This window comes from Saccopteryx bilineata, chromosome 4 (assembly GCF_036850765.1).
Source record: "Saccopteryx bilineata isolate mSacBil1 chromosome 4, mSacBil1_pri_phased_curated, whole genome shotgun sequence".
Classification (NCBI taxonomy): domain Eukaryota; kingdom Metazoa; phylum Chordata; class Mammalia; order Chiroptera; family Emballonuridae; genus Saccopteryx; species Saccopteryx bilineata.
In genome coordinates, this window is record NC_089493.1 from 173,411,190 (window position 1) to 173,483,278 (window position 72,089).

A 72,089-nucleotide genomic window follows, 5' to 3' on the forward strand; every position below is an offset into this window, starting at 1 on the left:
TTTCCGTAGCAAAATACTCTGTAAATTGTCTACAATGCAAGTTCTGAGGTGAGCCTTTTTGGATGTATTAAAGCAGTAAGTTCACAAAATAGCTCCAAATCTGGAAACATCATTCCAAATCATTCTCACTCTGTGAAAAATAATTTTATATATTGTGTAATAATCAGCACACTCTCCTGTGAAAATACCGTATAGTTCTTTATATTTTTATTACGAATGAGGCATGCTAGTCAGAGAAGACAATGCCTTGCTTAATGTCACTAATATTCCTTGCATAAAGTCACGTGACATGAAGAAATTAATTACTACTTAATGAATTAGTACTCAGTTCTAATATCAGGGATCTATTTGACACCTCACAGCTACTTTCCACTAAAATTCACTGGTCTTCTTGTACTTAAAGAAAGATCAGTTGTCAGGAGAGGGATCAATGAGCTCTCTCACCTTACACAGAGCTTGACTTTAGCAGACTCACAACTGGTGAACAACAAATCAGACTGTCTAGCAATATCTGATATAGAAATATCGCTACTCCCTACACTCTGCTTTCAGCAACCTTAGAATCCAACCTCCAAAAGTGAAAAAGATTAGGTCAATGTCTTAGTGATTACTGAACCAAAAGCTAAATTCCACAGCTCATTCTAGCCCCTTCTTTGTCTCCATCTCTAGAGCGGGAAATGAGAAAACAGTCCACCCATGCAGTTTCTTAAAAGTTATTTGGAACGTTCTCTCTTTCATTAGGCCAGTGTAGGTATTACAAATCCAATACAAAGAGTTACTCGGCCTGACCTGGTGGTGGCAGTGGATAGAGCATTGGATTGGGATGTGGCAGACCCAAGTTTGAGACCCTAAGGTCGCCAGCTTGAGTGCAGGTTCATCTGGTTTGAGCAGGCTCACCAACTTGACCTCAAGGTTGCTGGCTCGGGCAAGGGGTCACTCAGTCTGCTGTAGGTCAAGGCACATATGAGAAATCAATCAATGAACAACTAAGGAGCAGCAAAGAAGAATTGATGTTTCTCTTCTCTCTCCCTTCCTGTCTCTCTGTCCCTGTCTGTCCCTCTCTCTCTGACTCTCTCTGTCTCTGCCACACAAAAAAAGGAGCTACTCCCCATCCACATAATAGTAATGGTCTCCTGCATTTTTTAAGATGTGTGACTCGCCTCACCCAGAACTGAAAAATGTACTCACCAGAATAAAGAGGAAACACCAAGGCAATGATGAAAATTGACTTGATCAACAGTGAGAAGGACATTTTATCAAGTCTGTAGAAGAAACCCCAAAGGAACATTTATAGTACATGACACAGAGACAAGTCACCAACTTCTAAACGACAGTTTCTTACAAGTGAAGGACCTGCTTCACTGCCCTAGGTTCCAGGTTATATTGGACATCTGCCTTTTTCTTCCCCAACACACAGGGTCAAGAAGACATAGGTAGATGAGCAGAAGGCCTCATAGAGACTTGAGGGAAAAATCAGGACACAGTGTTGGCAAACTTAAGAAAGGAATATCCATTCCTAATTCATGGCTGGGCCCACAGAGGCCTGACCTCATTTCAGGGAATACACACGTTGGAATCTCAGTTGGCCTCTGACTCTAGAGACAGTGCAGGAAGGACTGGCCGGGACCAGACCCCACAGCACTGCTGCACACCAGGACCACCTGAAGACTCCCCACCTGCCCTTCCTGAAGCAGAGACCACCGTGGAGAGTGACCTGCCACTCTGGATACTGTGCCTTGTTGTTCACTCTTCCTTCTCAACCACCTGCTCCTAGCTAATGAGCCTCCTTTATCAGCCTGCTAGTAAGGAGCTTGAGGGGGATAGATGGCCCCAGATAACATGAGACACAGAAGTTCTCTGTGTTCTGTCTGGAGGCTGTAAAACAGCTTGTGAGCGAAGCCGCACAAATAATTCTCAATAGGTCTTTCCTCAGCAGGAGGTTTGGGACAGTCTTATCTGGTATACCCAGAAGTAGGGCGTAAGATTAAAGTTAGGTACTGCTTTGAAACCCTAAGAGAAATGATGTGAAAAAGTTTTTAAGCTACAGAGTTGGAACAGAGAATCAAATAAAGAAAGAGAATATGTTTTGGAAACTCTAATTAGTTGCATTTGTAGGCCCTCAATATTTTGTAACACTAGAAGTACAATAGACTTTGGGAATTTGGGTATTTCTTAGACTTTTTAAATTTTGAGATAAATGGAGATTGTCCTAAAGGTTTAAGTACTAGAACAGAGAATAATCAGGTTGCTTTTAATTGATTTCCTCCCATGAGAACATCTTCTAAAGCTGTTATACAAATTCACCACCAGGAAGGTTCAACAACCCAAAATAAATGTCCAGCTAGCCCTAAAACCTGGGTTGGAGGACAGTGTGAAAGTATTAGGTCAGAAGAGAAAGAAGGCTCAGGAATGAAGTTGAGACCACAATAGATAATGCCGTAAATTATATACTGAATAATATGATCTGAGGAATAAGTAAAGAAAACAAGATGAAGTCAGTATAGCTAAGCTGACTCAAAATAGAGTCCGTGTGGTCAAGCTGAGTCCATGTGGTTCAAAGCAAATGGGCTGAAACAGGAGAAATAGATTTCAATTTAATTGGCCTGGGGACTCAAACTCTTCAACTTTTCAGTGTTGCATCAATGCCTGCAGATATACAAATTCTCATAGATAACTCTCTGAAAGACTTAGGAAAGAATGAACAACGTAGGAAGGAATGTTGTGTTCAGAGTGACATCTGTTAGAACACCAAACATGTGGAAAAGTTCTATTTTGAAACAATCTGGAGGCTAAGCCTACAGGACTGATTCATTTCATGCATTTACCTTTCATTATAAGAACTCTTAACTTTGCTCTTTCTTTTGAAAAACTCAGTGTGTTACCTAGTATTGTTTCTGATTTGCAAATCTTAAGACCCTTGAGTAAAAGTGTCATGTTTAAATTTTGCAAAGCCTTCTGATTCATTTATGCTGAGACAGCAGATACAACTTATAGAATGTACAACACCAAGATTAAACATAATGTAAACTATAGGCTTTTGGTGATTATGATGTGTCACTATAGTTCCATCAGTAGTAACAAATGTACCAGCCCAGTGCAGGATATTGATAATACTGTAGGCTATCCATGGGTGGTGGCAGGGGGATCTATGGCAAATCTCTGTACCCTTTTCTTAACTTTTCTATGAACATGAAACTGCAGGGGAAATAAAGTTTCAACTTTTAAAAAAGACTAGAAAGCCCAACTAGGTGATGATGCAGTGGATAGAGCATCAGCCTGGGAAACTGAGGACCCAGGTTCAAAATCCCAAGGTCACTGACGAGCACAGGCTCATCTGGCTTGAACGAGGGCTCAACCAGCTTGAGTGCGGGCTCACCCACTTGTGCATGGGGTCTCTGGGTTGAGCGTGGTATCGTAGACATGACCCCATGGTTACTGGCTTCACCACAGAGGTCGCTTGTTTGAGGCCAATTATCACTGGCTTGAGTCCAAGGTTTCTGTTTTGAATAAGGTGGTCACTCACTCTGCTATAGCCCCCTAGTCAAGGCATATATGAGAAAGTAAACAATGAACAACTAAGGTGCCGCAATGAAGAATTGATGATTCTCCTCTCTCATTTTCTGTCTGTATGCCCCTGTTTATCCCTCTTGCTGTATCTGTCTCTTTCTCACTAAAGACAAAATAAGTAAATAATAAAAAAGACTAAGTAATACCCCTTTAAAAAATGGAGTAATGGCCTGAAAAGATATCAATTCATTATGATATTAAAGTGGAGTATAAGCACATGAAGACAAGATTATCATTAGTAAACAGGCAAATTCAATACAAAAGCACAATGAGATACTTTCAGACTCACTTGATTTCCAAACACATAGTAATTGTAATGCAAAGAGTCAACCCATTAGATAAAACTTGGGCTTCCTTTGACAATGATATGTCAATGTAGGTTCATAACACATGTACCACTCTGGTGGGGAGTGTTAAGAATGAGGAATGCAGGGATTCTGAGATGGCAGCAGAGTAGGTAAATATACAAACTGCCACCTCAAGGACCCAAACTGGATTACAAATTACTTTAATAACAATCATCGTGATAAACCAACTTTGGACTAATAGAACAGGACACTAAAACCAGGAAGTATAGAAGAAACCACACCGAGCCTGATAGGAATTGTGGGGATGCTGTGGGGGGCTACTCTGCTCCTAGGAGCAAGGGGCAGCTGAGAGTCCAGAGGGTTTCTCATTGTGGGGAGAGAGATCCTGAGAGGCAGGATCCTCAGTCCCAGGATCAAAGCCCCAGCCCAGAAACCCAGAGACTGGAGTAGCAGCCTGACAGTATTGAGTTCAGAGACGAGAGAGATTTCTCTCTGTAGGAAATGGCTAGCAAAGAAGTTGCTGCCTTAAAGGGCCAGCTTAGAAACTATCACTCACAGCCACTTGCCTGGGGCTCTGGAGGTAGGAGGGCTGAGAGGACTAGTGTTGCATGAGGAAAGTGGGGAGATCGAGGCACGGGAACACAGAAAGTGATGAGAAGTCACTGAGTCATTCTCCAATTCCAAAGCGGCCATACCTAGGGGGAGGGTCACTCCCTCCATCCAGTACAAGCCTAGCATAAAGCCAGTTTACCCACCTCCCAAAAGCTTTCCAGCTCCAATCAGTGCAAAAGGCCATTCAGATAGGAGGAAGTAAAAGGGAGTGGCAGTGACTCAGGTTTCCGGGGAGACCTGAGCTGCACCTCACCCTTCTGATACGGAGAATGTGCCCTGCCCCAGAGAATAACCGTAGACAGCACCTTCTGGTTCTCAGGGGTCACACCCACCACTTTCCTGGATAGAGTTTCAAACTGGGGCCAAAGAGCAAGGAAAACCCTCTACCCCCATCCTAAAACAGAAGTTCCCTGCTGGGCTCAGCAAACAAACAGCAGGGAAATTAAGACTTTTAAGCAGCTCAACTTGTTAAGGAGAATTAAAATCCCAGCAACCAACAGAGGCTGTGGAATAAAGCCTTGGAGGACGGGTTGGTATATGGATATACCAACCTCAGATGCACAAACCAAGCAAGCTTGCAAACCACACACAGGAAAAATGGAAACACAGAGAAATGTAATCCATACACATCAATAAGATAAATCCCCAGAAAAAGAACTGAATGAGATGGAAGTAACCATATTTCCAGATGTAGAGTTAAATAATAATTGTTAGGATGCTTAAGGATCTCAGAGCTATAATAGATGGACTTAATGAGCACCTAAATAAAGAAATTGCAAGCATCAAAAAGGGCACTGAAATCAGAAAAAAGAATCAATCAGAAATGACAATTACAATATCAGAAATGAAGACTACACAGGAAGGAATCAACAGCAGGCTGGATGAAGCAGATCAAATCAGTGATTTATGAACAAGGTAAATAAAAACACAGAAACAGAGCAGCAAAAAGAAAAGAGGCACAAAAAGTCTGAAGAAACTATAAGAGAACTCTGTGACAATATAAAGAGAACGAACTTCTGCATCATAGGGGTTCCTGAAGGAGAAGAGATAGAACAAGGGATAGAGAACCTGTCTGAAGAAATCATAATTGAAAACTTTACTAAATTAATGAAGGAAAAAGTCACACAAGTTCAAGAAGTTTAATGTCGGTTACTTACACCACAACATATTGAGCTAAAATTTTCTATTTAGTCTTTGTGTAACCTAAGTGCTAGTTCAAATTTTAGGCACCAGGCTTTTCTACAGAAGATTCTGCTTCATTAGATCCAGAGGATCTTCAGCATCTATGCTTTTTACATACACTGCAGGCGGGTCCAGACACATGGCTGCAACTGGCATCACCTCATTGGGTCTCTGTGACTCCACTGAGCAACCTCAGTGGCAACAGTTGTCTTTTTTTTTTATAAATAAATTTTTATTTTAATGGGGTGACATCAATAAATCAGGGTACATATATTCAAAGAAAACATGTCCAAGTTATCTTGTCATTCAGTTCTGTTGCATACCCATCACCCAAAGAGAGATTGTCCTCTGTCACCTTCTATCTAGTTTTCTTTGTGCCCCTCCCACTCCCCCTCTCCCTCCTTCCCTCCCTCTGCCCCCCGTAACCACCACACTCTTGTCCATGTCTCTTAGTCTCGTTTTTATGTCCCACCAATGTATGGAATCCTGCAGTTCTTGTTTTTTTCTAATTTACTTATTTCACTCTGTATAATGTTATCAAGATCCCACCATTTTGTGATCTAATGACATAAGTGACATAAGTGATCTAATGTCATCATTTTTTATGGCTGAATAGTATACCATGGTGTATATGTGCCACATCTTCTTTATCTAGTCTTCTATTTTTTTTTTTTTACAGTGATTAAAGCCTTTAAGCAAACTCTTGGCCAATACAGCAAGAATCCATAAAAGAGTAGTGTCCTTAACATGTTCACCAAGTCCAAGTTGACCCCAACACCATGCCAAATCCCTGAAAAATGCAACCCAACCCCAGTTCAGTCTGTTAGGAGCTGTCACAAGGAGCAGGAGTTCAGGAAAAGTCCACATCCAGGAAAAGTTTGTATGGCACTGGAATTGTTGTCACAATTCTATATTTTGCAGCTCACGTCCAAGTCCCAATGACCACTGCTTCTAGCTGGTAATGATTCAGGTAGGCTGGAAAAGCCATCTGCAGCATGTGTGGATATGGAGCTTCTGTTCTCTGCCTGGAGAAATGAGACCAGGTTGCTTTTCCCTGGAGCTCTGTGACTGTGGTGTGGTAAAGAGAACCTTGGGATACACTAAGCTGGGTGGCAAAGGTAGATTCATAATAGAGGTTGGCAAAAGGGGGAAAGAGAGCTCTAAATTAGGAGTAGGTCCCAGCCTGAAATATGAGTGGGGCATTGAGGTAGGAGGAAAAAAGGAAACACTATATATTAAACAAAGAAGCAGAAAATAGGACTATCAACACCCACAACAGAGATCTTCGAGGGAAGAATAAAAAACCTGACTATTCAGGCAAGACATAGTTAAGTGGCCCTTGTGCAAATGAGATCAGTTAACCTGCTTGGAAGAAATACCCTAGGCTTGTCCACAGTGTCGTAGATGGGGCTGACGGCCATGGACACCTTCAGCCTTCAGTGGCAAACCCCAGCATTCTGGGCAAGGTTAGGTCATAGGTGGCTGAAGCAGGGCTGGAAGAGACTGAACCCTCCCTTAGAGGAGTGAGGGGGAAGCCTACCTTCCAGTGTCCCTGTTTCCTCACAGCAGAGGCATGTAAGTCTGGCAGGCTTTAGCTCAATGACCTTCCTTTCCACTATTGAAGCAGGACCCATATGGCATCCTATGAGACCCCTTTGGGGCGTTGGAGCCTTTAAGGGCATATCCTAAAAGCTGGTAGTTCCCCTGATCTCTATTGGGCTTTTTCTGCCTCTAAGTGTCTTAAAAGCCATGCTCAGAAGATCTCACTGAGGGTTTTGAGGATCCCCATCCGCCTATATAAATCTTTTCCATATATCTGGAGCTATTTGGAAAAAGACAAAACAGTGTTATTAGCTGGATCAAATAAAGAAGGTAGTAGTTTGCAGGCAAAAAAGATTTGGCGTCTCCTGTTCATCAGCAATCAAAAGAAATTTAAATTTTTTTTAAGTAAAAAGCATGATATGGTAGACCCGCAGGAGTTCCAGGATATGACTACCCCCTTAAAAAAAATTTTTTTTAAATTGACCTTAAAATATTTGCTGGGTACACTTTAATAATACCTTAACTTTAAAGATTGTAAGCATGACAAAATACAGTAAATGCTTTTGCTCCATATGCAGGAGCATTTTCAGTTTAGCCAGTTTAGGAAATCCAATAATAGAACAATGCATACAGACAATGAGCTATAACATGCTTAGCAGCCTCTCCTGTTCTGACAGAGGTTATTATAAATCCAGAATATGTATCCACTGTAACGTGGACATAGGGTTGTTTGCCAAATGAAGGTATATGAGTAACATCCATTTGCCAAAGTTGTCCTGGTAGGGGTCCTTGGGGGTTAACTCCAAATGAAGGGGCAGATTGTAGTATAGGACCCCTTGGACAGGATTTCCCAATCTGCCCTGCTGCTTCCTGAGAAAGTTGAAACTGTTTACACCGGGCTGCAGCGTTCTGGTAATGAATAGTATGAGACTGAATTGCTCGATCTGTCATGGTTGCTCCAAATAATTTTCTTTTGGGTAGGTTAATCAACAAGGGCATTACTAGGCCCTGGCCAGTTGGCTCAGTGGTAGGGCATCGGCCTGGTGTGCAAGATTCCCCGCTTCGATTCCCAGCCAGGTCACACAGGAGACGCGCCCATCTGCTTCTCCACCCTTCCCCCTCTCCTTCCTCTCTGTCTCTCTCTTCCCCTCCCGCAGCTGAGGCTCTACCAGAGCAAAGCCACCACAGGCGCTAAGGATGGCCCCGTGGCCTCTGCCTCAGGTGCTAGAATGGCTCTGGTTGCAACAGAGCAACACCCCAGATGGGCAGAGCATTCCCCCCTGGTAGGTGTGCCGGGTGGATCCCAGTCGGGCGCATGTGGGAGTCTGTCTGACTGCCTCCCCACTTCCAACTTCAGAAAAATACAAAAAAAAAAAAAAAAAAAAAAAAGAAAAGAAAAAAAAGGGGGAATTCCCTTGTGCTAAAGCTCCAGGGAGCATGGAGTGAGCTCGAGTATGTCCTATGAAACATGGAGCTCTATGTTGACATACAAGTCTTTGAAGAAGGAGGAACTGCTGAAATAGTTCATCAGCATTTGTCCCTAAGACAGCAGTCTTTATAGTGGAAACACCATAAGTAAATATTTGCTGTCTGTATATGGATTAAAGGGGGAATATGGCAAATGCTGAAAAGCCATGATAATGGCATATATTTCTAGAGTTTGAGCTGATTTTAAGTTGACAGTTTCAGTATAAAGTTGTCCATTGATTTGCAAGAGCGATTTGCCCTTTAGTGGAAGTTTCCCAGAGCCATTGTTGTTGATCCTTTGAAAAAAGGAACAACAATAATTTTGAGGCTCAAAACCTATAAGCCATAAGGGTCGCCTATGCCCCTTGATAATCCAGGAGACAACAAGATCAAACTATGGAAGTATATTCCATGGGTTATTAGATGGTTCAGTGTGCCCAAGCTGTAGCTGCTCTTGTACCAATTGAGCAGCTGCCCTACGTTTCTCCTGAGAAAGGGGCCATTGGTCTACCCATACAGGATTATCTGATTTCCAAGTAATTGGGTCTGCACAATGCATTATTGAGGTAGCAGGAGCTACCAAGGCCCCTATGCTAAATTTTGATATCTTAATCCACACCTTCTGGTATTGGGTGCCACTTCTATGAGGGTGAGAATTCCTCGCTGTTCTTTCCCTAGACCCTTGGTGGGCAAAAATCCCCGATGAAACATCTGAGTACTGACTAAACCATTAGGACTGACAAGCCACACTTCCATATTTTTAAAAACATCTCTACCTCACAGCAACAGTTGTCTTAATAATCATGTAGCATGTGACATGTTTACTGAGCAAAGTATTTAATGATCGAGGAATGCCTTAGATATCAGGTGTGAACATATAATTAGTAGTTTTCTTAGGTTGTGACAGAGAGTAAAAAATGAGGAATTTCAGAATTTGGGAGTGCAGAAACCTAATTCTAATAGTCCATCTAGTTTCCAAAGCAAACCTGATGTACTCATTTGGGAGTTTAAGGCACTATTTCCATTGAAGGGACTGATATTCTATAGAATCTGACCGCGAGAAGGAGTAAGGGGGAGTCACATGAATGTATGGAGCCACATGGCGAAGATCAGCATGGGCCATTGTGTTTAAATGTGAATTTCTCTGTCTAGAGAAAAATATATTAATACAGAGTGATATGTCACTCTTCTTAATTGTGCCCCTGGTACCCTTGAGGCTGAGCATGTGAACAAGGCCCAAGGCAGAGAGCCCGAGTGGCCCCACAGGCAGCTGTCCTGGCAGTGCTTCAGGCCCTGAATGGGTCCCCTGTCCTGCTGCAGGCATATCCTCGGGCCTGATGCACTATAGGGACCCAGCCTGCACCTGAGGAATGAGTGGGTGGAGAGTGTGGTTGAATCCAGCGTCTCCCACTTTACATGCAGTCCTAGTAACTGGAAACAGTTATAGTAAATTAAGGAATGTTAATTGATTTCAATACTTGAAATCAAGTCATCATCATACACAGGTGAGGCTAGCCTATGTTGAGAAGTTTGCATTCCAGGGTGGAGGTGAAGGATACAGGCTCAAGCTTTCATAGAATGCAGTAGTAGTTTACTGTGTACAGCAGGTCCTTAAATAACGTTGTTTTGTTCAATGATTTCTTATAACCTTGATGAGATGTTGCAGGAACTTAACTCTTATTTATATCAATTAATCCAGGGGTCGGGAACCTATGGCTCGTGAGCCAGATGTGGCTCCTTTGATGGCTGCATCTGGCTTGCAGACAAATCTTTAATAAAAAAATAATGTTAAAAATATAAAACATGTTCGTGTATTACAATCTATTCATTTCCTACTGTTCATCTTCATGGTTGTGGGTGGCTGGAGCCAATCACAGCTGTCTTCTAGGACACCACCAAATTTTTATTGGATAATGTGTAACATACACGGGTCATTGAATTACATTTTAAAATATGTGGTGTTCATGGCTCTCTCAGCCAGAAAGGTTCCTGACCCCTGAATTAACCTATGGCAAAATTGGTTTTATTATATGTCATTTTCCTTACTGTTGCAGAATCTATGAAAGGCGTGATGTAAGGACTTACTGTACCTGGTGACCAGATTAAGAGCAAAAGAGAAGTTTAAAGTAGATGACACTATATCAATAAGTAAAAAGAGTAAATATTGACTATTGCACGCTTACCTGTTTGCCTTACAAAATGTGCAGAGATTACTATAGGTGACTCCACTGGATGCACAGACTGGGCTATGGTTTTTAGGGCATCCAAATGTTGGGTTTTTGTTACATGCAGTCTGTAAAGTGCAGGCAACAAAGAAATAATCATAGAGTATATATCTAAAACTATGTTCTTAATAGGTTATTATGAAATAGTGCACATTGAAAAATATGATAATTTATATTATATTATCATGGACCCATAACAAAACAAACATCCTTGTCATCAGAAACAAAATGTAAACATAAAATTTGTTTATGAACTTAGCCTTCCCTATCAGATACTTCCCGCCAATTCCATTCCCCTCTCATCTCAGAGGTGATCATTACACTCAGTTTTTTATTTATCATTAACTTGCTTTTCCTGTATAGAGTCTATACAGTTATTAATAAAATTGTGTATTACTTAACTTTGGATAGTTTTAAAATATAATCATTATAAACTCTTCTGGTTTCTTCTATATGTTTTAGTAAGTATAGATTACTTTCAATAAAAACTATTATAATTAATTATTGAAATAATATAAATTGACAATTTTTAATACATTGATGATAAATTATAGTAAACCTAATCTAAATCAATCATAGATTGCTGGTAAAGGAGACTGTCAAAATTTGGCTGCATTTTTATACACTGCTATGCTTTCCATACCAATTTTATTTTAGTTATGATTGTAGAGAGAGGGAGAGAGAGAAGGAGAGAGAAATGGGGGAGGTAGGAGCTGGAAGCATCAACTTGTAGTAGTTTCTTTTTTCATTTTTTATTTTTTTAGCAGAGAGACAGAGATAGAAAGAGACAGAGATAGGGACAGATACAGATAGGCAGACAGGAAGGGAGAAGGATGAGAAGTACCAACTCTTTGTTTAGGCGCTTTAACTGTTCATTGATTACTTTCTCATATGTGCATTAACCTGGGAGATATAGTAGGGCAAGTGACCCCTTGCTTAAGCCAGTGACCTTGATCTGAAGTCAGCAACCCTGGGCTTTAAGCCAGTGACCTTTGGGCTCAAGCCAGCAACCTTGTGATCATTTCTATGATCCCATTCTCAAGCCAGCAACCACACATGCTCAATCTGGTCAGCCCATGCTCAAGCTAGATGAGCCCATGCTCAAGCTGGTGACCTTGTGGCTTTGAACCTGGGTCCTCTGCATCCCAGGCCAAAGCTCTATCCACTGCATAACAGCTTGGTCTGGCAGTTGCTTTTATTGGGGGGGGGGGGTTGTGGACTGAGTCAGAGAGGAGGCAGCAAGAGAGACAGATAGGGACAGACAGACAAGAATAGAGAAAAATGAGAAGCATCTATTCTTTGTTGTGGCTCCTTTGTCTCCTTAGTTATTCATTGATTGCTTTCTCATATGTGCCTTGACCAGGGGGCTACAACAGAGCTACTGACCCCTTGCTCAAGCCAGTGACCTTGGGCTCAAGCCAGCAACCACTGGGTCATGTGTATGATCCCATGCTCAAGCCAGCGACCCGGGGCTCAAGCTGGTGATTCTATGCTCAAGCCAGATGAGCTGGCACTCAAATGGGGGACCCTGGCGTTTTGAATCTGGGTCCTCTGCCTCCCAGTCTGATGCTTTATCCTACTGATCACAAGAATTAGGGGATCAAGGAATGTGCAGGTACTTTCAGTACTTTCAGCCTTTTGTCTAGTGCATTTTCACCAAAGAATTAAAGTTGCTTTTGCATCTCATTTGCATAATTGACAACTTTCTTTGACTTGTCGTTTGCTTTTCTGATGTTCTTGTTTAAAAAAATATCAAATGCTTCTTTTTCTTCTCACTTCATATTCATTTTGAAATATGCCCTAATTTTTGTGAGCGGTATATATACAAACCTGTCTGTGGCTAGTCTTATTCACACAGTATTTAAATTGGACTTCTTTCCAAGTCATCAAATAAATATTTTTATTGAAAATTAAAGGATTTATTTAGTGGTATATACATATAAATTAATTTAAATACACTTATAAATATGGATATTTAGCTTGTTTCAGAGATTTGTGATTCGGTCTCAAGAAAAGGAACATAAACCCTAAAATGATCATGATAGCTTATTCTTGAAAACCTAGAGGCTGACAGCTGGGCTTCAGTTCAGGTCTTAGCTCTGGGACATAGTAGGTACGGGACCTTGACAATTGCATATATGATCTGATTATAAGTTATCTCATTTGTGAACAGGATTTAAAATAAAATTGATGCTTGCGATTGTTAATTGCTTAAAAGTGCTGACATGTTATATGCACCACATCAGCATAGAATAAAAATATAGAAAGCGACAGAAGCATTTTGTAGTAGCTAAAGAAAACCTGTAATGTGAAAGGGCAGTGTCACTTATTCACAGACTGTTAGCAAGTACCTGTAGAATGGAGCAGTAATTTAAAAGCTTTTTAACAACTGGGATTTTGGGGGAGTCAGGGTTGATTTGGCATTTGAAAACTAAGAAATAGAACTCACTACATTAACAGAGTAAAAGAAAAAATCCTGTGACCATCTCAATAGACAGCTATTCTAGGTTAAAAAAATTTTTTTTGATGATGAAAAATGATATGAGACACTCAGTTGGCTGAAGGACATCAGGAGAGATACCATACGGAAAAATCCATGCTGTGGATTTGATTGCTTTTCCTTAAGATGAAGAGATCTCAGTGCAATGAGGACAGGAGAAAGAAAAAGCAGAAAGGGAAAGGTTGTTACTAATGAAAAAGAAAAGTAAAATTGTCTGTATTAGCAAATGTCCTCTGCAGAACTGCCTAAGACATACATGTATTTTAAAAGGCAGTAAAAAATAGAGGAACACATTAGCAATATGTAATAGCAAAAATAATGAAAACTGAAATTTTATCATTTTCTTCTCAACAGTTTTATTGAGGTGTAATTGGCATACAATAAACTCCACATACCTAAAGTGTACAGTCTGACAAACGTGACATATGTGTACACCCATGAAACTATCATCACATTCAAGATAGTGAACATAGCCATCATGCCCAAAGTTTCTTCCTCTCCCATCCTTCCTCTCTCCCCAGGCAACTGATGATCTGTTGTCTCTCTGGATTGGTTCGCTTTTTCTAGAATTTTACATAGATGGAATATACCATATGTTTTCTGGTTTGCCTCTCATTCCCCATAATTATTTCGAGGACCATGTGGTGCCTATCAGTACTTCCTTGTTCCTTATTGCCGAGTAATATCCATTCTGTGGCTAGGCCATAATTTGTTTATCCCTTTGCTTGTTCATGAACACTCACAATGTTCTGCTACATGAGCCAGGCACTAATGAGGCAGAATGTGTCAGACTTTTACAAAAATTTTATTTTAAAATTATTGATTGATTTTAGGAAGTGAGAGAGAGAAAAACATTTATCTTCCTGTATGTGCCCTAACGGGAATCGAACGCACAATCTTGGCGTATCAGGGTGATGCTCTAACCACCAAGCTTTCAGGCCCAGGCAGAACCAGAACGTCGGATTTACCCAGGGGTATAGTTTGGCCACGTGAGCAGGATGAAATCAGAGAAGAAAAGAAGACAGGTGTGTATGTATATTCATGAAAGTAGTTAAAATGATTGCCTGTGAAAATAAAATTGAGTAAGAAGGAAGAGAAGACATTAATCAGGAAGGACTTTGAAAAAGTGGAAAGGTGAATATTTTAGAGATCAGCTGTGGGATCAGAGCATCACTGGGGTTGGCGTAGAGGTGGAAGTGAGCTGGAAATATAGAAAGCTCTTGTTAGAAACTTAGATACTTCAAATTGAAATCATAGAGAGGTTGCAGTCTTTTGAAACTGACACTGTCTGGGGTATAACCATATGTTTATCTTCACGTTTTGTGCTAGAGAAAGAAACAAGCTTTGTTAAAGCAAACACTTGAGTCACACAAGACTGAACTTCAGTCATCTGGAAAAAAGTTTCCTGGAAATGTCAATAAAACTTGAATTGTTGTCCAAGACAACTCAATAAGAAATTGGCTATTAAATGGAATATAAGATGTTGATTTTTTGCTCCCTTTGTCATTTCCACCCACCATCCGTATCTCACAGATTGCAGGAGATCTAGAGTTGTATCCAGATGAGGATGCTGTATCCCATAGCTCAGGTGATATTTGGGAAGAGTCAGTCTTCATCAGGGTTCATCTCGGGTAGTTAATTCCTCCATTTTCTATCAGTATGTTTACAGAGAAGAGTAATTTAAAAAGAGATTTGTGAATTCATGCCTAGAAGTGCATTATCAAAAGGGCACTGAATATAATTCCAGGTAGCATTTAAACATCATCAGACTATGTGCCTTTATTCAATGCATAAATGGTGGTGATATTGCAGAAGTCTTTAGGACAACAATAAGGCAAATTTGGCTTTGAGTTACAGCCACTACATATTCATTTAAAAACAAAATATTAATATATCCAAACAAATTTCTACCTCAATTAAGAAGATGAATTTTAGTAAAATTCAAAAGAACGAAAAGAAAAACCTATATGTATATAGAGAATATATTTTCTACACTAGGGCCAGGAAGATCAAAGGCCTGAGGTGGAAGTAGGTGTGAGTGTTGAAGGAGCAAAGTGAGCAGAAAACAGCAGGAAATGTGGAAAGAGAGGGTAGTGGGAAAGGTTATCACAAGGTCCATTGTGAGGGTGTTGACTTTGACTCTGAGACAAGAGAACAATGGAGGGTTTTGGACAGAGAAATAATGTCATCTGACTTTTATTTTAACAGGCTCCCTCTGGCAGTTGTGCTGACAGTAGACTGAAGAGAGACGGGGTTGAGAGCAGGGAGTTAGTTAGGAGGCCACTGCAATGGTCGGGGCAGAGATGAATAGGACTTGGGCCATGGTAGCAGTATGAAGAGATGAGAAATGGGCTCGAGCTTTGCTGATGAGTTGGATGATTCAAGCATGCCTTCTGGTGGTGTTCTGAAAACTGAGAGAATATAGTGACCATTTCTAAGAGGGGGAAGACTCCTGGGGAGAAATCTCAGTTGTGACCATGTTGAGTTTGAGCTGTCTGTCAGTCTCTACTGTGGAAAACCTTCTTAAAGCTAAATATTGCCTGTCTCTCTTAACATAAAAATTCAGTTCAGTGTTATAATAATGTTCACAAAGACTCTGCCCCTTGACTTGTTCTTGTCAAAGATGCTGACCATGCAGTCACATGAAGTCACTGTCCTACTATCCTATGCAAAGGCTTTCCACTGAATTTAGATACAATCTAAATTGCTCACCACAATCTCCAAGACCCTTCCTATACACCTACCTGCCCATCTCACCTGGTAACACCCCTCTTCATTCAGTAACACCCCCTCTTCATTCAGTAACACCCCTTCTTTATTCATTATGCTCCTTCAGTAGGGGCCCTTTTCCCTCTCTTGAACCTGCCAGGGTCATTTTGGTCTTATGCACTTGGTGTCGCTATTGTCTCTTTCTGGAATACTCTGCCCACTGTTTCTCTTCTGTACCAGCAGCTCTGTGTTGATTCAGATTGCAGCCCTCCTGTTACCTCAGAAAGTTCTTTTGTAATCATTATCATTATCTTCTTAGTTCTCCTCTTCCTCTGCAATTGTTCCTTCATTTATATACACATTCATTGTCTCCACCTTCCCTCCCTCACAAGGTGTCTTTTCTGACTAGTTTACCATTGCATTATCAGCACCTAAAATAGTGTCTGGCACACATTAGGAACTCAGTAAGTATCTGTGAAATAACTGTGTAGAGGTAAGAAGAAAAGGCTGAGATGCAGAGAGAAAACCCTATTTTCTCTTATAAAAAAATATGTCATTTTGTTGGCTACAATTTTGCCTCCATTGATGAATGTATTTTATTTTATACTAGATCTTACAAATTACAGAGTATTTCATTTGGGATTTTGTGTTAACACAAATCAATAGGCCAGACCATCCTCATTTCACATTATAAAAGACAAAGAAAATAATGTAGTTTCCTCCCAACTTTCAGAAGTTATAAACATCTTTGAAGTGGCTCTGCAATTTATTCAATTATAGACATGTCCTAGGTTCAGAATATAAATCCATATGGCATACACTTCGTGATTGTAAGACTGACCTAGACCACATGTTAGAATCAAGTTCCCCAATCCCTCTTTAGAGATTTTCATTCTTTTGCATAAAGAGGAGGCCACGTGTCTATAATTTTAATGAACAACCAAGTAATGTATTAGTTTTTCACCTTTGAAAATATTTACTTAATTATAGTTGCCACAAGAAGTCACATATTTTAAATCTCTAATCAACCTCCCAACAAAACAAAGAGTATTTTAATAAAGACATTTTATTTGCATTGATTGAAATATTTATGATAGGAAAATGCATTAATTTTATATTATTAAACCCAATTAAGCCAGTTTTTTACTGTGATTGAATAATTGATCAGAGTTAAAAAAAATTTAATCAAAGATTCTTATTCTACATCCTATATTCCACAGAAGGCTTTATTCAGTCACCTAGGAACTGAGAGCCCTCATTGAGAAGGCTCTAGTTGCTTGTAGAATCCACTGCAAAATAGGATTGCCATAAAAGCCACAGGAATGTGTAGCTCAGGCAGACTCAGCATCTCCCATAATGTTCAAATGAAAATGGTTCTTTATATTTCCTTTAATGAAAAAGACAGAGGAAAAAAAAGATGTGATTACAAACAGCACTGAAAATTACCTGGGTATTGCACTAAGTTTTTCCAGCTAAGGAGCACAATGTACAAAGGCTGTGCCCCTCTTCCACTGCAGCTGGGCCCCATGTGCTCCCCAACCCTGCACATTACCCCCATCTGGGGCTGCTTGACCCTTACATGCTCAGCCCTGACGCAGTCCTGGAGCCCACCCAGTCTTGAGAGAGGAGGCGATTAGAGACTGATTGAGTGGTTTCCTAGAAGTAGAAGCCATTTTGGGAATTAAAAAAGAGGAAACACCCATGAGAGCAAATGAGGCAGGAGGGAGGATGACTGGCTGAACTTTTGAACACAACTCCCTTCAGAGTGAGGATATATCAAGGGAGATTGGGTGGAAGGGTCCTGGGATGTGCTGCTCTTAAAGAAGGTTTGGGGTCAGTCATAGAGGCAGGAGACAAGGTAGACCATCTGTCCCTTCCAAGTATGAACAGGCCCATTCTGATGGATTTCCAATTTGGTAGTCAGTAGGGTTTCTGCTCAGTTATGCTCTCTGTAGCTTGAAGCTACATCACAGAGATTATCAGTTACCATATGGGCTTCAGAAATCTATTAGTAAGTCATAGTAATTAAGTTAAGTTAATTATATGATTGCAGAATATTCAGGAATGTTAAATTGAGGGGTCAGACACAAAAGTACTTGAATGATAACAACTTCCGGAAAAGGTCCTGTTCATTTCTGTGGCAGTTACCCAGCTAGTTCAGTTATTTTCCAGACATACTGAGCCTAGGCCATCAGAAACTGGCTTTTCCTATCATTCTGTGATGGTTTTTCTTCAGGATTTTGGGAGAGCCAATATTTACTTTGTGTTCTTACATTAGTTCAATGCAGAAAAAGCAAGGATTGTAATGAGATCGACCATTGGTTGCGCAGACTGGGTCATATTCTCTGCTGCAAGCGTATATGTCATTAGGAAAATCACAGAGTGGTGCCTAAACATAAAGAATGATATAAAATTTGTTAGATAATGCTTTTTAAATACAATGTACTTTATTCTTAACAGAAGATACCATACATCAAAATGGAATAAAATATGCTATATTGAGGTTTAGAAACAAGCAAACCACTGAGACATAAAATATTACTGCAATATTTAATCAACCCCAATATTATATACTTTTATTGGGTAGACAGGTGTGTGAGTGTGTTTCAATGATGCAGCCACTCTGTGCTCACTGCTCCTCACCCTGCCCCTCATTTCCCCATTAGTTCCCAACCCAAGGAATCATAACACTTCTGTGTTCATAATTGTCTTACCTGTCTCAGTGGTTTCACTGCTGAGGAATCTGTACTTTCAGAATATCATCACATATGTATGTATTCATATAGACTAGTATTTGCATAATCTACTTGGTTAGTGATGGCAGTATTGGTAATTAACATAAATAAACAATGTTGTAATTATTCTTATATGACCAGCTTTTAAAATTTCTTTGTAACCTTTATCTTTTTAGATGTGTAGAACTGTAGTTTATTTGCTTTACTTTTATGTAATCTGCTCTGTAAATATTAAAATTATTACTTTTTCTATGTTTAAGTGGAAAAACATTTCTATTCCTCTTGTTTTGCTAGTATAAACAATACTACTTTAAATACACTATAACCTTTACATAGTGCTTGAGTATAACAAGGATACCCAATAATAGAATCTGTGAATAATGGGATAATTCTATCAGGTATAAAATACCAAATGTTTTTACATGGCTGGCTAAATTTTATTCCTTTAACTTGGTGTAATAATAATATTGTTTTTACAATAGTATTTAAGGATCATTCTGTTGCACATTTTGTTTATTGAAATTTTGTATAAAAATTATAGCATATAAAATTTTAAAGTTTATCTTTTTCAAATTACAAGTGAGTCATTATTAACTTACCTCTCTGTATTTGGGTTTTGAACGTGAAAAAACAGTGTCTGTAACAAGCACACAAAGAATATGGAAAAAATTTGAAGAACAGAGGAAAAGAATCAGAGTCTCTGCTGGGAAGAACATATCTCCTTTAGAATCAAAATACTGTGCAATCTGCCTACACTGCAAGTTCTGAGGTGAGCCTTCTGTGAACATATCAATACAGTAAGTGCACAAAATAACTCCAAATCTGGAAACATCATTCCAAATTATCTTCACTCTGTGAAAAGTAATTTTATATATAGTGTAATAATCACCACACTCTTCCTGAAGATACTGCAGTTCTTCATATTTTTATTATGAATGAGGCATGCTACTCACAGAATACCATACCTTCCTTAGTGCCACTTCATATTCCTTGCAAATAGTCATGTGACATGAAGAAATTATTAACTACTTAATGAATTAGTACTCAGTTCTAATATCAGGGATCTGTTTGACACCTCACAGCTACTTTCCCATAAACATCACCAGTCTTCTTGTGTTTAAAGGAAGATCAGTTGTCAGGAGAGGGATCAATGAGCTCTCACCTTACACAGAGCTTGACATTATTGGACTCACAACTGGCGAACAACAATCAGACTGTCTAGGAATATCTGATATAGAAATATCGTTACTCCCTACACTCTGCTTTTAGCAACCCTGGAATCTGACCTCCAAAAATGAAAAACATTAGGTCAATGTCTTAGTGATTAATGAACCAAAAGCTAAATTCCACGGCTTGTTCTAACCCCCTCTGTCTCCATCTCTAGAGCGGGCAAGGTGAAATCAGCCCACCCATGCAGTTTTTTAAAAGGTATTTGGAACATTCTCCCTTTCATAGGCCAGTGTAGGTATTACAAATCCAATACAAGTAGCTACTCCTCATCCAGATAACAGTAATCATCTCCTGCATTTTCTAAGATGTGTGTGACTCGCCCAACCAGAACCGAAAAACGTACTCACCAGAATAAAGAGGAAACTCCAAGGCAATGAAGAAAATCACCTTGATCAACAGTGAGAAGAGAGACATTTTATCAAGTCTGTAGAAGAAACTGAAAAGGAAAGTTTATAGTATATGACAGATTGACAAGTCACCAACTTCTAAATGAAAGTTTCTTACAAGTGAAGGACCTTCTTCACTGCCCTAGATTCCAGATTATTTTGGACGTCTACCATTTCTTCCCCAAACACACAGGGTCAAGAGGACATAGACAGATGAACAGAAGGCCTCGTAGAGACTTGAGGGAAAAATCAGGACACAGTGTCAGCAAACTTAAGAAAGGAATGACCATTCCCAACTCATGGCTTGGCTCTAAGAGGCCTGACCATATTTCAGGGAATACACACATTGGAGTCTCAGTTGGCCTCCGACTCTAGAGACAGTTCAGGATCGACTGACCTGGTGTGATCCCCACAGCAATGCTGCACACCAGGGCCACCTGAAGACTCCCCATCTGCCCTTCCTCAAACAGAGAAGGCCGTGGAGACTGACCTGCCACTATGGAGACTGTGCCTCTTTGTTCACTCTTTCTTCTCAACCACCTCCTCCCAGCTGAGGTGACTCCTATACCAGCCTGCTGGTGAGGAGCTTGATGGGGGATAGGTGACTCATGATATCATGAGACACAGAGGTCCTCTGTGTTCTGTCTGGAGGCTGTAATAGAGCTTGTGAACAATACCGCACAAATAGTTCTCAATAGGTCTTCTAGCTTTGGGACAGTCTTATCTGGTATACCCAGAAGTAGGGGGTGAAATTTACATTAGGCAGTGCTTTGAAACCCTAAGATAGGTAAGTGATGTGAAAAAGATTTTCAAGCTACAGAGTTGGAAAGGAGAATAAAATGAAGAAAGAGAATAAATTTTGGAAAACTCTAATTAGTTGCATTTGTAGACCCTCAATATTTTGTAACACTAGAAGGAGAATAGATTTTAAGAATTTTGGTATTTATTAGACTTTTTAAATTTTGAGATTAATGCAGACTGTCCTAAAGGTTTAAGTACTACAACAGAGAGTTATCAGGTTCCTTTTAATTGACTTCCTCCCATGGGAAAATCTCCTAAAGCTATAATAGAAATTCACCACCAGGAATGACGTTCAACAGCCCGAGATAAATGAGAGGCAGCCAGCCGTGGAACGTGGGCCGGAGGACAGTGTGAAAGTATTAGGTCAGAAGAGAAAGAAGGCTCAGGAATGATGTTGAGACCACAATGGATAATGCCGTAAATTATATACTGAATAATATGATCTGAGGAATAAATAAGTAAAGAACACAAGATTAAGTCAGTATGGCTAAGCTGACTCAAAATGGAGTCTGTGTGGTCAAGTTGAGAAAACTAGTTCAAAGCAAATGGGCTGAAACAGGAGAAATAGATTTCAACTTAATTGGCCTGAGGGCTCAAACTCTTCAACTTTTCAGTGTTGCATCAATGCCTGCAGATATACAAATTCTCATATATAACTCTCTGAAAGACTTAGGAAAGAATGAACAACATAGGAAGGAATGTTGTTGTGTTCAGAGTGACATCTGTTAGAACATCAAATGTATGGAAAAGTTTTATTTTGAAACAATTGGAGGCTAAGCCTACAGGACTGATTTTTTTTAAGAATGTACCTTTCATTATAAGAACTCTTAACTGCTCTTTCTTTTGAAAAACTCAGTGTGTTACCTAGCATTGTTTCTGATTTGCAAATCCTAAGACCCTTGAGTAAAAGTGTCAAGTTTAAATTTTGCAAAGCCTCTGATTCCTTTATGCTGAGACAGCAGGTACAATTTATAGAATGTACACCACCAAGATTAATCATAATGTAAACTATAGGCTTTTGGTGATTATGATGTGTCACTGTAGTTCCATCAGTAGTAACAAATGTACCAGCCTAGTGCAGGATATTGATAATACTGTAGGCTATCCATGGGTGGTGGCAAGGGGATCTATGGCAAATCTCTTTACCCTTTCCTTAACTTTTCTATGAACATAAAACTGCAGGGGAAATAAAGTTTCAACTTTTTAAAAAGACTAGAAAGCTTAACTAGGTGATGATGCAATGGATAGAGCATCAGTCTGGGATGCTGACGACCCAGGTTCAAAATCCCAAAGTCACTGGCTTGAGCACACGCTAATCTGGCTTGATCGCGGGCTCATCCAGCTTGAGCACAGGCTCACCCACTTGTGCACGGGGTCTTATGATTGAAAGTGGAATAATAGACATGACCCCATGGTCACTGGCTTCACCTCAAAGGTTGCTGGATTGAGGCCAAAGATAACTGGCTTGAGTCCAAGGTTTCTGGTTTGAGTAAGGCGGTCACTCACTCTGCTATAGCTCCTGAATCAAGGCACATATGAGAAAGTAATCACTGAACAACTAAGGTGCCACAAGAAGAATTGATACTTCTCATCTCTCATTTCTTGTCTGTATGCCCCTGTTTCTCTCGCTTTATCTGTCACTCTGTCACTAAAGAAAAAATAAATAAATAATAGAAATGACTACGTAATACTGTTTTATAAATGGACTGATGACCTGAAAAGATATTCCTTCACTAAGAGATTCAGGTGGATTATAAGCACATCAAAACAAGATTATCAGTAGTACACAGGCGAAATTAATTCAAAAGCAAAATGAGATACTTTTCAGACTCACTTGATTTCCAAACACATCAAAAGTGTAATACAAAGAGTCAACCCATTAGATAAACTTTGGGCTTTTTTTGAAAATGATGAGTCAGTGTAGGTTCATAACAAATGTACAACTCTGGTAGGGAGTGTTAAGAATGAGGGAGGCAGGGATTCCCCAAGGTGCCAGCAGAGTAGGCAGACATACAAACTGCCACCTCATGGGACCAAACCAGATTACAAATTACTTTAAGAACAATCATCAAGAAAAACCAACTTTGGACTAAAAGATGAGCACTCAAAAACTAGGGAGCACTGAAGAATCCACACCGAGCCTGGTAGTAAGTACAGGGTTGCAGTGGGGGCTCTCCCCTGCTCCCAGGAGTGAGGGATGGCTGACGGCCCAGAGGGTTTCTAAATGTGGGCAGGGAGACCCTGAGAGGTTGGGGCCTCAGTCCCAGGACCAGAACCCCAGCCTAGAAACCTAGATGTTGAAGGAGCAGCCTGATATATTGAGTTCAGAGGAGAGAGGGATTTCTGTCTGTAGGAAACGGCTAGCAAAGATGTTGTAGCTTTAAAATGCCAGTGAAGAAAATATTGCTTACAACCACTTCCATGGAGCTCTGGAGGTGAGGAGGGCAGAGAGGACTGCTGTTGCGTAAAGAGAGTGGGGAGATCAAGGCATGGGGACACAAATGGTGATGGGGCGAAGAATACCTGAGCTGAGTCATTCTCCAATAATGAAGCGGCCATTGCTAGGTGGAGGGTCACTCCCTCTATCCAGAACAATTGTAGCATAATGCCAAGTTACCTACCTCCAAAAAGCTCTCCAGCTCCAATCAGTGCGAGATGGCGCTCAGATAGGAGGAACAAAAAGGAGGGACAGTGACTCAGATTTCTGGGGAGACCTGAGCAATTACTCCCCTTTCTGATATGTAGAATGTGCCTTGCCCCCATAGAGTAACTGGGCAGAAAACTTCTGGTTAACAGAGATCACATCCACTGTATTCCTGGATAGTTTTTCAACTGGGGTCAAAGAGCAAGGTAAACCCTCTACCCCCATCCTAAACACAGAAGTTCCCTGTTGGGCTTAGCAAACAAACATTAGGGAAATTAAGACTTTTAAGCAGCTCAACTTGTTAAGGAGACTTAAAATCCAAGCAATCAACCGAGGCTGAGTGTAAAGCCCTGGCGGAGGGGCTGCATTCCATATACCAACCTCAGATGCACAACCCAAACAAGCTTGCAAACTGCACACAGAAAAAATGGGAAGACAGAGAAATGTAATTTACATGAATCAACAAGAGAAATCTCCAAAAAAAAAAAACACAAAAAACAAACAAAACTGATTGAGATAGAAGTAACCATTTTACCGGATGCAGAGTTAAAATAATAATTGTTAGGATGCTTAAGGATCTCAGGGTGACAATGAATGGACTTAATGAGCACCTAAAAAATGAAATTGCAAGCTTCAAAAAGGACACTGGGCCCTGGCCGGTTGGCTCAGCAGTAGAGCGTCGGCCTGGCGTGTGGGGGACCTGGGTTCGATTCCCGGCCAGGGCACACAGGAGAAGCACCCATTTGCTTCTCCACCACCCCCTCCTTCCTCTCTGTCTCTCTCTTCCCCTCCCGCAGCCGAGGCTCCATTGGAGCAAAGATGGCCCGGGTGCTGGGGATGGCTCCTTGGCCTCTGCCCCAGGCGCTAGAGTGGCTCTGGTCGTGGCAGAGCGACGCCCTGGAGGGGCAGAGCATCGCTCCATAGTGGGCAGAGCGCCGCCCTTGGTGGGCGTGCCGGGTGGATCCCGGTGGGGCGCATGCGGGAGTCTGTCTGACTGTCTCTCCCCGTTTCCAGCTTCAGAAAAATACAAAAAAAAAAAAAACCAACAAAAGACTGAAATCAGAAAAAAGAATAAATCAGAAATTATAATTACAATATTGGAAATAAAGACTACATAGGATGGAATCAACAGCAGGCTTTATGAAGCAGAGGACCGAATCATCAAATTAGAGAACAAGTTAAATAAAAACACAGAAACAGAGCAGTAAAAAGAAAAGATGCTCAAAAAGTCTTAAGGAAACTATAAGAGAACTCTGTGACAATATGAATAGAAATAACATCCACATCATAGGCGTTCCTGAAGGAGAAGAGATAGAATAAGGGAAAGAGAACCTGATTGAAGGAATCATAGCAGAAAACATTCCTAAATTGATGAAGGAAAAGGTCACACAAGTTCAAGGAGCACAGAGAATCCTGGTAAAGAGAAACCCAATGAGGCCTACATCAAGACACATCATAACTAAAATACCAAAGTTAAGAGATAAAGAGAAAAATACTAAAAGCAGGAAGAGAAAAGAAGTCAAATACCTGTAGAGGAACCCCCATAGGGATGACATTAGACTTTTCAACAGGCCAAAAAGGAATCGCAAGAAGTATTTAAAGTAATGTAAAACAAGAGCCTACAACAAAGATTTTTTTATCCAGCAAGACTATCGTTTAAAATTGCAGAAGAAATAAAAGCTTCCCAGACAAAAACAAACAACAACAACAACAAAAAAAACACAAAAAAAACAAACCCAAAACTCAAGGAATTTGTTACAATCAAACCAGTACTGCAGGAAATGTTAAGAAGCTTGCTGTAAAAAGAGCAAAGAAAAAATAAATTAATAAAAGAGGATTATAGATTTAAAGAATAAAATGGCAATAAACAACTACTTATCAATAATAACCTTAAATGTAAATGGATTAAATGCTCCAATCAAAAGACATAGGGTAGCTGTATGGATAAGAAAACAGGTGTTGTACATATGCTGTCTACAAGAGACCCACCTCAAAACAAAAGATACACATAGACTGAGAGTAAAGGGATGGAAAAAAGTATTTCATGCAAACAGAAAGGAAAAAAAAGCTGAAGTAGCAATAGTAATCTCTGAGAAAATAAATTTTAAAACAGGCTATGGCAAGAGATAAAAGTTTCTACATAATGATAAAAGGAACTTTACTACAGGAGGATATAACTATTATAAATATATATGTACCTAATATAGGAGCTTCTAAATATATAAAACAGATTTTCATGGACAAAAAGGGCAGATCAACAGCAATACTATAATAGTAGGGGATTTTAATACCCCACTAACATTAATGGATAGAACCTCCAGAGAGAAAATTAACAAAGAAATAGCGGCCTTAAATGACACATTAGATCAACTGGATTTAACAGATATCTTCATAACCTTTCACCCCAAAGCAGTAGAATATACATTCTTTTCAAGTGCTCATGGTACATTCTCTGGGGTAGACCACATGTTAGGACACAAAACAAGTCTTAATAAATTTAAGACGATTGATATCATATCAAGCCCCTTCTCTGATCATAACAGCATGAAACTAGATATCAACTACAATTGAAAAACTTTCAAAAGTTGAAAACTAAATAGCATGCTATTAAATAATGAGTGGGTTAAAAATGAGATTAAGGAAAAAATCAAAAACTTTCTTGAAACAAATGAAAATGGACATACAACAACTCAAAATTTATGGGACACAGCAAAAGTAATCCTGAGAGGGAAGTTCATAGCATTATAAGCATACCTTAAGAAGCAAGAAAAAGCACAAATTAACAAGTTAACCTTGCACCTAAGAGAACTGGAAAAGGAACAGCAAGTATAAAGCCAAGAGAAAGTAGAAGGAAGGAGATAATAAAGATCAGAGCGGAAATAAATGACAGGCAAAAAAAAAAAAAAAAAATACAGAAGATCAATGAAACCAAGAGTTAGTTTGAAAAGGTAAACAAAATTGATGAACCTTTAACCAGACTCACCAAGAAAAAAAAAGGGCTCAAATAAATACAATTAGAAATGAGAGTGGAGAGGTAACAACTGACACAGCAGAAATTCAAAGGATTGTAAGACAATACTATGAAGAACTGTAGACCCAAAATGGGACACTCTAGATGAAGTGGATAAATTCTTTGAAAAATATAATCATTCAAACATCATTCTGGAAGAATCAGAAAACCTAAACAGACCTATTATAATAAAAGAGATAGAAACTTATCAAAAAACTTCCAACAAATAAAAATACTGGGCCTGATGGCTTCACAGGCGAATTTTACCAAATATTCAAAGAAGAAATAACTCCTATCTTTTTCAAGCTATTTCAAAAAATTCAAAAGGAGAGAAAACTTCCAAATTCCTTTTATCAGGCAAAAATAATCCTCATTCCAAAGCCAGGCAAAGATACCACAAAGAAAGAAAACTATTGTCCAATATTCGTGATGAACATGGATGCTAAAATTCTCAACAAAATATTAGCAAATGGAATCCAGCAATACATGAAAAGATCATACATCATGATCCAGTGGGATTTATTCTGGTGAGGCAAGGCTGGTACAGTGTTCACAAATCAGGTACAGTATTCGCAAATCAATCAACATGATTCATCACATAAACAAAAGGAAGGATAGAAACCACATGATAATAATAATAGATGCAGAAAAGCATTTGATAAAATCTAGCATGCATTTTTGATCAAAATTCTAAGCAAAGTGAGGATACAGGGAACATACCTGAACATGATAAAGGCCATTTATGACAAACCCACAGCCAACATCATACGCAATGGGCAAAAATAAAAGCAATCCCCTAAGAACAGGAACAAGGCAGGTGTGCCTCCTTTCACCAATCTTATTCAACATAGCTTTGGAAGTCCTAGCCACAGCAATCAGATAAAAAGAAGAAATAAAATGCATCTAATTTGGAAAATAAGAAGTAAAACTTGCATTATTTGCTGATGACTTGATACTGTACATAGAAAACCGTAAAGTCCCAATCAGAAAACTACTGGATGTAATAAATGAATTCAGTGAGGTTGCAGGATATAAAATCAATATTCAGAAATCAGTGGCATTTATATACACCAACAATGAACTGTCTGAAAGAGAAACTAAGGAAACAATCCCCTTCACTATTGCGACCAAATAAATAAAGTACCTAGGAGTAAATTTAACCAAGGAGGTTAAAGACCTGTACTCAGCAAATGATAAAACACTAATAAAAGAAATTAAGAAAGATACAAACAAGTAGAAGCATATACTGTGTTCACAAATAGGAAGAATAAACAGCATTAAAATGTCTATACTATCCAAGCAATATATAAATTAAATGCAATTCCTATTAAAATTCCATAGCATACTTTAGAGATATAGAATTAATAGTCCAAAAATTTATATGGAACCAAGAAATAACACGAATAGCCTCAGCAATCTTGAAAAGGAAAAACAAAGCGGGGGGTATCACACTTCCTGATATCAAGTTATACTACAAGGCCATTGTACTCAAAACTGCTTGGTACTGGCATAAGAACAGGCATACAGATCAATGGAACAAAACAGAGAACACAGAAATAAACCCACACCTTTATGGCCAGTTGATATTTCACAAAGCAGGTAAGAGCATACAATTAAGTAAAGACTGTCTCTTTAACAAATGGTGCTGGGAAAATGGGACAAATACATGCAAAAAAAAAAAAAAAAAAAAAAAAAAAAGAAACTAGACCAACTTACACCATTCACAAAAATAAACTCAAAATGGATAAAAGACTTGAATGTAAGTCATGAAACCATGATCATCTTGGAAGAAAACAGGCAGTAAGATATCCGACATCTCTCACAGCAATATATTTGCCGATTTAACTCCATGGGCAAGTGTATTAAAGGACAGGATGGACAAATGGGACTAAGGCAAACTAAAAAGCTTTTGCACAGCTAAAAGCAACATAAACAGAATAAAGAGACAACCCACACAATGGGAGAACATAATCGCCAACACGTCTGATAAGGGGTTAATAACTAAAATCTGTAAATAACTTGTAAAACTCAAGACCAGGAAAGTAAACAAGTCAATCAAAAATTAAGCAAAAGAACTGAATAGACACTTCTCTGAAGAGGACACTTCTCATACAGATGGCCAATGGCATATGAAAAAATGTTCAACACCACTAATCATTAGAGAAATGCAAATTAAAACCACAATGAGTTACCACCTCACACCTGTCAGAATGGCGCTCATTAACAAAACAACACAGAATAAGTGCTGGTGAGGATGTGGAGAAAGGGGAACCCTCCTACACTGCTGGTGGGAATGCAGACTGGTGCAGCCACTGTGGAAAACAGTATGCAGATTCCTCAAAAAATTAAAAATCAAACTGCCTTTTGACCCAGTTATCCCACTTCTAGGAATATATCCTAAGAATATCAAATCACTGATTCAAAAGAAGAAATACACCCCCATGTTTATTGCAGAATTGTTTACAATAGCCAAGATCTGGAAACAACTAAAGTGTCAATCAGTAGAGAACTGGATTAAAAAGCAGTGGTACATATACACAATGGAAAACTACAGAGCCATGAGAAAGAAGGAAATCTTACCATTTGTGGCAACATGGATGGACCTGGAGTCTATTTTGCTAAGCGAAATTAACCAGGCAGAGAAAGTAAAATATCATATGTCCTCACTCGTATGAGGAATCCAATGAACAATGTGATCTGAGGAACGGAAGAGAGGCAGAGAAGGGGTTAAAGAGTCCAGAGGGAAAGCAGTCAGAGGAAAAGGGGAGGAGGGAAAGGGATCAAAGAAAGGAAAAACATTAGGGAAAATATATACACAAAACGCAGAGATAGAGGGTAGGATTGTTAATCATGGCGGAGAAGAGATGGTTAAAGGGGGTATCGAGGATAACACGGGGTGGGGGAGGAGGGAGGGAGATGTATTTGGGAGAACACTTGTAACTTTGTAACACACAAATTAAAATCAATTAAAAATGAGGAGGCTATGCATATGTGTGTGGGTGTGGCGCAGAGTGCATTCCTAGCAGCTGCCGCTGATGCAATGCTGTGAGTATACACCAGCTTCCAGAAGCCTCCTGGGCATAACGAGGAATGAAGCTCGCCCTCTATAAGGAAGTAACTTAGCACCAACCACTCAGCTTCCTGATCTTTTCAGCCATTGGCTATGAAGGACACACTGTAACATTCTATTGGCTGAACCCATCTATATAAGCTTACTTACTTCCTGAATAAAGTGGATCTGCGTCACTGAACCTGGTCCCCAGAGTCTACTGAACCTGGTCCCCAGAGTCGGGTCTTTGGGTCTCCATCGTCCTCACCCCCGGCAGGACTTTTCTGCAAGTGGCACCTGAACATGGGGCAGGGACCTAACTGGCATCCAAGGACGTGTGAGTGACCCTCTGCAATGGGAAACCTTCTCCCTCACTCCTGAGCCCCACAGGCTCGAGCCCTGCACGCCCTATTGCAGAGTAGACGAGTCAAAGTTTGTGAAAAGGATCCCTGTACCTACTGGGAGATTCTCTCTGGACTCAATCCCTGGATTGAGGACGCGCAGCTCTGGGACCCGGATACTTGGACCCAAGCTCTTCTATGTGTTCATTCGGCTGAGGTACATGAGGGACGGTCCTTCCCTCTTGGCCTCACTCCTGCCTTATTGGCAGTACACCCCTGCTTGACCGGTGCTCCTGCTGGGGACCCTCCATTGGTCCCTGGGTCTTGCAGGAGGGACCCATTCGCCCCTCTCCACTGAGGAGGAAAGTAGTTTAGCCTTTGAATTTGCAGCTGAGCGTGCAGAAATGAAACTAACTGAATTGCTAACTGCGCCATCAGCTTCGCCAAAGGGAAAAGCAGAAGTCGCTACTTCTGCATTCCCTGCCGGGGCTCAGGGCCCCACCCCAGCCTCTCAGATGCCATTTTCTCCAATGCATGTTCCTGCTGCAGACCCATGGGCCAGCCTATATGCCCCCAAGTGTTAGCAAAGAGGTATTTCCCATGAATCATGCCCTCCCAGCTCAAAGGTTAAAGCCTTTTGTTCCCAATGGCAAATCACACACCGCCTTGGCATTCCTTATAACAGGGGTCCCCAAACTACGGCCCGCGGGCTGCATGCGGCCCCCTGAGGCCATTTATCCGGCCCCCGCCGCACTTCCGGAAGGAGCACCTCTTTCATTGGTGGTCAGTGAGAGGAGCATAGTTCCCATTGAAATACTGGTCAGTTTGTTGATTTAAATTTACTTGTTCTTTATTTTAAATACTGTATTTGTTCCCATTTTGTTTTTTTACTTTAAAATAAGGTATGTGCAGTGTGCATAGGGATTTGTTCATAGTTGTTTTTTTTTTATAGTCTGGCCCTCCAACGGTCTGAGGGACAATGAACTGGCCCCCTATGTAAAAAGTTTGGGGACCCCTGCCTTATAATATCCAAGGAGAAGCTGTTGTAGAATGGCGATACCCTAGCGTGCGGAGGACCCGGGTTCAATTCCCGGCCAGGGCAAACAGGAGAAGCATCTATTTGCTTCTCCACCCCTCCGCCGCGCTTTCCTCTCTGTCTCTCTCTTCCCCTCCCGCAGCCAAGGCTCCGTTGGAGCAAAGATGGCCCGGGCGCTGGGGATGGCTCTGTGGCCTCTGCCTCAGGTGCTGGAGTGGCTCTGGTCGCAACATGGCGACGCCCAGGATGGGCAGAGCATCGCCCCCTGGTGGGCAGAGCGTCGCCCCTGGTGGGCGTGCCGGGTGGATCCCGGTCGGGCGCATGCAGGAGTCTGTCTGACTGTCTCTCCCTGTTTCCAGCTTCAGAAAAAAAAAAAAAAAAAAAGAATGGCGATACAGAGACATAAAGCTTCAAATTCAAAAAGAAAGGGCAGGGGATATGCCCCAGGCCTCACCCGGAGAAGTGCTTCTCCATGCTGTATTCACTCTCAATTATTTAACTTTTGATTTTGAAGGAGTAACTCCTGCTTATAAACATTGGGGAGGCCTTCATAGCCAACCAACCCCATTACCATTAGTACGGTGGAAGGACTCAGCCACAGCTCAGTGGCAGGGACCGCACCCTCTTCTAACACAAGCGAGAGGTTATGCTTGTGTTATTCCAGAAAACAGCCCACATTCAATTTGGATCCCAGGAAGGAATGTATGGCCACTCTCGGTGTCCCAAGATGACCCCACCAACAATGCCTCCAACACCTGCAAACCCTCCAGTTTTGGAAGCTGAGGAACGGAATGCAAGCATATGCAGTACGCAGCCCACAGCAAAGAAATAAATAGACACTTCTCCAAAGAGTATATACAGATGGCCAATAGGCATATGAAAAAATGCTCAACATCACTAATCATTAGAGAAATGCAAATTAAAACCACAATGAGATATCACCTCACACCAGTCAGAATGGCGCTCATCAACAAAACAACACAGAATAAGTGCTGGCGAGGAAGTGGAGAAAAGGGAACCCTCCATCACTGCTGGTGGGAATGCAGACTGGTGCTTATTGCCTTTTGACCCAGCTATCCTACTTTTAGGAATATACCCTAAGAACACCATAGAACAGTTCTAAAAGGAGAAATGCACCCCCATGTTTATGGCAGCATTGTTCACAATAGCGAAGATCTGGAAACAGCCCAAGTGTCTGTCAGAGGACGAGTGGATTAAAAAGCTTTGGTACATATATATTATGGAATACTACTCAGCCATAAGAAATGATGACATCAGATCATTTACAATAACATGGATGGACCTTGATAACATTATATGGAGTGAAATAAGTAAATCAGAAAAAACTAACAACTATATGAACCGATACCTAGATGGGATATAAAAATGGGACTCAGAGACATGTACAAGAGTGTGATGGTAACAGTGGGTGGGGTGGGGTGGGGCATGGGGAGGGGGCAAGGAAGGAGAGAGAGGGGGTGGGGGGAGGGGAGCGGCACAAAGAAAACCAGATAGAAAGTGACAGAAGACAATTTGACTTTGGGTGAGAGGTATGCAATATAATCAAATGTCAAAATAATCTGGAGATGTTTTCTCGGAACATATGTACCCTGATTTATCAATGTACTGCATTAAAATTAATAAAATAAGATTAAAAATAAAATCTTAGAGCTTTGTTAGGGACTTTCCCTAAGCCATGCAGCTTAGTGACTACTGTCTAAGTGGGCTAAAAATAAACTAATGTTGCTTAGTAATAAGAGATGCATCAGTTTCTATATCTAAAAGTCTTTTGTATTGTTTATTATAGGCCATCAGAGGAACTAAATTCCCTCTTTTCTCAGTGCCTCATTTTTCAGGATGTTGCCTTATAAGCAGCCAACTGCCTGAAGCAGCTTTAGATAAATTCTTAAAATGACTTAATTTTACTTACTTCCTTAGTTTTACAGTTTTGAGCATATTTTTACACACAAACAAGACAATTTTCAACACAGAATCACAAGTATAACATAATTTTAATCCTAATACTTGAATTCTTATTTGGTTTCAAATTTTGAATATACCTTACAATGTATTAACCAAATTAGCAAGTCTTAAGGATCCATATTCTATTCAATTTAAATTTAAATGAACGCTCCTTATAATTTCTAATATTTTTTTTTGTATTTTTCTGAAGCCGGAAATGGGGAGAGACAGTCAGACAGACTCCCGCATGCGCCGACCGGGATCCACCCAGCACGTCCACCAGGGGCAACGCTCTGCCCACCAGGGGGCGATGCTCTGTCCCTCTGGGGCGTCGCTCTGCCGCAGTCAGAGCCACTCTAGCGCCTGGGGCAGAGGCCAAGCAGCCATCCCCAGCGCCTGGGCCGTCTTTGCTCCAATGGAGCCTTGGCTGCGGGAGGGGAAGAGAGAGACAGAGAGGAAGGGGGGGTGGAGAAGCAAATGGGCGCTTCTCCTATGTGCCCTGGCCGGGAATCGAACCTGGGTCCCCCGCACGCCAGGCTGACGCTCTACTGCTGAGCCAACCGGCCAGGGCCTATAATTTCTAATTTTAAAGCAAAAAATATATGGATGAAACTTTTCAATATAAAAGCCAGCATTTTTAGTCTTTGCATGTAAACACTTAATTCAGGCCTTAAAATCACATTTTAGACAACATCAAACAAAAACTAAACAAATTAGAATAAGACAAACCAGACCAGACAAACCAAAGAGAAACCTGAGATTTCAGAGCACAGACTAGAAAGATGCCTGCCTGATTTTAATCAGGGCATTTCTGACAGAGGGACTGACAATGGATGAGACTAAACAAAATTTCCCCAAGAAAATTCTCTTAGCAGCTGCTGGGATATTTTCTATAGTCAGATCCAACACACATCTCCTGCCTCAGTTTCCAGGCAAAGAATAAGAAAGAAACAAAATGATAGCTCAGAGGATTGTAGCTGAAACACCAAAGAAAATCAGTATTTATTTATTTTATTATTACAAAGACTAGAGAATTCTAAGGACTTCATGATTCTGCTATATGTCCTAATTCTAATTGAATTTGTACCAACTGATGTAAAGCTGCAAGCTTTTCTTCCTTGTCTCCAACTCCAGTGATTTGCATTCAGGCTTTAAGACAAGCAATCTAATCTGAGCTTTAACAGCATCAGTATAACCAGTTTGTTGCCAACAGCTGCATAAGAGTCAACACTGATGAGCATTTCAAAAGTAGCTCCCGGGGGATTATTTCTGGCGTTCATGTGAGATTTTCAAAGAGCCTCCTCTCTCCACCAAGATTTGAACTGTAAATATTGCCCTGGTTCCAAAACCATACTAGCAAGTAAATCCCAATTCAAAGGAATCATTAAATGATCATTACAATAGGAAGAGATAAGGCCTTGAACATATGGGGACTGAGGTCCATACGTAGCAACAGATTGACTAGCTTTGAGAAAGTAAATTCAATTTGGTCAAATTGGATATTATGCTCTTCCCCAGGATCTGGAGCATTGAGAGGAAAAGGCTGTCGAATAATTGGAGAAATAGATGCAGAAATATTACTAGAATTAGATTCCAAATCATCATGATGCACAAGCACCTGTTGCATTTCAGAGGTTTCAGGGAATTGAAAAATCCTTCCCCTGCCAGTACCAATTAATATTTGACCTTGAATTGGAGGAGCCGTAGGCTCACATATATCTTGCTCTTGAACAGGATAAGCAGTATACTGATTTCCAATCTCCTGTCGTTCCAGTGTAAATTGTAGTTTATTTAATAAATGTTTTAGGCAACATCATCCATAGGGGCTCCCTCATTCTTTAAGAAAGGGATGAAAGCCTAGGGACAGCTGAATTTTATTAAGATTATCAGTAACTTCAGAAGCAGAGATAGTATTGTCCAAATCATTATTCTGTTCACTCTGTGCTGAATCAAATTTTTCAGGCTCATTATAAATAACCTCACTCAAGATTTAACAGAATCTCCATCTGACTGCAAAGGGCCAAGGGCTGTAGCAATAAGATTATAAGCAGCCCACATCTCAGCATTAAGCGAATCTCCATGCTTATGAGCACGGCATAAAGATTTTCCTACTTGTTGCCAAACATTCAAATTCAATTGCTTACAATGTTCAGGAGTATACCAATAACAGTGTTTCTGAATAGCATGTAAAAGATGTAACAAAACCTTGTCTTTTATCTGAATCCCTGATCCTCTTGAGAGGGATTTTAAAACTTGTACATAGTCATCTAATAATAAATGGGAATTCCCCATGACTTTGCTAGTTTTCCCGAAAGTTTCACATACACAGCGTGTCCTACTTACCCTTTTGGGGTTCCACCTGATCCTAATCTCTTCTTCAGGCCCCACGATAGGCACCAAATGTTGTTGTGAGTCGGGGGTACAGAGAGAGAGATTAGCAGACGAAATCATTGTGGACTAGCAAAGGACCACCGCTCGCTCAGGCCAATGGCGCCGAGTTCGCTCTGTGTCTATTTTTATTCACAAGATTTCAAAAAGCTTGTTTACTTAGAAATTGGCATAGCATCAAGCATAACCTTTACTTAAAGATAAATAGAATACATCTGCATGATAGCTTAATAACAATATAATATCAGAAGGCATTAATTGCTGTTGCTTCTATGGTTCCCACAGCATTCCTCTCTTTATCTCAAGGGATAACCTTGAAAGGAACAGAAATCTTATGAGAATGTTTTACTGAGAAAAAGTCCAGCAACTGCCTTCAGTCACATAGACCTGTTTTAGTGACCTGCCTTCAAGTCACAAAACAATTCTCTTGGCAAAACATTCTTTTCTTGTTGGCTGTGTTCCCATCCAAGGCCATGCAATGGATTATTCCACTACAGATGACCATGAACCTGAACAATGCTACATCGTTGTCTTCAAGTATTAATTCTACATTTCTATAGTAAAATCCATTCTAAGTGGGCATGTGGCCTTGCAGTTGAGCATCATTCTCATAGGTACAGAGGATTGGACCACCATCTGGCCTGTATCCTGAAATGGAAGACTTGAGTGGTGAATGCACGATTCCCTCCAGCTAAGACCTGTCCATCCACCTTGGAACCATTACATGAAAAGGAGAAAATCACAAATCAAGATCCTTGACCCTTCTTCCTCTGTTCTGTTCGTTTAGTCTGTATCCTGACAAGTACAACCCTCTTGACCAAACCTCTGGGCAGAAATTGCCTTTCTTGGAATGTTGATCTCAGCCTATTGATAATGACACTTAAGAGCTAAGACTACCTAAATCCATTGTAGAAGGCCCCATAGGTTTCTCCTGAGCAGGAGCCAATGTTGTGGCTGGATGCCATCTTGTGGTTATTATTATGATTGTTCAAGGTGATTTTGGGAAAAAAACACAGAAAACATCAGGGAAGTTTGAGGAACAAAATATTTTACTCACAGGTCCTGGAGGGTACAAGGCACACGAAGGCCACACAGACAGCACATAGGTAGAGAAAAGAGGAGGGAGCATGGACCTGGGTTCCGACTTTATTAGAATCTGAGAGTGAGGTGCTTAGATTTTTGCAGTTTCACTCTTTCTGGGTGAATTTAAGGATAAGAGTATGACTTAGGGGCTCTGGCTGGTTGGCTCAGCAGTAGGGTGTCATCCAGTGTATAGAAGTCTCAGGTTTGATTCCTGGTCAGGGCACAGAGTAGAAGTGCCCATATGCTTCTCCACCTCTCCCCCTCTTCTTCCTCTCTATCTCTCTTCCCCTCCACAGCCAAGGCTCCATTGGAGCAAAGTTGGCTGGGGCGCTGACGATGGCTCCATGGCCTCTACCTCAGACACTAGAATGGCTTTGGCTTTAATGGTGCAATATCCCAGATGAGTAGACATTACCCCCTGGGGGGCAGGCCAGGTGGATACCAGTCGAGTGCATATAGGAGTCTCTCTGATGGCCTCCCAGCTTCTAACTTCGGAGAAATACAAAGAAAAAAAAAAGTGTGGGACTTAGGGCACCAGAAGGGCAAAGTAGGGTCACTCAAATGGTCAGTTAATTAGACTACCCAAAGCTTTAAAAATGGGAGCTGAGGGTGGGGGCTGCCTGGCTCCTTAACTAGTTTTGCTGGTAGTTGGACCAGAGGATTGGACCACCATCTGGCCTGTATCCTGAAATGGAAGACTTGAGTGGTGAATGCACGATTCCCTCCAGCTAAGACTTAAAAATGGGAGCTGAGGGTGGGGGCTGCCTGGCTCCTTAACTAGTTTTGCTGGTAGGTATGTCCCAAATCCAACAATATGGGAATTCAAGGTAGATGTCTTTGAAACGGATGCCTCAGCAATGAAAAGTTTAATGTCAGGTACTTACACTACAACATTTTAGGCTAAAATTTTCTATTCAGTCTCTGTGTAACCTAAGTGCTAGTTTAAATTTTAGGCACCAGGGTTTTGTGCAGAAAATTCTGCTTCAGCAGAACTGGGAGGATCTTCAGCATCTATGCTTTTTACATACACTGTAGGTGGGTCCGGATACATGGCTGCAACTGGCATCGCCTCATTGGGTCTCTGTGACTCCAATGAGCAACCTCAGTGACAAGAGTTGTCTTAATAACCAAGTAGCATGTGACATGTTTACTGAGCAAAGTAATGATCGAGGAATGCTTTAGATATCAGGTGTAAATACATAATTAGTAGTTTTCTTAGGTTGTGACAGAGAGTTAGAAATGTGGAATTTCAGAATTTGGGAGTGCTGAAACCTAATTCTAACAGTTCATCCAGATTCCAAAGCATAATTAATCACTCATTCAGGAGTTTATGGAACTATTTCCATTGAAGAGACTGATATTCTATAGAATCCGACCGCTGAGAAGGAGAAAAGGGGAGTCCCATGAATGTATGCAGCCACATGGTGAAGATCAGCGTGGGCCATTGTGTTTAAATGTGAATTTACCATAACTTTCTCTGTCAAGAAAAAGAAATATTAACACAGAGCAATATGTCATGCTTTCTAATTGTGCCGCTGGTAACCTTGAGACTGAGCATGTGAACAAGGCCCCAGCCGGAGAGCCTGGATGTCACTTCACGCAGCTGTTCTCAGCAGCTCCTCAGACCCCCCACGTGGCCTCGTTCCTCCTGTGGACAATATTCTCCTGCATGAGCCATTATGTTTAAAAGTAATTTTCCCATAACTTTTTCTGTCGAGAGAGAAAAACATATTAAAAGAAGGCAGTATCATGCCCCCTAATTGTGTCCCAAGTGCTCCCTGAACTGAGCATGTGAACAAGGCCCAAGGCAGAGAGCCCAGGCGGCCCCTCAGGCAGCTGTCACAGCAGTGCCCCGGGCCCTGCACGGGACCCCTGTCCTGCTGTGGGCATATCCTCGGGCCTGATGCACTATGCGGACCCAGCCCACACCTGAGGAATGAGTGGGTAGAGAGTGTGGTTGAATCCAGCGTCTCCCACTTTACATGCAGTCCTAGTAACTGGAAACAGTTATAGTAAATTAAGGAATGTTAATTGATTTCAATAGTTGAAATCAAGTCATCATCATACACAGGTGAAGCTAGCCTACGTTGAGAAGTTTGCATTCCAGGGTGGAGGTGAAGGATACAGGCTCAAGCTTTCATAGAATGCAGTAGTTGTTTACTGTGTACAGCAGGTCCTTAAATAACGTTGTTTTGTTCAATGATTCGCTATAACCTTGATGAGATGTTGCAGGAACTTAACTCTTATTTATATCAATTAACCTATGGCAAAATTGGTTTTATTATATGTCATTTTTCTTACTGTTGCAGAATCTGTTAAAGACGTGATGTGAGGACTTAATGTACCTGTAACTAGATTAAGAGCAAAACAGAAGTTTATAGTATGTGACACTATTTCAGTAAGTAAAAAGTAAATATTGACTATAGCACGCTTACCTGTTTGCCTTACAAAATGTGCAGAGATTACTATAGGTGACTCCATTGGATGCACAGACTGGCCTATGATTTTTAGGGCATCCAAATGTTGGGTTTTTGTTACATAGAGTCTGTAAAATACAGACAACAAAGAAATAATCATAGAGTATATATCTAAAACTATGTTCTTAATATGTTATTATGAAATGCTGTAAATTAAAAAATATGATAATTTATATTATATTATCATGGGCCCATAACAAAACAAACATCTCTATAATTAGAAACGAAATGTAAAAATAAAACAATTTTATGAACTTAGCCTTCCCTATCAAGTACTTCCTGCAAATTTCATTCTCCTCTCATCTCAGAGTTGATCATTACACTCAGTTTTCTATTTATCATTGACCTGCTTTTCCTGTGTAGAGTCTATACAATTATTAATAAAATTGTGTATTATTTAACTTTGGCTATTTTTAAATATACTGTATATGTATAATCATTATAAACTATTCTGGTTTATTCTATATATTTTAGTAAGTATAGATTACTTTCTATGAAAACCTTTACAATAATTTATTGAAATAATATAAATTGACAATTTTTAACACTTTAATGATAAATTATAGTAAACCTAATCTAAATCAATCATTTATTGCTGGTAAAGGAGACTGTCATAATTTGGCTGTATTTTTGTTTGTTTTTTCTTTCTCTGAAGTTGGAAATGGGGAGGCAGTCAGACAGACTCCCGCATGCGCCTGACTGGGATCCACTCGGCATGCCCACCAGGGGGCCATGCTCTACTCATCTTGGGGCGTGGCTCTGCCGCAGCAGAGCCATTCTAACGCCTGAGGCAAAGGCCAGAGAGCCATCCTCAGCGCCTAGGCAAACTTTGCTCCAATGGAACCTTGGCTGCAGGAGGGGAAGAGAGAGACAGAGAGGAAGGAGAGGGGGAGGGGTGGAGAAGCAGATGGGCGCTTCTCCTGTGTGTCCTGGCCAGGAATTGAACCCAGGGCTCCCACACGCCAGGACGATGCTCTACCACTGAGCCAACCGGCCAGGGCCTAATTTGGCTGTATTTTTATACACTGCTATGCTTTCCATACCAATTTTATTTTAGTTATGACTTAAGAGAGAGAGAAGAGAGAGAAAGAGTGAGAAACGGGGGTGTGAGGAGCTGGAAGCATCAACTTGTAGTTGCTTTTTTATTTTTTTAGCAAGAAAAACAGAGACAGAGAGAGGGACAGATAGGGTCAGGCAGATAGGAAGGGAGAGGCATGGGAAGTATCAACTCTCTGTTTCGGCCCCTTAACTGTTCATTGGTTACTTTCTCATATGTGCCTTGACCTGGGAGCTATAGCAGAGGAAGTGACCCCTTGCTCAAGCCAGCGACCTTGGGCTCAAGCCAGCAACCATGGTATCATGTCTATGATCCCATTTTCAAGCTAGCAACCACATGCTCAAGCTGGTCAGCCCATGCTCAAGCTAGATGAGCCCATCCGTGCTCAAGCCAGGTCCTCTGTACCCCATCCAAAGCTCTGTCCACTGCATCACCACCTGGTCTGGCAGTAGCTTCTTTCTCTTTTTATTTTTTGTGACAGAGTCAGAGAGGAGGCAGAGAGAGAGACAGGGACACACAGACAAGAAGGGAGAGAGATGAGAAGCATCAGTTCTTCGTTGCAGCTCCTTTGTTTCCTTAGTTATTTATTGATTTCTTTCTCATATGTGCCTTGGCTACAAAGAGCTATGCCCCTAGCTCAAGCCAGTGATCATGGGCTCAAGCCACTGAAGTTGGGCTTTAAGCCAGCGATCTCTTGGTTCAAGCCTGCGACCATTGGGTCATATGTATGATCCCACGCTCAAGCCAGTGACCCCACACTCAAGCTGGGGAGGTCACTCTCAAGCTGGATGAGCTGGCGCTTGAGAGGGAGACCTTGGATTTTCGAACCTGAGTCCTCTGCATTCCAGTCCGATGCTCTCTCTACTGCGCAACTTCCTGGTCAAGCAGGCTGTTACTTCTTATATGTCCGGGGTCAGGAACCTTTTTGGCTGAGAGAGCCATGAACGCCACATATTTTAATATGTAATTTTATGAGAGCCATACAACGACCTGTGTACATTAAACATTATACAATAAAAATTTGGTGTTGTCCGAAAGGACAGCTGTGATTGGCTCTAGCCATCGGCAACCATGAACATGAGCGGTAGGAAATGAATGGATTGTAATACATGAAAATATTTTATATTTTTAAAGTTATTTTTTTTTATCAAAGATTTGTCTGTGAGCCAGATACAGCCGTCAAAATAGCCACATCTGGCTTGCGAGCCATAGTTTCCTGACCCCTGCTATATATGTTTTGGCCAGGCAACCATGAGATGAGAACCAATGATCTCAGCATGCTAGGACGATGCTTCACCATGGTGCCACCACAGGTCAATCTACATATGAAGTTTTTATTTAGGATTTTGGGATCTTTGTTAAGACTGACAATGTCTTCCATTGTTCAAATTCAGGAGTCTGATAACTATCTACTTTCAGTGTTTTTGTAGGTAATTATTTCTTTTTTCTCTGGTGACTATTAATATCACCTCTTTGTATTTATATATAGTTTTGATACAGTGTGAATAGGTGTGGATTTGAAAGTAAATGTTTTAGTTAGAATGAATGGGGATAGTCATTACTATTCAGTGAGTAGAAAGTCAAAAAGTGGGGGGAGTCATATTGAGACCTGACATCTTAGAGATAAGATAGTGAAAGTAAAAAACACGTGGGGGCCTTCAAAATAATGCAATACAAAAGAGAACCAAACGGGGTGTGTGTGTGTGTGTGTGTGTGTGTGTGTGTGTGTGTGTGTATAGATAGATAGATAGACAGATAGATAGATAGATAAAACACACACACACACCACCTCATAAAGGAACCAGAATTTTTCTGTGGACACAATAGGGCACTCTTTCACCAGAAACACTAAACAAACCTAGAGCAAGAGCCAACTGTGTTCACTCAAATATATGACACAAAGTCATCTTCCTTTATACAGAACTTCTATAAAAAGAAAGAAAAATTGAGAATCATATACCTGTAGCCGAAGCCTCCTAGCTTCTAAAATACAAAACCTGGAAGCAGAAGAAAACCTGAATGCAGCACTGAAAACATAGTATAATCAGTAGCCTCTAGCAAACATCTGGGATGTGTTGATTCCTTGAATCAAAAGTCAAACTCTAGGAGTGAAACTTATTTTATTTTTAATGTATAGAACAACAAGATTGAGTTCAGGAAAGAAATATAAGTTAAAGCAAAAGTGTTACAGAAATAAATATTAAATCTGCATGACAAACAAACACTATAACAAGTTATAATATAAATTATAAAAAATTAGAAAGTATAAATATGCAAAAAATATTCAATTTTAAATATAATTAGAAATATACAAATAAAACTTATACTTTCATAGAAAAATCAGATCAAATTTGAAAACCTTAATAGCACATTATGTTAGCAAGGCTGTGGATACCAATGCATTTTTTAAAAATTTTCTTATTGAATTTATTTTTTAACCTGTTTTTTTATCAGGATAAACTTTACTGAAACCTAACCTACTGGGGTACTGTCAGAGCCTAACTGACCTGAGAGAAGGGAAGTACTCAACTCCAGTCCACTCTAGCAATTCAGTCCCACCTCAGGGAGGAGATACAAACTAAAACGTATGTGTGAGGTTCCCAGTCCAGAGGCTCAGGCTCACTAAACGACTGAGACCTAATCATCAGACAATAGAATGTTTCCCCTTGCCCCACACCTTATCATAAAGTTACTAGAGGTCTGTTTACAGTAGTTCCTTTACCTGGTACATTATGTTCACCCATAGCAAAAACATTACAAAACATACTAAAAAGCAAAAAGACATAATTGAAGAGACAGAGCAGGCATCAGAACCAGACTGTGGCAGGGATGTTGGAATAATAAGACCAGGTATTTAAAACAACTGTGCTAAGATTCTAATGGATAAAGTAGACAGAATCAAAAGTAGGAGGACAGTGTAAGCAGAGAGATGAGAGTTCTCAGGACCAAAAAGAAATACCACAGATAAATAATATTGTAACATACATGAGGACTGTCTTTGATGGACGTATTAGTAATTGGACATGGCTGTGGAAGGAATCTCTGTGCTAGAAGATATTTCAGGAAAAACCTCAAAAACTGAAAAGTAATATGAAAAAGGCTAAAAAGAAGGGAAGAAAATCTAATAGCTATGGGACAACTAGAAAAGCTGTAACATACATAATGGGAATACCAGAGGAAGGAAAAAGAGAGAAGGGAACAAGAAATATTTGTAACAATGATGACTGAGAATGTTTCCAAATTAATGTCAGACACCAAACCACAGATCCAGGAAGCTCAGAGAACACCAAGCATAATTTTAATTAATTCTAAAAAGAAAAGAGCTATCAAGCCATGAAATGACATGAACAACTTTAAGGTATATTATTAAATGAATGAAGCCAATCTGAAAAGTCTACATACTATACCTTTCCAACTATACGATATTCTGGAGAAGGAAAAACTAAGGACAAAGTATAAAGATCAGTGGTTGCCAGGTGAGCGGGAAGATGGAGTGATGAATAGGTGGAATAGAGAATTTTAGGGCAGTGAACATTTAAATACTGAAACGTAAAAGACTGTGTTATCTCGTGTACTTCCCAAAAGTACACAGTACGGCTCGTAAAAAGGAATAAGATAGGCATGAATAAGTATGGTTCTGCATTGCTGTAATTTCTATATTTTCTACAGGGAGGTTAATAATTTGGGATTTTACTTTGTAACATATCATTTTTGTTGGAAGCACTTTACCTTATAATTTTACTCTATTTTACAAGAATGAAATATTTCCAATTTCTTATAAGTTTGAAGTAACTTACTGGCTTTGTAATATCAGAGATTTCAGCCGAGTTAGTTCCTGTACAGATAAAAGACATTTAATAACTTGGTACAGCCAATGACATTTCCACATATGTTGTGAGAAGACACGGATGCAGTTCCTTCAATGAGGAAACAACATGGCATTAGTGAGCCTTCTTTGACACTGACTGTGGATAGGAAAGTCCAATGACCAAAACTGTGAACAATGCTGATTACTACAGTAGACCTAACTTTGTCTCAAAAATCATTGTATTTCTTAAACTACACAACACCTTCATGGAAGATATCATTTGCTTTAGTACCAACATTTTGTAGATGGTGAAACTGAAGGTTATGAAAGATAATAACTTGCTAACATTATTCTAATACAAAGGGAATTGACTGAGACTCATTATTTTCAATAATGTTTCTGATGTCCATGCTGTTGCCTCACAATTAAGGTAATAAACACTCTTAGTTCTAAGGTTGATTAATGGTCCCTAGAGATGTGAATGAGGGAATTTGCACTATTCTCTAGCTAGGTTTCTCAATTCAAGAATGCTAAAAGAAATGAAAAAAAAATTTTGTTTCCAATGACACCAAATCTTCCCATGATTGGAAAATATACTCACCAGAGAAAAGAGGAAATGCCAACATGATGATCAGAAAGCTGACTTGGATACACATTGAGAAGGTAGCCATTTGCTCTCCCAAGTCACCCTTGAAGAAAGTGGTAAGGAAACCAGAGGGTTTATGACAAGCCCCATAAAATGTTCAGTGAACAGAACTAGAGAGACCACTTTCTGGACATTCCAGTTTGAGAAAGAACAACTATAACTCCTGAGTTATTAAACTTTTTATTAAGGAAGACTGTTCCCTTTACTCCTCCCCCACGAAATCAATAGATGAGTAAGCTTGATGCACAGTACATATTGAGAAAAAAAGGGTCATGTGAACTATCTTCTGTGTAGCATTTAAGGATAGACACAGACAACAGTGTGGTGATAGCCAGAGGGAAAGGGGGTGGGGACAGGGGGAGATGGGCAAATGGTGGGAAATGGGGACAGCAGAGAGTTTATTTGAGAAGATGGGCACACGATGCACTGTGCAGGTGATGTTTTGTTGTTTTTCACACTTCAACCTGTACCTCAATACATTCAATTTTACAAAACTAATTAATAAAAAAGTACATGCAGTTCTGAATGCTCAATTTATCCTTCAGAGAACCAGGAGCAGTATTTCTAGAAGGGCCAGAGCTAGAGCAGTCTTCATAGCAAAACTATACAAAAAAATCACAATAATTTATGCCCCAAATTACTCACCTCAAGATGCAATACAGAGGGAGACTGTGACTGTCTTGTTTATGCTTGCTTCTTCAGCTACCTCCACTCTATTGAATAGTGTGTTTTTAAATATCAAGGGAAGGAAAGCAAGGGGAGATAAGACCCAGAGGGATCACATGTCATGTCCTGGCAGTGACAGGGAAGTTGCCACACACACAGGTCATCAAAGCTGTTCCTACAGCAGGAAGTTTAGAGCACAGGCAGTTTCATCACAGGCACAAATGAATGGGGAGGGGAGAAAACGATAAGTTGTTTATAGGTCCTAAACTAGGGAAGACATGACACCTTTCTAAGCAAGAGAGCTGTTTAGGAGAAAGAAAAAAGCCTCGAAAAGAACTCCAGAAACTACAACTTTCAAATGTGTCTTGTACTTCAGTAGTTTTCAAATGTAGATAGCTATGAGAACAACCTGGAGAACTTGGTGAAATTACCAGTACCCATATTTTTACCCCCAAGGCTGTGATTCAATTTTGTGTGAGATCATAGTAACTGGTATCATTTAAAAGTTTGTAAAGTGCTCGTAACATGCAGCTGCCGTGGAGAGTGACTGGGCTAGAGCCCCAGAACGTCCTCTGGAACAGTATTCCCTCAGCACCCCACTTGTCTTACCAGAACTTTTACGTTTAAGGGAAATTACTGCTCACAAAAATTAAGGGATCAGAGAACGTGCAGATACTCTAGTAGCTTCAGCCTTTTTATAGTACATTTTTACCAATGAATTAAAGTTGGTTTTACATCTTATATGTATAATTGACAATTTTCTTTGACTTTCATTTGTTTTTCTGATGTTCTTGTTTAATAAAAAATAAATATAATGCTTTTTTTTATCACTTCATATTTATTTTTAAATATCCCCTCATTTTTTTAAATTTTATTTATTCATTATAGAGAGGAGAGATAGAGAGAGAGAGAGAGAGAAGGGGGGGAGGAGCAGAAAGCATCAACTCCCATATGTGCCTTGACCAGGTAAGCCCAGAGTTTTGAACCGGCAACCTCAGTGTTTCCAGTTTGATGCTTTATCCACTGCACCACCGCAGGTCAGGCAATATCCCCTCATTTTTGAGGGTATATATACAAATATGTCTGAGGCTAGGTTTATTTACACAGTATTTAAATTTGACTTCTTTCCAAGTCCTCATATACATATTTTTATTGAATATTAAAGTATTTATTTAGTGGTGTATATGAATTAATTAAAATACACTTATAATGGGTATTTAGCTTGTTTCAGAATTTTGTGATTCAGTCGTAAGAAAAGGAACATAAACCCTAAAATGCTCATGATAGCTTATTCTTGAAAACCTAGAGCCAGACAGCTGGGCTTCAGGTCTTAGCTCTGGGGCATAGTAGGTACGGGACCTTGACAATTGCATATATGCTCTGATTATGAGTTTTCTCATTTTTCAAGAAGATTTAAAATAAATTTGATGTTTGTAATTGTTAATTGCTTAAAAGTGCCTGACATGTTATAGGCACCACCTAAGTATAGAACAAAGACCTAGAAAGTGACAAAAGCATTTTGTAGTAGCTAAAGAAAACCTGTAATGTGAAAGGGCAGTGTCACTTATTCACAGACTATCAACAAGTAGAATAGAGCAGTAGTTTAAAAGCTTTTTATCAGAAAGGTTTATTAGATTATTATTTATTTCTCAGCAGAAACTCTACAAGCTAGAAGAGAGTGGACACCAATATTTAAAGTTCTGAAAGAGAGGAACTTCGAGCCAAGAATACTATACCCATCAATGCTATCCTTCAAATATGAAGGAGAAATAAAAACATTCACAGAAACAGAAAAGATGAGGGAATTTATCACAAAAAAACTCACTTCAGGAAATACTATAGGGGGTTTTCTGACCAGATACAAAGAACAAAACAAAACTACAAGTTAAAGCTCCATCAAGACCACAATAAAAACAAGATTAATCTGTGACAACAAAAACAAAAAAGGGGAGCGGAAAATGATTAACAGTAGCAAAGGAGGATGGAGTGCAGAAGCACTCATGAGATAATGTACTACAATGAACATGATATGTATCTTTTCCATTACTTAATGGTAACCACCCCTGAAAAAATCACCACAGAAGCACATGGCTTGAAAAGAGAATAACAGAGGAAAGAAGTATGGATTACAATGAAACAAAACAAATGATAGAAAAACAAAAGTGAAGAACCAAACAAGATACAAAACTATCAGAAAGCAATAAATAAAATGGCAATAAGAAACCCTCAAGTGTCAATAATTACACAAAATGTAAATGGATTAAACTCCAATAAAAAGACAGAGTAGCAGAATGGATTAAAAAAGAAAATCCAACTGTATGCTGCCTACAAGAAACACATCTAAGCTACAAGGATAAAAACAAATTTGAAGTGAAAGGTTGGAAAACAATACTCCAAGCAAATAACATAAAAAAAAAGTTGGTGTAGCAATACTTGTATCTAACAATGCTGACTATAAGACAGAAAGGTAATCAGAGACAAAAACAGTCATTTTGTAATGATAAAGGGGACATTGAATCAAGAAGACATAACACTTCTTAATATATCTGCACCAAAGCAAGGAGCACCAAAATATATAAGACAGCTACTGACTGACCTAAAAACAAAAATCGACCAAAATACAATCATACTTGGAGACCTCAATACACCACTGATGGCTCTAGATCATTCCTCCAAACAGAAAATCAATAAAGAAATGTTGGCCTTAAACGAAACACTTGAACAATTGGATATGATAGACATCTATAGGACATTTCATCCCAAAGTGTCAGAATATACATTTCTCTCTAGTGTACATGGAACATTCTCAAGAATTGAAATGTTGGGCAACAAAAATAACATAAAAAAATTCAGAAAGGTTGAAATTATACCAAACATATTCTCTGATCATAAAGCCGTGAAACTAGAATTCAACTGCAAAAAAGAGGTAAACAAACCCACAAAAATGTGGAAATTAAACAAAATACTTTTAAAAAAATGTGGTCAAAGAAGAAATAAAAGCAGAGATCAAAAGATACATACAAATGAAAATACAATATGACATAGCAGAATCTCTGGGATGCAGCAGTAATAAGAAGGAAGTTCATATCACTACAGGCCTATATGAACAAACAAGAGAGAGCCCAAGAACCACTTAGCTTCACATCTTAAGAAACTAGAAAAAGAACAAAGGCAACTCAAAACCAGCAAAAGAAAGGAAACAATAAAAACCAGAGCAGAAATAAACAAAATAGAGAACAGAAAAAGTATAGAAAAAAATTAATAAAACAAGGAGCTGGTTCTTTGAAAAGATCAACAAAATTGACAAACTCTTGGCAGAACTCACTAAGGAAAAAAGAGAAAGGACTCATATAAACAAAATCCAAAATGAAAGAGGAGAAATCACCACAGATAACATAGATATAGAATTATTGTAGAATACTATGAAAAACTATATGCCACCAAATTTAACAATCTAGAAGAAATGGATAAATTCCTAGAACAATGCAATCTTCCTAGACTGAGTCATGAAGAAGCTGAAAGCCTAAACAGACCCATAAGCAGGGAGGAAATAGAAACAACTATCAAAAACCTCCAAAAAGAAAAGTCCAGGGCCAGACGGTTATACAAGTGAATTCTATCAAACATTCAAAGAATACTTGGTTCCTGTTCTACTCAAAGTCTCCCCAAAAATTGAAGAAGAAGCAATACTTCCAAACACATTTTATGAGGCCAACATAACTCTCATACCGAAACCTGGCAAGGACAATACAAAGAAAGAAACAGACCAATGTCTGTAATGAATACAGATGTTAAAATACTAAACAAAATACTAGCAAATCGAATACAACAACACATTAAAATAATAATTCATCATGATTATGTGGGATTCACCCCAGAATCACAAGGATGGTTCAACATACATAAAACGGTTAATGTAATATACCATATCAACAAAACAAAGAACAAAAAACATATGATCCTATCAATAGATGCAGAAAAGGCATTCAATAAAATACAATACCATTTTATGTTTAAAACACTCAACAAAATGGGTATAGAAGGAAAATATCTCAACATAATAAAGGCCATTTATGATAAACCATCAGCTAACATCATATTACATGACATAAAACTGAGGACTTTTTCACTAAAATCAGGAACAAGACAAGGTTGTCCACTCTCTCTACTCTTATTCAACATAGTGCCGGAAGTTGTAGCCAGAGCAATCAGACAAGAGAAAGAAATTCAGATATTGATCAACTTATGACCTATGCAATTTACTACCATGAGACTTTATGACCACAATCAGTAGCCACAACTGCTCTGCATCTGGCAGCACAAGCATTTCCCAGCTGGGTGTACGACAGTGCGGATCAGCTTCCGACAGCACTACCATCTCCGCTTGCACCATTTCAGCTGTTATCCCAGATTCGGTACAGCAATTTGTGTTTTGTGTCTTGGATATTTTTCATCAAACCCCTCCCAAGATGTCTACCAAGAGGAAATTGTCTTTGTCTATGCCTCAGCCTGCCACGAAGGAAAAAAAGGCCATCCATCTTGACATGAAAATGAGCCCAGGCTCATCCGACTTGAGCATGGGTTCACCAGCTTGCATGCAGGGGCCCTGGCTTGAGCATGGGATCATAGACGTGACCCCATGGTCACTTGTTTGAGCCCAAGGTCACTGGCTTGAGCAAGGGGCCACTCGTTCTGCTGTATCCTCCTGGTCAAGGCACATATGAGAAAGCAATCAATGAACAAGTATGAAGGACGAAAGAAAGTGAATGTGATGACACATGTTTATGAAAAATCCAACTCCAGTAACCCCAACTGCTGCCTCAGATGATGACATCAATGATCTGCAGCCAAGACCAGTGGCCAATAAAATGTTTCATACATGTTTATATATTTTGATATGTTTTGCAATTGGGAAAATGTTTCCTATGATATTTTTTACACCTGTATTTTGTATTTTTGTATGCACCTGTATTTTGTAATTTTGTATGTTTTGCAAATATTAAACCAGTTGTACTGGTAATGCAGTGTTTTACTTAAACCTGATGAATGTAAAAATAAGAAACAAAATAGTGTAGAGATGACACAAATGTCATAAAATGAACAAAGAAAATTATGGTATATAACAATAATGAAAGAAAATTATGATAAAATATGACTTAAAGATTTTTATAACATCATTTCACGGTACTGTACATATAGCCTATTCAACTTATGACCAAATCGTGTTAAAACCGGTCTGTCGGAACGCATCGTTGTCGTAAGTCAAGCACTAGCTGTAAAAAGCATTCATATTGAGAAAGAAGAAGTAAAGATTTCACTTTTTGAGATGATATGATCCTATATATCGAAAACCCCAAAGACTCCACAAGAAGACTACTAGAAACAATAAACCAATACAGTAAGGTCGCAGGGTACAAAATTAATGCACAAAAGTTTATTGCCTTCCTATAAGCCAACAATGAAACATCAAAAAGGAACTAAAAAAAATAATCCCCTTCATAGTTGCAACAACAACAACAAAAATACCTAGGAATAAACAAAAAATGTAAAGGATCTATATAATGAAAACTACAAAGCATTGTTAAGGGAAATCGAAAAAGAAACAATGAAATAAATATTTCTTGTTCTTGGATAGGAAGAATAAATATAGTCAAAATGACCATATTAGCCAAAGCGATATAAAAATTTAATGCAATTCCCATAAAAATTCTAATGTTATTTTTTTAAGGAAATGGAACAAAAAAATCATCAAGTATATATGGAACAACAGTATAAAAAACTCCAAATAGCCAAAGCAATCCTAAGGAAAAAAGAACAAAGTTGGGTGCATTACAATACCTGACTTCAAATAATATTATAGAGCTGTGATAATCTAGACAGCATGGTATTGGCAGAAAAATAGACACTCAGACCAATGGAACAGAATAGAAAGCCCAGAAATAAAACCACATATATATGGTCAAATAATTTTTAATAAAGGAGCCAATAACACACAATGGAGAAAAGGAAGCCTCTTCAAAAAATGGTGCTGGGAAAACTGGAAAGCCACATGCAAAAGAATGAAACTCAACTACAGTGTGTCCCCTTGTACGAAAATTAATTCAAAATGGATCAAAGACCTAAATATAAGACCTGAAACAATAAATTACATAGAAGAAAACATAGGTACTAAACTTATGGACCTTGGTTATAAGGAGCACTTTATGACTCCAAAGGCAAGGGAAGTGAAGTCAAAGATGAATGAATGGGACCACATCAGATTAAGAAGCTTTTGTACAGCAGGAGAAACTGACAACAAAACAGACAGCCAACTAAATGGGAGATGATATTTTCAAATAACAGCACAGATAAGGACCTAATATCCAAAATTTACAAAGAACCCATAAAACTCAACAATAAACAAAGAAATAATCCAATAAAAAAATAGGAAGAGAACATAAACAGACACTTCTCCCAGGAAGAAATACAAATGGCCAACAGATATATGAAAAGATGCTCATCTTCTTTAACTATTAGACAAATGGAAATCAAAACTACAATGAGATACCACTTCACACCTGTTAGATTAGCTATTTTCAACAAGACAGGTAACAACAAGTGTTGGAGAAGCTGTGGAGAAAAAGGAACCCTCATCCACTGTCTGTGTGAATGTAAAGTAGTACAACCATTATGGAAGAAAATATGGTGGTTCCTCAAAAAATTAAAAATAAAACTACCATATGACCCAGCAATCCCTCTACTGGATATATATCACCAAAATTCAAAAACGCTGGTACATAAAAACACATGCAGCTCCATGTTCATCACAGCATTGTTTGCAGTGGCCAAGACATGGAAACAAGCAAAATGCTGTTCAATAGATGACTGGATAAAGTAAGAGCGGTACATATATACTGTGGAATACTACTCAGCCATTAGAAATGATGACATCGGATCATTTACAACAACATGGATAGACTTTGATAACATTATACTGAGTGAAATAAGTAAGTCAGAATAAACTAGGAGCTATAGGAATCTCTATATAGTTGGGACATAAAAAAAGACTCAGGGACATGGACAAGAGTGTGGTGGTTATGGGGTGGGGTAAGGGAGTGAAGGGAGAAGAGAGGGGGAAGGCAGAGGGGAGGGGGACAAAGAAAACCAGATAGAAGGTGATGAAAGACAATTTGACTTTGGGTGATGGATATAAACATAATCAAATGTCAAAATGGGGGGGGAGACAAGATGGCGCTGGAGTAGGCGAACGTACCAGCATCTACCTCCCAGAACCAATGTGGATTACAAACTAATTTTATGAACTATCAACTGGAAAAACCAACTTTGGACTAAACTAAAAGGACTCTTCAACCCAGGAACGCTGAAGAAGCCACCCAGAGACTGGTAGGAAAAGTGGAAACGCGGAGAGGGCTGCCCAGCTTCTCAGAGCGAACGGCAGCAGGGAGAGACTCGCGTGGCGGGAAGTGAGTTTAGCAGAGGGGAAAGGGCCCTGAGCCCCAGGAACAAAGCCCCAGCCTGCAGCCCCAGAGCCCAGAAGAAGCATAAGGACAGTATTTAGCTGGAAACAAGTCAGGATACTGTTTGTGAGAGAGTCTGATTTCTCAGACCCAGGATCCTTCTTAAAGGGACCACGCAGAACATCTCTCTCACAAACACTCACCCGGGGCTCCTGGAGACGGAGGAAGAGGGGAGAGAACCACAGTAACAGGAAGAGAGTGCAATCTAGGAGGCATAGGGAGAAACATTTTTGGGAGATAGCCACTCTAACCCCTGGGATGAGTCACTCCCCAAAGCTGAAGTGAATATTTCCCCCGGAAACAGCAATACCAGCAAAGGGAATCAGGAGAGCAGCCAAACAAGCTCCCCTGCGGCATTCAGAGCAGAGTCGCATAGAAGGAGGGAGCTTTCGGGTCTACGGTAGTGAGTCTTAGGGTCCGAGCTGCAACGCCCCCACCCACACGGCTGAGGGCGCACCAGAGAGCGGGCGGCAGCGGGAGACAAAAGCGCGGTTCTGCTGGCAGGGGCGGAAGCCGGCTGGCCACCAGTGGGCTCAGGTGTGAGCTCAATCTTGCCCGGCTAGGGAGAAGGGGGCGTGCAAAAGCGGCTAAGCTCAGCTGCCGGCAGCCTGTAATCCAGCCTCCGGGAGAAGGGCGGGAAACCCAGAAAGGGTAGAAACCAACCCCGGAGCAAGGGCAGAGGAGCACATCCCTGCCCCGCCTGTGCAACCCAGGCTTGCGGTCTGACTTGGTAGCAGGCTCCTCCCGCGGGGGTGGAGCCAAAAGCCCAGAAGAGGCGGAGTTCCGCTACGAAGCTGAGCTTGGGCATGCAGCCTTTCCTGGTGGTAGAGCCAAGGCTAGCAGCTGTTCCTTGAGTGGGATCATCCTGCAAAGGCAGGGCGAAAGCTCGGAAACAGGCGGAGACCCGCAGCTGAGCAAAGGTGCTCGCCAGTGCCCTCAGGACCGAGCATAACATCACACACGGGGGCGGGGCAAAGGCCAAGGCCACCAACCCTTGTGCACCCGAGCACGTGATCACAGCCACTCTCGTGAAGAGAAAATGCGGAGGCAGAGAAATACAACACAAATAAACCAAGAGAAATCCCCAGAAAAGGACCTAAGTGAATCAGATATAACCAAATTACCAGATGCAGAGTTTAAAATAACGATTGTTAGGATGCTCAAAGATATTAGAACCACCATAGATGGCCATTACGAAAACCTAAATAAAGAGATAACAAATATAAAAAAGGACATTGAAATAATAAAAAAGAATCAGACAGAAATGACAAATACAATATCTGAAATAAAGAATACAATGGAAGGAATTAAAAGCAGGATGGATGAAGGAGAGAATCGAATCAGTAAGTTAGGGGACACAATAAATAAAGGCATGGAAGCAGAGCAGAAAAAAGAAAAGAGACTCAAAAAGTCTGAGGAAACTCTAAGAGAGCTCTGTGACAACATGAAGAGAAATAACATCCGCATCATAGGGGTTCCTGAAGAAGAAGAGAAAGAACAAGGGATAGAGACTTTGTTCAAACATATTATTGCGGAAAACTTCCCCCAATTAAGGCAGGAAAATATTTCACATGTTCAGGAAGCACAGAGAACTCCATTAAGGAGAAATCCAAAGAAACCAACACCAAGACACATCATAATTAAATTACCAAAGCTAAGTGATAAAGAGAAAATATTAAAAGCTGCTAGAGAAAAAAAGACAATCACCTACAAAGGAGCCCCCATAAGGATGACTTCTGACTTCTCAACAGAAACACTTGAGGCCAGAAGGGAATGGCAAGAAATATTCAAAGTAATGCAGAACAAGAACCTACAACCAAGACTACTTTATCCAGCAAGACTATCATTTAAAATTGAAGGAGAAATAAAAAGCTTTACAGACAAAAAAAAAACTAAAGGATTTCACTACAACCAAACCAAGGCTGCAAGAAATGCTAAGGGACCTGTTGTAAACAGATCAAAGGAAAAAAAAGAATATAGCAAAAGAGAAAAACAGTTTTAAAGGAAAAAAATGGCAATAAACAATTACATATCAGTAATAACCTTAAATGTTAATGGATTAAATGATCCGATCAAGAGACATAGGGTAGCTGCGTGGATAAGAAAACAGGACCCATACATATGCTGTCTACAAGAGACACACCTTAAATCAAAAGATGCACACAGACTGAAGATAAAAGGATGGAAAAAAATATTTCACGCAAATGGAAATAAAAAAAAGCTGGGGTAGCAATACTTATATCAGACAAAATGGACTTTAGAACAAAGACCATAGTTAGAGATAAAGAAGGTCACTACATAATGATAAAGGGAGCAATACAAAAGGAAGATATAACCATTATAAATATCTCGCACCTAATATAGGAGCACCTAAATATATAAAGCAGACTTTGATAGACTTAAAGGGCGAGATCAACAGCAATACTATAATAGTAGGAGATTTCAATACCCCATTAACATCATTAGATAGGTCCTCAAGAAAGAAAATTAACAAAGAAACAGCAGACTTAAAGGACATATTAGATGAACTCGATTTAATAGATATCTTCAGAACCTTTCACCCTAAAAGAGCAGAATATACATTCTTTTCAAGCGCTCATGGGACATTCTCTAGAATAGACCACATGTTAGGGCACAAAAGCGGGCTCAACAAATTTAAGAAGATTGAAATCATATCGAACACTTTCTCTGATCACAATGGCATTAAACTAGAAATCAACCACAATAGAAAAATTGAAAAACATTCAAACACTTGGAAACTAAATAGCATGTTATTAAACAATGAATGGGTTAACATTGAGATCAAAGAAGAAATTAAAAAATTCCTAGAAACAAACGATAATGAGCATACATCAACTCAAAATTTATGGGACACAGCAAAAGCAGTCCTGAGAGGGAAGTTTATAGCATTACAGGCATACCTCAAGAAGCTAGAAAAAGCTCAAATTAACAACTTAACCCTGCATCTAAAAGAACTAGAAAAAGAACAGCAAGTAAAGCCCAGAGCTAGTAGAAGGAAGGAAATAATAAAGATCAGAGCAGAAATAAGTGACATAGAGGCTAAAGAAACAATACAGAGGATCAATGAAACCAGGAGCTGGTTCTTTGAAAAGATAAACAAGATGAACCTTTAACAAGACTCACCAAGAAAAAAAGAGAGAGGACTCAAATAAATAAAATTAGAAACGAGAGTGGAGAAATAACAACTGACACAACAGAAATACAAAATATTGTAAGAAAATAATATGAAGAACTGTACGCCAAAAAACTAGACAACCTAGATGAAATGGACAAATTCCTTGAATCATATAATCTTCCAAAAATCAATCTGGAAGAATCAGAAAACCTAAACAGACCAATTACAACAAATGAGATTGAAACAGTTATCAAAAAACTCCCAAAAAAGAAAAGTCCTGGGCCTGATGGCTTCACAAGTGAATTCTACCAAATATTCAAAGAAGAACTAACTCCTATCCTTCTCAAGCTATTTCAAAAAATTCAAGAGGAAGGAAGACTTCCAAACTCCTTTTATGAGGCGAGCATAATTCTGATTCCAAAACCAGGCAAAGACAACACAAAAAAAGAAAATTATAGGCCAATATCCCTGATGAACTTAGATGCAAAAATCCTCAATAAAATATTAGCAAACCGGATCCAGCAATATATGGAAAAAATCATACACCATGATCAAGTAGGATTTATTCTTGGGAGGCAAGGCTGGTACAATATTCGCAAATCAATCAATGTGATTCATCACATAAACAAAAGAAAGGAGAAAAACCACATGATAATTTCAATAGATGCAGAAAAAGCATTTGATAAAGTCCAGCACCCATTCATGATCAAAACTCTCAGCAAAGTGGGAATACAGGGAACATACCTCAACATGATAAAGGCCATCTATGACAAACCCACAGCCAACATAATACTCAATGGGCAAAAATTAAAAGCTATCCCCTTAAGATCAGGAACAAGGCAGGGTTGCCCCCTTTCACCACTCTTATTCAACATAGTTCTGGAAGTCCTCGCCACAGCAATCAGACAAGAAAAAGAAATAAAAGGCATCCAAATTGGAAAAGAAGAAGTAAAACTATCATTATTTGTAGATGACATGATATTGTATATAGAAAACCCTAAAGTTTCAGTCAAAAAACTACTAGACCTGATAAAAGAATTTGGCAAGGTGGCAGGATATAAAATCAATACTCAGAAATCAGAGGCATTTTTATACACTAATAATGAACTGTCAGAAAGAGAAATCAGGGAATCAATCCCCTTTACCATTGCAACCAAAAAAATAAAGTACCTAGGAATAAATCTAACCAAGGAGATTAAAGACTTGTACTCAGAAAATTATAAAACATTGATAAAAGAAATCAGGGAAGATACGAATAAGTGGAGGCATATACCGTGCTCATGGTTAGGAAGAATAAACATCATTAAAATGTCTATATTACCCAAAGCAATTTATAAATTCAATGCAATACCAATGAAAATACCAATGACTTACTTCAAAGACATAGAACACATATTCCAAAAATTTATATGGAACCAAAAAAGAACACGAATAGCCTCAGCAATCCTGAAAAGGAAGAAAAAAGCGGGAGGTATCACACTTCCAGATATCAAGTTATATTATAAGGCCATTGTACTCAAAACAGCATGGTACTGGCATAAGAACAGGCACATAGATCAATGGAACAGAACAGAGAACTCAGAAATAAACCCACAGCTCTATGGACAACTGATATTTGACAAAGGAGGTAAGACAATACAATGGAGTAAAGACAGCCTCTTCAACAAATGGTGTTGGGAAAACTGGACAGCTACCTGCAAAAAAATGAAACTAGACCACCAACTTACACCACTCACAAAAATAAACTCAAAATGGATAAAAGACTTGAATGTAAGCCATGAAACCATAAGCATTTTAGAAGAAAACATAAGCAGTAAGCTCTCTGACATCTCTCGCAGCAATATATTTGCTGATTTGTCTCCACAGGCAAGTGAAATAAAAGACAGGATAAACAAATGGGACTTTATCAAACTAAAAAGCTTCTGCACAGCTAAAGACAATAAGAACAGAATAAAAAGACAAACTACACAATGGGAGAATATATTTGACATAGCGTCTGATAAGGGGTTAATAACCAAAATTTATAAAGAACTTGTAAAACTTAATACCAGGAAGACAAACAATCCAATCCAAAATTAGGCAAAAGAAATGAATAGACATTTCTCCAAAGAGGACACACAGATGGCCAATAGGCATATGAAAAAATGTTCAACATCATTAATGATTAGAGAAATGCAAATTAAAACCACAATGAGATATCACCTCACACCAGTCAGAATGGCGCTCATCAATAAAACAACACAGAATAAGTGCTGGCGAGGATGTGGAGAAAAGGGAACCCTCCTGCACTGCTGGTGGGAATGCAGATTGGTGCAGCCACTGTGGAAAACAGTATGGAGATACCTCAAGAAATTAAAAATCGAACTGCCTTTTGACCCAGCTATACCACTGTTAGGAATATACCCCAAGAACACCATAGCACTGTTTGAAAAGAAGAAATGCACCCCCATGTTTATGGCAGCATTGTTCACAATAGCAAAGATTTGGAAACAGCCCAAGTGTCCATCAGAGGATGAGTGGATTAAAAAGCTTTGGTATATATATACTATGGAATACTACTCAGCCATAAGAAATGATGACATAGGATCTTTTACAACAACATGGATGGGCCTTGATAACATTATACTGAGTGAAAGAAGTAAATCAGAAAAAACTAAGAACTATATGTTTCCACACATAGGTGGGACATAAAGATGAGACTCAGAGACATGAACAACAGTGTTGGGGTTACAGGGTGGGGGGAGGAGAGGGAGGGGGTTGGGGGAGGGGAGGGGCACAAAGATCATGGCTTTTCAGCATTGGCCATATTCCCCCCTTAATCTATAGACAGACAGCAAATATTTACGTATGGTGTTCCCACTATAAAGACTGCTGTCTTAGGGACAAATGCTGACAAACTATTTCAGCAGTTCCTCCTTCTTCAAAGACTTATATGTAAACATAGAGCTCCATGTTTCATAGGACATACTCAAGCTCACTCCATGCTTCCTGGTGCTTTAGCACAAGGGAATGCCCCCCCCCCTTTTTTTTTTTTTTGTATTTTTTTTTGTATTTTTTCTTTTATTTATTTATTTTTTGTATATTTCTGAGGATGGGGATGGGGAGGCAAGCAGACAGACTCCTGCATGCGCCTGACTGGGATCCACCTGGCATGCCTACCGGGGGGGGAATGCTCTGCCCATCTGGGATGTTGCTCTGTTACAACCGGAGTCATTCTAGCAACTAGGGCGGAGGCCATGGGGCCATCCTTAGTGCCCAGGGTGGATTTGCTCCGGTGGAGCCTTGGCTGTGGGCAGGAGGAGAGGGACCGGGAGGGGGGAGAGGGGGAGGGGTGGAGAGGTAGATGGGCGCTTCTCCTGTGTGCTCTGGCCGGGAAGCGAACCCGGGAATCCTGCACACCAGGCCAATGACTCCAATGGGTCTACCATATCATGCTTTTTACTTAAAAAAAAAAAAAATTTACATTTCTTTTGAAAGCTGATGAACAGGAGACACCAAATCTACCTTCTTTATTAGATCTAGCTAATAACACTGTTCTGTCTTTTTTCCAAATAGCTCCAGATATATGGAAAAGATTTATATAGGCGGATGGGGATCCTCAAACCCCTCAGCGAGATCTTCTGAGAATGGCTTTTAAGATACCTAGAGGCAGAAAAAGCCCAATAGAGATCAGGGGGAACTACCAGCTTTTAGGATACACCCTTAAAGGCTCCAGCACCCCAAAGGGGTCTCATAGGATGCCATCTGGGTCCTGCTTCAATAGTGGAAAGGAAGGTCATTGAGCTAAAGCCTGCCAGGCTTACACACCTCTGCTGTGAGGAAACAGGGACACTGGAAGGTGGGCTTCCCCCTCGCTCCTCTAAGGGAGGGTTCAGTCTCTTCCAGGCCTGCTCCAGCCACCTATGACCTAACCTTGCCCAGAATGCTGGGGTTTGCCACTGAAGGCTGAAGGTGCCCAGGGCCGTCGACCCCATCTACGACACTGTGGACGAGCCTAGGGTATTTGTTCCAAGAAGCAGGTAAACTGATCTCATTTGCACAAGGGCCACTTAACTATGTTTTGCCTGAATAGTCAGGTTCTTTATTCTTCCCTCAAAGATCTCTGTTGTGGGTGTTGATAGTCCTATCTTCTGCTGCTTTGCTTAATATATAGTGTTGCCTTTATGCCTCCTACCTCAATGCCCCACTCATATTTCAGGCTGGGACCTACTCTTAATTTAGAGCTCTCTTTCCTCCTTTTGCCAACTTGTATTATGAATTTACCTTTGCCACCCAGCTTAGTGTATCCCAAGGTTCTCTTTACCAGGCCACAGTCACAGAGCTCCAGGGAAAAGCAACCTGGTCTCAACTCTCCAGGCAGAGGAGAACAGAAGCTCCATATCCACGCATGCTGCAAATGGCTTTTTCCAGTCTACCTGAATCATTACCAGCTAGAAGCAGCGGTCATTGGGACTTGGACATGAGCTGCAAAGTATAGAATGGTGACAACAATTCCAGTGCCATACGGACTTTTCTTTGGGGGAACTTTCCTGGACTCCTGCTCCCTGTGACAGCTCCTAACAGACTGAACTGTGGTTGGGTTGCATTTTTCAGGGATTTGGCATGGTGAGGGGGCCAACTTGGACTTGGGGAACATGTTAAGGACACTACTCATTTATGGATTCTTGCTGTATTGGCCAAGAGTTTGCTTAAAGGCTTTTAATCACTGTAAAAAAAAATAGAGGACTAGATGAAGAAGATGGGGCACATATACACCATGGTATATTATTCAGCTAGGAGAAATGGTGACACTGGATCACTTATAGCGGAATGGTGGAGTCTTGGTAGCATTGTGCGGAGTGAAATAAGCGAATCAGAAAAAAACAGGAACTGCAGGATTCCATACATTAGTGGGACATAAAAGCGAGACTGAGAGGCATGAACAGGAGTGTGGTGGCTATGGGGGGTGGGGGGAGGGAAGGAGGGAGAGGGGGAGGGGAGGGGGAGGGGTACAGAGAGAACTGGATGGAGGGTGGCAGAGGACGATCTCTCTTTGGGTGATGGGTATGCAACATAACTAAATGACAAGATAACCTGGAAATGTTTTCTTTGAATGTATGTACCCTGATTTATTGATGTCACCCCATTAAAATAAAAATTTATTTATATAAAAAAAAATGTCAAAATGATCTGTAGAAGTTTTTTCTGAATCTATGTACTCTAATTGATCAATGTCATCCCATTAAAATTAATTGTCCAAATGAAATTTAAAACTTTTTTTTTAAAAAAAGCTTTTTATCAACTAGAATTTTAGGGGAGTCAAGGTTGATTTAGCATTTGAAAACTAAGAAATGGAACTCAGTACATTAACAGAGTAAAAGAGAAAATCCTATGACCATCTCAATAGACAGCTATTCTAGATTTAAAAAATTATTATTATTTTTTTGTTTTTCTGAAGTTGGAAACTGGGAGGCAGTCAGACAGACTCCCGGATGCGCCCAACCGGGGTCCACCTGGCATGCCCACCAGGGGGCGATGCTCTGTTGCAACCAGAGCCATTCTAGCACCTGAGGTGGAGGCCATGGAGCCCTCCCCAGCGCCAGGGCCAATTTTGATCCAATGGAGCCTTGGCTGCAGGAGGGGAAGAGAGAGACAGAGAGGAAGGAAAGGGGGAGGGGTGGAGAAGCAGATGGGCACTTCTCCTGTGTGCCCTGGCCGGGAATCGAACCCGGGATTCCTGCATGCAGGCTGATGCTCTACCACTGAGCCAACCGGCCAGGGCAAAAAAAATTTTTTTTGATGACGAAAAATGACAGGAGACATTCAGTTGTCTGAAGACTTCATGAGAGACATCAAAGGGCAAAATCCATGCTGTAGTTTTAATTGCTTTTCCATAAAATGAGGAGATCTCAGTGCAATGAGGACAGGAGAAAGAAAAAGCAGAAAGGGAAAGGTTGTTACTAATGAAAAAGAAAAGTAAAATTATCTCTATTAGCAAATGTCCTCTGCAGAACTGCCTAAGACATATATGTATTTTAAAAGGCAGCAAACTAAAGAGGAACACATTAGCATTATATAATAGCAAAAATAAGGAAAACTGAAATTTTATCATTTTTTCTCAACAGTTCTACTGAGGTGTAATTGGCATACAATAAACTCCACATACCTAAAGTGTACAGTCTGATAAACGTGACATATGTGTACACCCATGAAACTATCATCACATTCAAGATAGTGAACATAGCCATCATGCCCAAAGTTTCTTCCTCTCCCATCCTTCCTCTCTCCCCAGGCAACTGATGATCTGTTGTCTCTCTGGATTGGTTCGCTTTTTCTAGAATTTTACATAGATGGAATATACCATATGTTTTCTGGTTTGCCTCTCATTCCCCATAATTATTTCGAGGACCATGTGGTGCCTATCAGTACTTCCTTGTTCCTTATTGCCGAGTAATATCCATTCTGTGGCTAGGCCATAATTTGTTTACCCCTTTGCTTGTTCATGAACACTCACAATGTTCTGCTACATGAGCCAGGCACCAATAAGGCAGGAAGTGTCAGATTTTTACAAAAATTTTATTTTAAATTTATTGATTGATTTTAGGAAGAGAAAGAGAAAAAAACATTTATATTCCTGTATGTGACCTAATGGGAATCGAACGCACAATCTTGGCACATCAGGGCAATGTTTTAACCACCAAGCACTCTGGCCAGGACAGAACGTCAGATTTACCCAGTGGTGTAGCTTGGCCATGTGAACAGGCTGAAAGCAGAGAAACAAAGAAATACAGACATGTATGTATATTCATGAAAGTAGTTAAAATGATTGCGTGTGAAAGTAAAATTGAGTAAGAAGGAAGAGAAGACATTAGTCAGGGAAGGACTTTGAAAAAGTGGAAAGGTGAATATTTTAGAGATCCAGCTGTGGGATCAGAGCATCACTGGGGTTGGCGTAGAGGTGGAAGTGAGCTGGAAATATAAGGAAGCTTTTGTCAGAAAATTAGGTACTTGAAATTGAGAACATAGAGAAGATGCAGAATTTTGAAAATGTCCTGTCTAGGATGTAACCATATGTTTATCTTCACATTTTCTGCTAAGAAAAAAACAACCTGTGTTAAAGCAAACACTTGAGTCACACAAGACTGAACTTCAGTCATCTGGAAAAAAGTTTCCTGGTAATATCAACAAAACTTAGATTCTTGTCCAAGAGAACATGGTAAGAAGTTGGCTATTAAATGGAATATAAGATGTTGATGTTTTGCTCCCTTTTTGATTTCCACCCACCATCGTATCTCACAGATTGCAGGAGATCTAGAGTTGTATCCAGCTGAGGATGCTGTATCCCAGAGCTCAGGTGATATTTGGAGAGAGTCAGTCTTTATCAGGGTTCATCTCAGTTTGTTAAGTCCTCCATTTTCTACCATTATGTTTACAGAGAAGGATAATTTAAAAATAGCGATTTGTGAGTTCATGCCTAGAAGTGCATTATCAAAAGGGCACTGAATATAATTCCAGGTAGCATCCTTGGCCTCTGCCCTAGGCGCTAGAGTGGCTCTGGTCGCAACAGAGCGACGCCCCAGAGGGGCAGAGCATCGCCCCCTGGTGGGCATACCAGGTGGATCCCGGTCAGGTGCATGTGGGAGTCTGTCTGACTGTCTCTCCCTGTTTTCAGCTTCAGAAAAATACAAAAAAAAAATCAACAAAAAACAAATAAAAATCCTCAGACTGTGTGCATTTATTCAAGGAATCAGTGGGAGCAATATTGCATAAGTCTTTAGGCCAACAATAAGGCAACTTTGGCTTTGAGTTATGCAACTAAATATTCATTTAAAAACAAAATATTGATATATCCAAATGATCAAATTTCTACCTCAATTAAGAAGATGAATTTTAGTAAAATCCAGAAAGAAGAAAAAAGAAACTTTATGTACATATAGAAAATATATTTTGTGCACTAGGCCCTCGTAAGGACAGGAAGATCAAAGGCCTGAGGTGGAAGTAGGTGTGAGTGTTGAAGGAGCAAAGTGAGCAGAAAACAGCAGGAAATGTGGGAAGAGAGGGTAGTGGGAAAGGTTATCACAAGGTCCATTGTGAGGGTGTTGACTTTGACTCTGAGACAAGAGAACAATGGAGGGTTTTGGACAGAGAAATAATGTCATCTGACTTTTATTTTAACAGGCTCCCTCTGGCAGTTGTGCTGACAGTAGACTGAAGAGAGACGGGGTTGAGAGCAGGGAGTTAGTTAGGAGGCCACTACAATGGTCGGGGCAGAGATGAGTAGGACTTGGGCCATGGTAGCAGCATGAAGAGATGAGAAATGGGCTTGGATTTTGCTGATGAATTGGATGATTCAAGCATGCCTCTGGTGGTGGTCTGAAAACTGTGACATATAGTGACCATTTCTAAGAGGGGGAAGACTCCTGGGGAGAAATCTCAGTTGTGACCATGTTGAATTTGAGATGTCTGTCAGTCTCTACTGTGGAAAACCTTCTTAAAGCTAAATATTGCCTGTCTCTCTTAACATAAAAATTCAATTCAGTGTTATAATAATGTTCACAAAGACTCTGCCCCTTGACTTGTTCTTGTCAAAGATGCTGACCATGCAGTCACATGAAGTCACTGTCCTACTATCCTATGCAAAGGCTTTCCACTGAATTTAGATACAATCTAAATTGCTCCACACAATCTCTAAGACACTTCCTATACACCTACCTGCCCATCTTACCTTGTAACACCCTCCTTCATTCAGTAACACCCCCTCTTCATTCAGTAACACCTACTTTTCATTCATTATGCTCCTTCTATAGGGGTCCTATTTCCCTCTATTGAGCATGCCAGCGTCATTTTGGTCTTAGGGACTGCTGTCGCTGTTATCTCTTTCTGGAATACTCTGCCCACTGTTTCTCTGCTGTATCAGCAGCTCTGTGTTGATTCAGATTGCAGCCCTCCTGTTACCTCAGAAAGTTCTTTTGTAATCATTATCATTATCTTCTTAGTTCTCCTCTTCCTCTGCAATTGTTCCTTCATTTATATACACATTCATTGTCTTTACCTCCCCTCCCTCACAAGGTGTCATTTCTCACTGGTTTACCATTGCATTCTCAGCACCTCATACAGTGTCTGGCACACATTAGGCACTCAGTAAGTATCTGTGAAATAACTGACTAGAGGTAAGAAGGAAAGGATAACGTGCAAAGAGAAAACCCTATTCTCCCTTATAAAAAATATGTCATTTTGTTGGCTACAATTTTGCCTCCATAGACGAATGCACTTTATGTTATACTAGACCTTACAAATTACAGAGTATTTCATTAGGGATTTTTTGTTAACACAAATCAATAGGCCAGACCATCCTCATTTCACATTATAAAAGACAAATAAAATAATATAGTTTTCTCCTAACTTTCAGAAGTCATAAACATCTTTGAAGAGGCTCTGCAACTTATTCAATTATAGACATGTCCTAGGTTTTAGAATGTAAATGCATATGGCATACGATTCGTAATTATAAGACTGACATGGGCCACAGGTTAGAATTTAAGTTCCCCAATCCCTGTTCTAGAGGTTTTCATTCTTTCACATAAAGAGAAGGTCATGTTTCTATAATTTTAATGAATAACGAAGTAATGTATTAGTTTTTCACCTTTAAAAGTATTTACTTAATTATAGTTGCCACAAGAAATCGTGTATTTTAAACCTCTAATCAACCCCCACAACAAAACAAAGAGAGTATCTTAATAAAGACATTTTATTTGCATTGATTGAAATATTTATGATAGGAAAACGCATTAAATTTTATATTATCAAACACAATTAAGCCAGTTTTTAAATTTGATTGAATAACTGGCCAGAGAATAAAAATTTTTTAATCAAAGATTCTTAGAGTCGGAAGAATTCTTCTACATCCTATATTCCACAGAAGGCTTTATCTGGTCACCTAGGAACTGAGAGCCCTCACTGAGAAGACTCCAGTTGGTTGTAGAATCGACTGCGAAATACGATTGTCATAAGAGCCACAAAAATATGTAGCTCAGGTAGCCTCAGCATCTCCCATAATGTTTGAATGAAAATGTTCCACCACGTTCCCTTTAATGAAAAAGACAGAGGAAAAAAAAGGTATGATTACAAACAGCACAGAATATTACCAGGGTATTGCACTAAATTCTTCCAGCTAAGGAGCACAATGTACAAAGGCTGTGCCCCTCTTCCACTGCAGCTGGGCCCCATGTGCTCCCCAACCCTGCACACTATTCCCAACTGGGGCTGCTTGACCCTTACATGCTCAGCCCTGACGCAGTCCTGGAGCCCACCCAGTCTTGAGAGAGGAGGCGATTAGAGAATGTCTTAGTAAGTTTTCTTGAAGTAAAATCCATTTTGGGAATTAAAAAAGAGGAAACACCCATGAGAGCAAATGAGGCAGGAGGGAGGATGACTGGCTGAACTTTTGAACACAACCCTCTTCGAAGTGAGCATATATTAAGGGAGGTAGAATGGAAGGATCCTGGAACATGCTCCTCTTAAGGAAGGTTTGGGGTCTATCAGGCAGACAGGAGACAAGGTAGACCATCTGTCCCAAGTATGAACAGGCCCATCTGATGGATTTCCAATATGGTAGTCAGTAGGGTTTCTGCTCAGTTATGCTCCCTTGTAGCTTGAAGCTACATCACAGAGATTATCAGTTACCATATGGGCTTCAGAAATCAATTAGTAAGTCATAGTATTAAATTAAGTTAATTATATGATTACAGATTATCCAGGAATGTTAAATTAAGGGGTTAGACACAAAACTACTTGAAGGATGGCAAGTTCCAGGAAAGGTCCCCGTGCGTTTCTGTGGCAGTTACCCAGCTAGTACAGTTATTTTCCAGATATACTCTGCTGAGGCCATCAGAAACTGGCTTTTCCTATCATTCTGTGATGTTTTTTTCAGTATTTTGGGAGAGCCGATATTTACTTTGTGTTCTTACTTTACTTTAAAGCAGAAAAAGCAAGGATTGAAATAAGATCCACCATTGGTTCCGCAGACAGGATCATATTCTCTGCTGCAAGCATATACGTCTTTTGTATAAGAATCACAGTCTGGTTCCTAAACATAAAGAATGACATAAAATTGGTTAGATAATGCTTTTTAAAGACAATATTCTTTATTCTTAATACAACATACCATACATTAAAATGAAATAAAATATGCTATATTGAGGCTTAGAAACAAGCAAACCACTGAGACATAAAATATTACTGCAATATTTTATCAACCCTAGTATTATATACTTTTTTTTTTTTTTTTTTTTTTTTTTTACAGTGACAGAGAGAGGGATAGACAGGGACAGACAGGAATGGAGAGAGATGAGAAGCATCAATCATCAGTTTTTTGTTGTGACACCTTAGTTGTTCATTGATTGCTTTCTCATATGTGCCTTGACCACGGGCCTTCAGCAGACCAAGTAACCCCTTGCTTGAGCCAGCGACCTTGGTTCCAAGCTGGTGAGCTTTTGCTCAAACCAAATGAGCCCTTGTTCAAGCTGGTGACCTTGGGGTCTCGAACCTGGATCCTCTGCATCTCAGTCCAATGCTCTATCCACTGCGCCACCACCTGGTCAGGTGTATTATATACTTTTAAGGGGCAGACAGGTGTGTGATTGTTTCAATGATGCAGCACTCTGCGCTCACTGCTCCTCACCCTGCCGGTATTTCCCCTTAGTTCCCACCCCAAGGAATCATCATAACACTGCTGTGTTCATTATTGTCTTACATGTCTCAGTAAGGGGAATCTGTACTTTCAGTGTATCACCACATATGTATGTTTTCATATAGACTAGTATTTGCATAAATCTACTTGGTTAGTGATGGCAGTATTGATAATTAACATAAATAAACAATGTTGTAATTATTCTTATATGACCAGCTTTTAAAATTTCTTTGTAACCTTTATCTCCTTGGATGTGTAGAACTGTAGTTTATTTTCTTTCCTTTATGTAATCTGCTCTGTGAATATATGAAAATTATTACTTTATCCATGTTAAAGTGGAAAAACATTTTTAGTCTTCTTGTTTTGCTAGGATAAAGAATACTACTTTAAATACACGGTAAGCTTTACATGGTGCTTGAAGATAACAAGGATACCCAATAATGGAGTCTTTGAATAATTGGATAATTCTATGAAGTATAAAATACCAAATGGTTTTTACATGGCTGGTTAAATTTTATTCTTTTAACTTAGTGTAATAATGATATTGCTTGTACAATAGTTTTGAATGGTCATTCTGTGTGTGCACATTTTGTTTATTGAAATTTCGTATAAACATTACACTGTTTAAAATTTTACAGTTTATCTTTTTCAAATTCCAAGTGAGTCATTATTAACTTACCTTTCTGTGTTTGGATTTTGAACATGAAAAACCAGTTTCTGTAACAAGCACACAAAAGACAAAAGTGGAGACAATTTGAAGAAGAGGGGAAAAGAATTGGAGTCTCTGGTGGGAAGAACCTATCTCTTTTAGAAGTAAAATACTAGCAATCAGCCTACAATGCAAGTTCTGAGGTGAGTCTTCTGTGAACGTGTCTATACAGGTAAGTTCACAAATTAACTCCAAATTCAGAATCATCATTCCAAATTTTCTCACTTTTTGAGAAGTAATTTTATATATAGTGTAATAATCACCATACTCTTCTAGAAGATACTGTAATTCTTTATATTTTTATTTTAAATGAGGCATGCTAGTCAGAGAATACCATGCCTTGCTTAATGACACTTCATATTACTTGCATAAAGTCACGTGACATGAAGAAATTAATTACTACTTAATCAATTAGTACTCAGTTCTAATATCAGGGATTATTTGACACCTCACAGCTACTTTCCACTAAAATTCACTGGTCTTATTGTACTTAAAGAAAGATCAGTTGTCAGGAGAGGGATCAATGAGCTCTCTCACCTTACACAGAGCTTGACTTTAGCGGACTCACAACTTGCAAACAACAAATCAGACCGTCTAGGAATACCTGATATAGAAATATCGTTACTCCCTACACTCTGCTTTTAGCAACCTTGGAAACGAACCTCCAAAAATGATAAAGATTAGGTCAATGTCTTAGTGATTAATGAACCAAAAGCTAAATTCCACTGCTCATTCTAGCCCCCTTTCTGTCTGCATATCTAGAGTATGAAAGGAGAAAGCAGTCTACCCATGCAGTTTTTTAAAAGTTATTTAGAATGTTCTCTCTTTCATGAGTCCAGTGTAGGTATTAAAAATCCAATACAAGGACCTGCTCCCCATCCAGATAACAGTAATTGTCTCCTGCATTTTCTAAGATGTGTGACTCGCCTCATCTAGAACCAAAAAAGGTACTCAACAGAATAAAGAGGAAACATCAAGGCAATGATGCAAATAGCCTTGAACAGTGAGAAGAAAGATATTTTATCAAGTCTGTAAAAGAAACCCAAAAGTAATGTTTATAGCACACGATACAGGGACAAGTCACCAACTTCTAAACAACAGTTTCTTACAAGTGAAGGACCTGCTCCACTGCCCTAGATTCCAGGTTATATTGGACATCTGCCTTTTACTTCTTCAACATACAGGGTCAAGAAGACATAGGGAAAAATTAGGACACAGTGTCAGCAAACTTAAGAAAGGAATATCCATTCCAACTGGTGGATTGGCCCACATAGTACTGACCTCATTTCAGGGAATACACATATTGCAATTTTAGTTGGTCTCCAACTCTAGAGACAGTGCAGGAAGGACTGGCAGGAGCAGTCCCCACAGTACAGCGGTACATCAGGGCCAACAGAAGACTCCCCACCTGTCCTTCCTGAAACAGAAGACCATGGAGAGTGGCCTGCCGCTGTGGACACTGTGCCTCTTCATTCACTCTTCCTTCTCAACCACCTTCTCCTAGCAGAGGAGCCTCCTTTATCAGCCTGCTTTTGAGGAGCTTGAGGGGGATAGATGGCTCATGATATCATGAGCTACAGAGGTCCTCTGTGTTCTGTCTGGAGGCTGTAAAACAACTTGTGAATAATGCTGCACAAATAATTCTCAATAGGTCTTTCCTCAGCAGGAGGTTTGGGACAATTTTATCTGGTACCGAGAAGTAGGCGGTGAATTTAATTAGTGCTTTGAATCCCTAAGATAAGGAAGTGATGTGAAAAAGTTTTTTAAGCTAAAGAGTTAGAAAGGAGAATAAAATGAAGAAAGAGAATAAGTTTTGGAAAACTCTAATTAGTTGCATTTGTAGGCCCTCAATATAGAATAGACTTTGGGAATTTTGGTATTTATTAGACTTTTAAATTTAGGAGAAATGCAGATTGTCCTAAAGGTTTAACTAATAGAACAGAGTTATCAGTTTCCATTAATTGACTTCCTACCATGGGAACATCTCCTAAAGCTATCATACAAATTCACCACCAGGAACGTTCAGATGCTCAAGATAAATGTCGGGCAGTCAGCCGTGGAACGTGGTCTGGAGGACAGTGTGAAAGTATTAGGTCAGAAGAGAAAGAAGGCTCAGGATGAAGTTGAGACCATCAGGGATAATGCCCTAAATTATATACTGAATAATATGATATGAGGAATAAATAAAGAAAACAAGATGAAGTCAGTATAGCTAAACTGACTCAAAATAGAGTTTGTGTGGTCAAGCTGAGAAAACTAGTTCAAAGCAAATGGGTTGAAACAGGAGAAATAGATTTCAATTTAATTAGCCTGAGGACTCAAACTCGTCAACTTTTCAGTGTTGCATCAATGCCTGCAGATATACAAATTCTCATATATAACTCTCTGAAAGACTTAGGAAAAAATGAAGAACTTAGGAAGGAATGTTCTTGTGTTCAGAGTGACATATTATTAGAACATCAAACATGTGGAAAAGTTCTATTTTGAAACAATCTGGAGGCTAAGCCTACAGGACTGATTTTTTTCAAGATGTACCTTTCATTATAAGAACTCTTTGCTCTTTCTTTTGAAAAACTCAGTGTGTTACCTAGCATTGTTTCTGATTTGCAAATCCTAAGACCCTTGAGTAAAACTGTCATGTTTAAATTTTGCAAAGCCTTCTGATTCCTTTATGCTGAGACAGCAGATACAATTTATAGAATGTACAACACCAAGATTAAACATAATGTAAACTATAGGCTTTTGGTGATTATGATGTGTCACTGTAGTTCCATCAGTAGTAACAAATGTACCAGCCCAGTGCAGGATATTGATAATACTGTAGGCTATCCATGGGTGGTGGCAGGGGGATCTATGGCAAATCTCTGTACCCTTTTCTTAACTTTTCTATGAACATGAAACTGCAGGGGAAATAAAGTTCCAACTTTTAAAAAAGACTAAAAAGTCTAGGTGGTTATGCAGTGGATAGAGCATCAGCCTGGGAAACTGAGGACCCAGGTTCAAAATCCCAAGGTCACTGGCTTGAGCACAGGCTCATCTGGCTTGAGCAAGGACTCATCCAGCTTGAGAACGGGTTCATCCAGTTTGAGTTCGGGCCTACCAGCTTGTGCATGGGGTCTCTGGGTTGAGTGTGGGATCATAGATGTGACCCATTTTCACTGGCTTCACCCAAAAGGTCGCTGCTTTGAGGCCAGAGATCACTAGCTTGAGTCAAAGGTTTCTCGTTTGAGTAAGGAAGTCACTCACTCTGCTGTAGCCCCTCAGTAAAGTCACATATGAGAAAATAATCAATGAACAACTAAGGTGCCACAACCAAGAATTGATACTTCTCATCTCTCTCTCATTTCCTGTGTATGCCCCTGTGTATCCCTATCATTGTTTCTATCTCTCTCTCACTAAAGAAAAAAAATAATTAAATCATAGAAATGACTAATACCATTTTTTAAATGGACTGATGACCTTTAAAGATATTTCTTCACTAAGAGATTCAAGTGTATTATAAGCACATCAAAACAAGATTATCACTAGTAAACAAGTGAATTCAATCCAAAAGCACAATGAGATACTATCAGACTCACTTGATTTCCAAACACATAGAAAGTGTAATACAAGAGTCAACCCATTAGAT

At 39.7% G+C, this 72,089-nt stretch overlaps 1 protein-coding gene and 1 long non-coding RNA gene across 3 annotated transcripts; both read right to left on the reverse strand.

Moving 5' to 3' along the window:
* Positions 1-16,693: 16,693 nt before the first annotated feature.
* Positions 16,694-45,544, reverse strand: LOC136333574 (sperm-associated acrosin inhibitor-like). 2 transcript variants are annotated; one of them, XM_066272912.1, is made up of 7 exons: positions 45,411-45,544; positions 44,721-44,808; positions 44,109-44,146; positions 20,425-20,464; positions 19,447-19,484; positions 18,386-18,501; positions 16,694-17,499 (listed from the first exon to the last, which is right to left on the reverse strand). In XM_066272912.1, exons 2-7 carry the CDS (start codon positions 44,788-44,790, stop codon positions 17,454-17,456), a joined length of 348 nt encoding a protein of 115 aa, XP_066129009.1. In that variant the 5' UTR covers positions 44,791-44,808; positions 45,411-45,544; the 3' UTR covers positions 16,694-17,453. The 2 variants fall into 2 exon arrangements, with proteins under 2 accessions (XP_066129009.1, XP_066129010.1); XM_066272913.1 differs by lacking the exons at positions 16,694-17,499; positions 18,386-18,501; positions 19,447-19,484; positions 20,425-20,464 and adding exons at positions 36,617-38,487; positions 39,213-39,322.
* A 20,281-nt stretch (positions 45,545-65,825) lies between these two features.
* LOC136336303 (uncharacterized) lies at positions 65,826-68,602 on the reverse strand. The gene is made up of 3 exons (XR_010731409.1): positions 68,432-68,602; positions 67,031-67,149; positions 65,826-66,149 (listed from the first exon to the last, which is right to left on the reverse strand). It is a non-coding gene; the product is annotated as an uncharacterized lncRNA (long non-coding RNA).
* Between the last annotated feature and the right edge of the window lie 3,487 nt (positions 68,603-72,089).

Excerpts from the sequence above, each read along its gene's own strand:
- LOC136333574 (XM_066272912.1), bottom strand. The coding sequence starts at position 44,790 with ATGGCTACCTTCTCAATGTGTATCCAAGTCAGCTTTCTGATCATCATG. Across the intron at positions 44,147-44,720 it reads GGCATTTCCTCTTTTCTCTG|GAACTAACTCGGCTGAAATC; the intron begins GTGAGTATATTT and ends TTATCTGTACAG. Across the intron at positions 19,485-20,424 it reads GGAGTTTCCTCTTTATTCTG|ACACTGTTTTTTCACGTTCA; the intron begins GTGAGTACGTTT and ends TGCTTGTTACAG.